At 37.5% G+C, this 72,089-nt stretch overlaps 2 protein-coding genes across 2 annotated transcripts; both read right to left on the reverse strand.

Annotated features, from left to right (window-relative positions):
* Nucleotides 1-10,185: 10,185 nt before the first annotated feature.
* hoxc10a (homeobox C10a) lies at nt 10,186-13,936 on the reverse strand. Its single transcript, XM_039749889.1, has 2 exons — nt 13,149-13,936; nt 10,186-10,699 (listed from the first exon to the last, which is right to left on the reverse strand). Exons 1-2 carry the CDS (start codon nt 13,900-13,902, stop codon nt 10,422-10,424), a joined length of 1,032 nt encoding a protein of 343 aa, XP_039605823.1. The 5' UTR covers nt 13,903-13,936; the 3' UTR covers nt 10,186-10,421.
* A 10,397-nt stretch (nt 13,937-24,333) lies between these two features.
* On the reverse strand, nt 24,334-26,896 carry hoxc11a (homeobox C11a). Its single transcript, XM_039749890.1, has 2 exons — nt 26,200-26,896; nt 24,334-24,581 (listed from the first exon to the last, which is right to left on the reverse strand). The coding sequence occupies exons 1-2, from the start codon at nt 26,894-26,896 to the stop codon at nt 24,349-24,351; spliced, it is 930 nt and encodes a 309-aa protein (XP_039605824.1). The 3' UTR covers nt 24,334-24,348.
* Between the last annotated feature and the right edge of the window lie 45,193 nt (nt 26,897-72,089).

Raw genomic sequence — 72,089 nt, forward strand, 5'->3', positions numbered from 1 at the left:
AGGCTATATTCGGCAACTGGTGTGGATGTTTTTATGTCCATCTATAAATTTTTACGAGAACCATTTGATTGTTCATAAACGTGTCGTTAATAAAAACTGCAGTCGAGTTACTAGTAAAACATAAAACCAACAGTGATTCTGGGCGAAACCTATTTCTAACTAAAGGCAAAACTCCTTCCCTAAATAAGGGACAAAAGCAGGCTGAACTTCGACAATATGCAGGAGGCTTAATGAAAAATACAAATATCCCTCACGCTGAATAGCTGACATCTTCTGATAATGGCAATCCCAGTATAATTAAATAAAAAGCAGGTCAGTCGTATGAAAGAAGCACTTAGAAAATCAGCATTGATATTTTCATATCATATGCTTCCTAGTAGGTTTCATCTGAATATGTATACCGAATTCATATGACGAATGCACTCCAGTGCACTTTAGATTTGGGGTTTCTTACGTACAGCGCGATATTCGTGCAATAACTGATATATATATATATATATATATATATATATATATATATATATATATATATATATATATATATATATATATATATTCCAATTTTCACTAAACTGTTCCTCAACAGTAAAATTGTATTTAATAGTAGATGATGAACTTTATTGACATAAATATATATATTCGTGCAATAACTGATATATATATATATATATATATATATATATATATATATATATATATATATATATATATATATATATATACACAGGTGGAAATACTATCTTTGGATCAGTTTTTGAATATCTTTTAAAATTACTTACATTTAAGCTATGCATATATATATATATATATATATATATATATATATATATATATATATATATATATATATATATATATATATATATATATAATGACGTATTATGACAAATCGATGCTTTTTAACAACTAAACTCAACTGTTTTCGTTGTCTGGCAGTCAATTTTTAATTTTGGAAAAGAATGTGTTTATTGTTTCTATATTTACCAACACAGATACATACTCATGTAAACTTAATAATGCACATCTTTCTATTAATGGGTTTCTTTTATATTTCAGTAGATATCTGAGTCGCTTTATAATTATTATGCATGCATTTATTAACTAATTAAAGGATGCCATTTTCTGTAGTGCGGACTGTAATTTTAATGATGATACTGTTAGCATAATGTTCTGAAACATTTACTAGTATTGATTTTCTGTTAAACTCTCAATGTCTAAATTTTCATAGGCATTGTGTGCTGCACAGCAGTTTTCCTAGCTTGCTGCATTCCTTTTTTCTGAATGTTTGTGTGGTGCGCTTAAACGTGTGCGAGGAACTTCACAACGCTAAACTTTCATTTCTTTTCTTTTTTTTTTTTTTCATCGAATCCGTTGTTCTAACGGTGGTAAACTCAGATTCAGGAATCTTCCATTGTAACAATATCCTGCTTTCCTTACTTATCGTAAATATTAGTATATTCCTACAACTGTTTTGGAAGGCAAAGCCTTTACATCATCAACCGTCCAACATTACTTGAAAACTTTTTAGACCTATTTGAGGTATGCAAGGCCAAACTCTTAAAATGTTGATGCCCAATGACCTGGTCAGTGTTATTTTAAATTTGGCTTAAAAATGCACTTCATATTGAATTTCCGTATTTCTTAGGCTTACTTTAACGTGTAAATTACTTATATGGATGTCTGGAAGGTATGAGGTCGAGACTCGCAAGTGAACCGAAATAGAAAGATTTACCATCCTATATGAAGTAGTGGAAAACCAAAGCCGTCCGAGATAGACGAGAACATGATATGACCTACAAGTCTGTTTTCTTTGTTTTTCGCACATTTCATAGGTTCGCAGTCCGGAGAATACCTTCTACCCCAAAATACTAACTAAATAAATAAACAAATCCATACGGGCATGAAATGAAAACGTGCAGTTTAATTTGAGAATGTGTCCGCTGCTCTTTTCTACAAATGATTTTGTTGATTGAAAATATCGAGATGTATCGGTTGTTATCGAAGAATTTTCAATTTGTATTGCATCTCCCAGGAACGTTAAATGAGCAGATGAGGCTCCCTGCTTGAAAAAACGCGTTTTGTTTTCTATGACTCATTGTGTCACAATGCCTCAAAGTTCAGATTGAATCTCCAGGAACACAAATATAAGTACATTTTGAACAAATGCCCCGTGCAACTCGTGAGTCTTTATGTTTGTGCAGAAACACTTTTTTTTTTTTGAGTGATTCATATTTGTATTTTTATATCTCTTTTTTTTTTAGGTGTTTGTAGTTCTCCTTTTGAGGCAGTTTATTTATTTAGATAAAAGTATAGACGGTCATGAATCTGCACTCTTCAAAACCTCCGAGGTTAAGTTTGCCTAATGTGAAAGCTGGAGTTGTTTGTACTGGCCAAAGGATGGGAAATCAGCGTCTCACCCTTTTCTGGGTTTTCGTTCATGTGGTTGATTCTCTTACTAAATCCTCTGATTTAGACCTCTTCTCGAAAGGTTTAGAGATTTGAAGTACAATATTCACTTTAGTAATACAAGTTGTTTGGTTCCCTGAGAGATTCTGCGGAGATTAATTGACAGGCACTACAGAGCAGCCGCATTAGCATACAAAAACAAGCCATTCTGGCAGGCAGACAAACAGCATTCACAAGGTTTAGTTTCCGAGCACCGATCAAAAACACCGTCAAGGTCGGCATTATTTGGTCTAGATATTCGAATTTTCATTTTCACTAAACTATTCCTCAACAGTACAATTGTATTTAATAATAGATGATTAACTTAATTTACAGCGTGTTATGCTAATAGTGTATGGTGAACGTATGTGACTGGGTACGAATGAGACAATTATTCAATTTTTTCTCAAAAAATAATGATAATGGTAATGATACTACTACTATTAGTACTGCTGCTGCTACTATTACTATTAGAAATCCTTTCAAAGTACATTTATACGTCAAAAATAGCAATTCTGTTTTTGTTTAACTTTATATATTTTGTTAATGATTACAATTTTTAAATTTATTTTTATTATTTATTGCTATGTGTAGCATACGATATTTTTAATTTAAATATAAGGATACAAATGTAGAAAAAGAGCAAGACAAGACCAAAATTCTTTATGCTGAAGGTTAAACCTCTACGTACTTACTGCTGCTACTAGCGTTCTTCGCGTTCTAGAAATAATCTGCATAAACGTGGAGATAAAGATAAAATAAATAAACAGATAAATAGAAAGCTTTACATTATCCACGCATGACATCATTTAGAACATTTCTATCGTTTTTTTCCCCGTCCAAGCAAATTATATAAACGAATGCGGGGAAAAATCTGAAAAATGTAATTCTTGAGAAATTATCGTTTTTAATTTTTTTTTTTTTTTAAATTGCATGGTTTCTCAATTGTTTATGTGCAACATGTATTAACTTTTCTATAGTGAGTGTAATGTTGATTAATTGCTAAAACATTTAACAACGTGCACATGCAATGAGGGACACAGTCACTTACGAATTTAGCTTTATTCGCATAAATAGAGGATAAATAAAGAAATAAACAAGTAAAAACAAAATTAAATAATACATTCATACAAATTGGACAAAAACGCGGATTTACGCAAATACCTTTTTGAAAAAAAAAATATAAATTACATTTAAAGTAATAGATAGATAGATAGATAGATAGATAGATAGATAGATAGATAGATAGATAGATAGATAGATCCGCAAGCGTCACCAGGAAAAGCTGTAACAGATAATGAGATGTCCACAGTAATACAAGGAGTTTCCGCAGGAACGTTTTGTCTTTAATCCCTTTTCCTTTACAGCATGGAATATCCTTTAACATTTATATTATATTATATTATATTATATTATATTATATTATATTATATTATATTATATTATATTATATTATATTATATCATATTATATCATATTATATTATATTATATACATACACACACTCATGCACAGACACAAACTTGCACAGCACAAGTAATTAGGAACTTCCTGCCAAGGGGCAGTCATTTATGTTTACATGACAAAACTAAGTAGTATTACGCTGAACACGTGTTTTAATTGCTTGCCTATTTAATCATACTTTCAGTTTATACATCATTTAAAACATTTTCCATTCTACGATAATATTACGCAAACAAAATCCTTAGCTATTGTTTCAGAAGACTGAAATTCATCATACAAAAGTGACTTTTTTTTTTTTACTTAATCGTTCGTTAAAGACGATTTTTTCACGAATTCTAAATAGTATACGAATAGATTAGTTTACTCGATTTTACGTATTATACATGTAGTTGACTCTGATTTAATTTCCGTACACTTTATAGTTTTTCTACTTCGCGGGCTTGTGGCGCACTTACTATTTCTTCTGAAGTGATGTGTAAAGCCAACGTGTTGCTATTAATCCGTTCTGAGTTGGCCACGGAAGTGTTCAACCATTATTTCAATTTAAGTTTCAGCCTAATGCTTATTTTTTACTCGTCTAAATACAAAGAAATAATATAGCTCCATCACATTATTTCTGTCAGTTTTCTGCACTATTCTTGATCTTAAAGCAGCAGGACACACATTGGACGTTAGTATTATGAAAGCAAATCGTCAATAAATATCTATTTTTAATAAACAAAGTAACAAAAACATTTCAGCGGCAGTAAATGTCTGCTTTTTAAAGAAAACGAACTTTAAAAAAATATTTTAGTATTGCTGTTTTATGTTAATATGTATTATTGTTTTGGGATAATATACACAGAGTCAAGAAACGGGTTGTTGATGTTTATTATGTTTTGTGTTGGAGTAAATTTATCAGTATTAAGTCATTGCTCTTTTTAAAAAAGATAGCAATTCTGAAATTTGCTCAGATGTAACAACAGTCTGTATTATATTACGAAATACCATTTTGATTGAATGCATTTTTGAAATGTTAAATGCTATACTGCATGAGATAGTATAATTATCTGTCCGAAGATATTTAGTTGGAAGTTGTTTGCTACTTTACTGGTCTTATTGACTTCAGAGACTGTATTGTTTTCTTTTTATTTGTATATTTCACTGGATAAAATATGTATCATAATAAACTTCGTACTAATTGTCAGATTACGAGTCTTTCTTTCTTTCTTTCTTTCTTTCTTTCTTTCTTTCTTTTAAAAATGCCATACAGTCATAGGAGCATGCCACTGGATTCTAGACAACATCGGTGCCCGGAGGAAATGGGAAAATGTCCGCGACAGGAGACAGGCGGATTTTGTCCAAATATACTAAAATAAATATCCAATCATTTTTCAGCATCACATAGTTGTTAAGTAATTGATCTTAAAATTAAAAATGTACCTTCCACTTAATACACAAAATAACTTTTTTTTTTTAAATTATATTTGCAAATGTGCTACAGCCAAATTATTTCATCTTCTAATCACAGTCTTTAGTCTCCAGTCACCACAACTGCCGTGCATATAACACAATATTCATATAAACAGTTTTGGTATACAACGTTATTTGTAATTCCAACACGATGCACATTTGGTTCTTTAAACGTTTGCTGATCAGAATTATTGACAATGCAAATGTAACATTTGGCCTTAGAGAAGAAACCTTCATTCCATGAATTAAATGTAAACCAAATAACAAAAAACAACAACATAGAAAACCAGTACAGACCCAATTTTATATAAATCTGATAATGGACTGCCATAAAATAGATAGATAGATAGATAGATAGATAGATAGATAGATAGATAGATAGATAGATAGATAGATAGATAGATAGATAGATAGATATGAAAGGCACTATATGATAGATAGATAGATACATTATCAACAAAACAGAGCAGGACTCGTAGAAACTAAACGAATGGTAACTTTATTGAACTGGTTTTCATACCATTAAACACAGCGCAACAATGAAAAAGGTCGTTACTATATTTTATAACTTAAGTACAGGGTGTTCCAGATCTAATTTTGCAAGTCTTAATGCAATTCAGGAAAACAATACAATTCCGGGTGATTGGCGCTACCAGTCCGGTCAAACAGTTCGTTGATTTGGGAGATCGTTTTCCGATGCACGGCAAGCGGTCCAAATTCCTCCAGCATCCTGCGTTGCACGTTGTTATAGCGTGATAAAAATTGCATAATTAAATCTGGACCACCCTATATTCTGGTTTATCTAGCATGACCAACTAAGCTATTCAGTAAATATATTGCAACCTTTAACATGCAGCTGGAATTCTGGTCTGAAGTAACTATTTTTAAAGTACCTTGACAAAAATAACACTGTATTGGCAAACTTTTTTTTTTTTATTTAATTTACATTTTATCAGCAGTGTAAACTTCACAACAGTAATTGATACATATATAGTACACGTCTTTACCAAATAAAGCTCATCAACATCTGATAACAAGCAACCTACCGAGTGTATGCATTTAGGGAGTTTTCACATAACAACAGATGATCGAAAAAAGATTCAACTATCAGTGTCAAAGTATATTGGCTTGCGCGTACTTTATATGGTTACACAAATGACCAAAAGATACGCGTATTTTGAAAGGATGAAAGTAAAATGAACAATATCAGGAAAGAAACACTTGTGTTTGTGCCCCTCTATCTATCTATCTATCTATCTATCTATCTATCTATCTATTATATAGTGCCTTTCATATCTATCTATCTATCTATCTATCTATCTATCTATCTATCTATCTATCTATCTATCTATCTATCTATCTATCTATAATCACACAACAGAAAAGTAAAGATCTGCCACACGCGCCATTATTTTGAGCTTCTACAAAGACGTATGTGTTCCAGATGAGACGATGCACGTCTTTCCGATTAAGTATGACTAGACCCCTATTGTGTTAATTTAATTAATGACAATGTGCCTGATTAAATGCGGCATGGTTTAGAGAAAAAAAAATCTTCATTATGCTTTAATTTAATCACTGGAGGAATGATTACAACTAAGACTGCGAGCACTCATTTTTTTGTGATTTAGATTGAACTGTAATATGACAAAGCCGCATTATTTGCGTGCCGTTTTATTGTTTTTTATTTATTTCTTGTCGTCTTTGCAGTTATTTACTCTGTTATATGATCCCCTATGCCATGCTTGTTTAATCCAACATGGACAGAGTCTTATTGTAATATAAAAATGAAAGACTGCTGCAGGTAGAATTGAGTTCAATACCCCCAAGCGAACAGGAGAAAGATGTTCATTTTTCCTCTGACAGGTAACCCGACTCTTCAATTACTACAAATGCGCTCTAGTAGAAGGATGAGCCACAGCAGACCCATTACTGTACAATTCCCTCATGGGCTGGGATCCCCAGCAGAGGTAAACATTGCCGCATCAACATCACTTCGCACCATCCTCATAATCCCGTATATGTGAAAGAATGAAGTTAGAAATTAAACTTCTTGAAGTATGACACCTCAATGATATTTCTTTGTTTACTCGCTGACACATATTGCGGTTAAGATGTGGTGAAATATAAATAATGGGGACGTGTGGCAGTGTACAGGCTTTAGAAACAAAATATGTACATATTAACAAGAACACCTGCAGTAGGAACTGAAGGACACCACAGTGCCTACCATACATCAATCTAATAGAGACCTTCTGCGACTGAAATGCTTCCGACACCGAGAGCTATAGTAAAAGAAGGAAAAATCACTCTCATTACCCCAGAATTTTCAACATCGAGGTAAAAAGAGCACAAGAAACATTCCATTGATTTTGGAGCATCACTTTAAGGCTGCAGGGGTATGAGGTTGCCCACAAAACAACGTTATCTGTAACGGGACTATTGCCCTTGGTGAAGATGAACTGACGTAATTAAGGCAGTTTCTCGTTGCCGAGGTAAATTGCCAATCCCAACAACATGAAACTACCTAAATCACAAACCAGCTGCTCAGGAGGGCGGATGATCCACTTAATACAGCATAAACTTTACCACTACTATGTCTGATGTTTCAGATAACAACAACAGCAACAAAAACAACAGGAACAACTACAAGAAGAATATCGAAATATATTGCAACTATGCTTAACCAGTTGTGTGATTTCAAAAAAGGCAGCTAACCAACTACCATTCCCCCACCCCACACACACCCCCACCCTTAAAACCATTCAATGGAGCAGCTCGACTACCGCTTGCCTACTCTTTAACTTCCCTCCCTGTCAGTAGTCCTGCATCATAAGGGCCTTGCGTTCACGTGCGTACCTGCCAAATTCTCACACAACCATAAAGAGACTTGGTGATGAAAACTATCCACTAATTCTCAAACCCACATATCAAAGCTTGCAGCGAAAGCTCCTGTGAAATATTCTGTCATTGTAGTTATATAAATACAAAAAGACATCTAGCACTCACAAGTTTCGAGCAAACAAAAAACAGCGCCATTTAAAAAAAATTGCAATAACTATACCAATAAGTAAAATAAAGGAAGATTTGCACGCCACAAATGTACAGAAATTAAGACACGGCCCAAACTTTTCCATGCCAATAGAACCTTGACTTTGCAAATGTGTGAACCGATGCCACAACTCCCAAACACTATTAGCATTATTCGCCGTAAATAAAATATGGATTTATTTTTAATATCTCCACCTTACCTTAACACTTCCTAGTTCTCTGCGTTTCCCAAAAATCGTACCGAACCCTTAAATCCAACAGTAAGGCAATACATAGAGTTATCCTAGAAGCAGTGTCGCTCCAGTAAAGCCACCATAGGAATGAGCCGCGAATCCCCACATTGCAGATTCCGCTCTGCGTTCCGACCCTCCTCCAGTCACCTTTAAACGCATCTTTACTGCTGCGGCACATTATATTTGCAGATCATAAAATCCACCTCCAGCGCTTTTCCTGGACTGTCCTGACATTACTATTTTATGACCTTGACTTATTGTGGTCACCTGGATAATATTTAAATCACCGTTATGGTCTCTCACTTATATTAATGCTGCCACTACTCTGTCTTCAGGAAGCCGTAAAAGACGATCCAGACAAAAACACGAGCAGTACCGGTTAGACAAGAGAGACGTGTCTCATGGATATTTGGACATTTTTCTTTTTCTTTTCTTTTTTCTTTTTATTTCCTCCTGGTTTGTGATCATGTCTGGAAAATCTGACATTTTTTTTTTAAATTTGTTTATTTTACTTCATTGAGTTACATGCGAAATGTCAAATACAGAACATTTTATAACACACTTGGAGATAACATGAAAACTACACATTATTATCCACTGAGCTGTATGGTAACGTGAGATCTACTGAAATAATCCTTTCTTTATAAATAATCTGATCATTCCAAAAAATGAGTCGCGCATCTTAAATTTACAAAATCAAAACGGGCATTGATTTAGAGGCAAACAAATTATTTCAAAAGGTTTTAATAAAGATCAGTAAATTATAGATAGATAGATAGATAGATAGATAGATAGATAGATAGATAGATAGATAGATAGATAGATAGATAGATAGAAGGCGTGCATTCATTGTAAGCACGTGAAGCTTTCTTTGAAACTAAATAAAAAAAAAATTAAACAACTTGCAATTACCTGTCAGGTGTTTGGAAAACACACTTCGTTAATTTAATTCACTCGTCTTTTGCAAAGAAATACATGAAGTCCTTATATTATCAAGGAGTCATGTATTACTTTGCTTTATGTGCCATTAAATGCTTTACAATTTTACTTCTTTATTCAAAGACCAAACAGAAATAAAAAAAATTAAACAAAACAAAACAACAAAAAAATGTAAGCGTCACGTGACCTTATTTTGCCGAATAGTGATGCTAAATTCTTCAATCAAATTTACAGATAGATAGATAGATAGATAGATAGATAGATAGATAGATAGATAGATAGATAGATAGATAGATAGATAGATCGATAATTTAAATATGTTAGCATTTTAAACAGCATTTTTACCTGGTAAGTCGAATAAACAAGCATGATTTTTTAAAGGACAAGCAAAATAATGTAGGACAATGAAGAAAGTTTTTCGCTTGTCTTATGCATAAACTTATTCATGAAAGAATTTTCCCTGTGCTAATTTTATGCTTATCTATCTATCTATCTATCTATCTATCTATCTATCTATCTATCTATCTATCTATCTATCTATCTATCTATCTATCGAAACAGACAGACAGACAGACAGACAGACACAGACACATAGAGCTTATGTTTTTTTTACTTTATGTACACTTGTGCATTGGTTTGAACAGAGTAACATCGCAATGTATACCTCACAGTAACACGATAACAATGAAACAAACTGATACATTAGGTGGTTCAATTTGTCTTTGTTCTTATGCTCGTAATAAAGTTTTAATTTATTTAAATCTTTTAGTCTCTGATGTGTGTGCTGCTTCTTCATCGCGAACCTATCTTTTTGTATACTTTTCTCCATTACATGTTTTAGGTAAAGCTGAAATTTGATGTCAGTTCACGAATTCGACTTTCTCTGTTTTGTTTCTTCAGTTTCATTCTTCTGTTTTGAAACCATATTTTGACTTGGCGGTCTGTTAGGTTTATACTTTTGCTTATCTCTAGGCGGCGCTCCCGGGTCAAGTACATATTAAACAAGAATTCTTTCTCCAGTTCAAGAGTCTGGTGTTTAGTATAGGGACATCTTTTCTTTCTTCCAGTTTTTGCTGTCAGCCAATTTCCTGTGGCGTTTTCATTTTTGCCATCCCCTATAAAGAAGATAAACACATGTCCAACATAGAAAAGTCGTTAGACAAACAAAGGAAAAGAGGCAAATAAACTCAGTTCAGCGAAGATATAATTAAATCGCTGAACCACATATAATGCTTGGTAAAGAATTAGAGTTGAGATCGATATTCTTTTAATACTGGTCATACTGATATAGCTGCATCATAAACAATTACCATTTGTACAGGTTCTCTTTAACTAACTATTCTGTAATTGGAACGCACGTTAATCTGGATAAGCACGCGAACGGTTATAATTTACCCGAAATCAAGCATTTATCCTTCTCCCCCTTTTTGTTTTTAAAGATTTAATGTACGTATTGATAAAATAAACAACATGCTTGACATGATGTAAAAAAAAAATCTGAATATGCTTATGCAAGTCTACATATAAAAAACAAAATAACAAATGATTGATTTACGAGTAACAAAGACACTGCCTCGCGTGCTTTACTTGATTTTTAAATATTAGGGATTAGGTTGTATTTGTTTAATATAGTTTTGTTATATATATATATATATATATATATATATATATATATATATATATATATATATATATATATATATATATATATATATATATATATATATATATATATATATGTGTGTGTGTGTGTGTGTGTACGTGTGTGTGGATATGTAAATTATTTCACTTATTTGTTTTAAACCGACGTTAATAATTAGTATTTATTTTCTTTACATTTCCACTGTAAATATGGTCTTTCGTTTCGCCAGTGCAGTGCATGTTTATCAGTAAATTATTTCATGAGATAGATAGATAGATAGATAGATAGATAGATAGATAGATAGATAGATAGATAGATAGACAGATAGATAGATGGGCACAAACGCAAGTGTTTCTTCCCTGATATCATTATTTTTTTTTTCATCCTTTCAAAATAATCTTTTGGTCATTTTTGTGTTCATATATAGTTCGCACAACTCAATATACTGTGACCCTAATAACTGAATCTTTGATAAATAGATAGAAATAAAGTTGATTTGATGAAGTCGGGATTGATTTGTAAGATACATGCTTCTTCTCTATGCAAAAAATGTTCTGATCAATTACTTAAAAGTGTCTGAATGCTTTATGTATGGTGGAGTAACTTTGAAGAGACTATTTTACATTTTTAGATAAAGAAAATAAAAACAATATTTTTTTTTTGTATTGGTTGATCTGATTTTTGTTAATCTCTGAGAATGTTTTTTTTTTCTTTATTCAGTACTGGTAATAAATAAATAAATAAATAAGCACTGTTTCAAAGACTGTTTTATGCAAAAATGCGGCTCACTTGAGGCAGGTGGTTAACGTATATGCAGATGGCTTGCCATTATGTAGAATATTTTTATTTGTTTATTTTAATGGGCTTATACTCATTCACAGTGTGCATTAAGAAATCTAAACGCCTGTGTGAAGTTAATTGTCCTATTTAGCTCACTAACACCTTCCGGAGGTCCGAAAAGAGGAAGGGAGAGCGAGAGAGGGAGAGAGAGAGAGGGAGAGCGAAAGAGAGAGAGAGAGAGAACCGCAATGATAGCCCCGCTGTTTAAATGACTCAACCACAATATAACTATTTTATTATGTTTGGCGCGTTGTTCTTTCCTAAGAACTTCCGCTAACGAAAAGAAATCGAAACCCTGTTGTGCGTAAAGTGAAAATCGCCGCATGTGGAATTTTCGTATGAAGCTGAGGAAATATTTATTTCTTCGGGTAACTTACTCCTGCCGTATCTGGAATTGTCGAGACTTCACAGAAATTAACAAATATTTCTCTCTCTGTCTCTCTTTTTTTTCGGGTTTAGATTAACATTTTCTCACTATAATGAAATCGACATTATTGTGTCCTCCGCGGCACTGGACTGGAAACTAAGCAGGTTCAAAAATGGATAAATGGATGTAATTTTTTTTTTCTGACTTGCTTAGAGCAACTAGTTAATAATAATTAATATTCGTATTGTTGTTGCTGTTCATGTTAGTATGAATAGAGATAACTGTAATAATACTTTTTATTTTTTATACAATAATAGTGCTTTCAACGATTGTGTTTGCTTTGTTCATATGCAGCGCATTCGTCTTTTTAAGGGATATGTTTTTACTTTAAGGTAATCCTTGCAGTTTTATGGACTGATCACTGTTGTCTTAATTAGTGAGAACTGAAAAATAAACTTGTTTTTCCATGCACATTTTTTGAAGAAAAAAAAAAAAGAAACAAACAAACCTAAATGATGACAGAAAGCGTTAATAACAATTCTGACGTTCTATTTTCTTTCCGTTGGACATTTTTCCATTCAAAAAGAAACACCTATGTCTGCTAAGTGTCCAAGTATTTTTTATTTTTTTTTTGCTTGCGACTCCCAGAAACTCTCATTTGTAAAATTTGTCATGAACTGGTCATTTGTGCACAGAATACTCCTCTAATACTTGCCTTTTGCTTCATTGTCGGTATTATCCGAGCTACTTTCAGATTTTCCGCCTTGGTCATCCTTACTAGCAATGGACAACTTTTTCGTCGGCGTTATGCCTTCCCTTTTGATTTGCCTTGAAATTGTATCTTTGCCATGTTTCGAATTTTCGGTTTGTCCTTCTGGAATGTGCGTTGTGGACAAGAAAATCACATTACTGCTTTGAGGCAAGCTTGGCCCCACTTCAAAGGATGAGGGAAAGTCGCTGCGACTGAACCCATCTCGGGTCTTTCCCTGTGTGTAACCTTGACTGACTCGGAAGTATCCTGGCACAGGCACCTCGTGATCAACTGGGGAGCTCTCCTGCCCAAGTCTGGTGTACGTGGGCTCTTCACTCTCTTTGTCATTCCTCTTGTCGGATCTGTACAAGCAACTAACATTTTCCTCCTTCACATTTGAGGTAAATGAACAAGAAGACTCAACTCTGCCAACAGGTTGCTCAATTGCACATGAAGTTTTGGGGTCTCCCCAAGGGTCTAATTGCGAAAGATAGGAAGTGTGAAATGTACTGAGAGCCACGTCCCCGGTGGTGACATCGTTCCTTTTGGAAAGGGTGGACGGAATAATACCACAGTTCCTCATCGCGCCACAGCTGTAGTCTGCTCCTTGCTGCATATACATCCCGGAATTAGAAGTATAGCTTTCGCTTCGAAATGACGAGCCTACAATGGGATCCATCAGAAAAGCGCTTGCAGTCACACTGCCGGGGCATGACATTTTTCAAGAGACTGGATTCCAAGGAAGAAGGCTACACTTGGAAGCTGACATTTTTTTTGGGGTGTGTATTAGGGGAGGGCGTGGGGGGTTAGTTGATGGTAGTGTATCAGTGACATACTTGTGGGCGCATTGCAATCGTCACGTGACTTTCAGACCAATGAAATTTGAAGGTGGCCTTGATGTGAAACACTTGAGTGACGTCACGAGGTCAAGTTGGAAAAATTCAGGAGCGTAACGTGGAGCAACACTGCCATCTCCTGTTAAACTGTTGTACTATTCTGCATTTTAAATAACAAAAGACAAGTTGGAGAGTTTGTTTACCAGTGCGGGATTGTGCAGTGTACGAAGAGGACGGTCCACAATGGACAAAGTCAAATTCAACACTACAAGAAAAGTTAACATTAAAAGGAAAAATGTATACTTTCCTAAATGTACATTATTTCTAAAGTAAGTTTACTTTAACAAGATGTAACGGACCATAATGGGTAATTTATTTCTTATTTAGATGCATATATATATATATATATATATATATATATATATATATATATATATATATATATATATATATATATATGTCAAGAAGTTAAGTCTGACTTTACTGGCTTTATAATTTTTTTTTAATTTGTTGGGTTCTGCTGTTAAAAAAAAAACAGCCAATCAAAGGATTACTTTGATTTTTTTCTCAAAAATTGGTTTGTTATTAAAATAACCACTACTCTAGAAGAAAGACATGGTCTATTTTGTGAATAAAATAATAATTTTACTTAAAAACAAGCCGATTTCCAATTAATATTTATCAAAATTACTGATCATAAAAGTGAATTTATTTTTTTTTTCTTTAAGTCTAATTATTAATGCTTTGAGGGCAGTCTCCGAAAACATAGAAAACAGCCATTTATTTAGTCTTTAAAACAAGGTAAGTATGAAGCAGTTGCATTTATTTATGAATGAAGGAATATGCTGTTTATTTCAGAATGTTTCCAGTGATATGCCGTATGTTCTTTCACTTTTTTCATTTTTCTAAGCAGTTGTAGCCATAAGACACTAAAAGGACGAAATCAGATTCAGAGATGAATGAATAAGCCGACAGTTTGTAAGCCTATAGAGGGCCACGTGCTTTTTTCCCTTTACTTAATGAAACCAGCGGCTACAACAGAGCGAACGGGCCGAACACAAACTAAACCTGTTTATTGATGTACATCAAGGTTTTAAATTGTAATGTTTACTAGAAAACAATAAAAATGTATATATCACAGTAATTTCAAACTTTGTTCACTATTATTATTATTATTATTATTATTATTATTATTATTATTATTATTTAGTAGTAGTAGTAGTAGTAGTAGTAGTCACCATGCAGTTATTTTGTGTTTACAGAATATTTCATAAAGATTATTTAATTTATTATAAAACAGTATTAACAATTACATTTAAATATTTTTTCAAAATAACTCTTTAACTCTTTACAAAAACATGAACAATACTGCCATAAAGTAAAAAAAAAACAATATTTATATTAACATAATGTTAATTAAAATTATGAAAAGTTCCAAAATCTCGCCATATCATGGATATCAGAATATCCAGGTAATGTTAACTACTTACTGTTGTTTCATTTGATAAAGTTCTTAATCTGTAAAACATTTTCGGTCACTTATATACAGTATTTGCTCTGTAATTTGGGAATAAGAAATAAAAAAAAAACATACATACACAAATAAGCATATGAGTGAATAATAATAATGATAATAGTAAACAGAATTTTTGAAGTAACATAAAAACAAATTATTCCTGCCTTTCTTCTTTTCAAAATGCAATACATTCAGCTTGCTTTCCTTTCTTTCTTTTTCTTTCTTTCTTTCTTTCTTTCACATATATAATTAATTTTTATGCTTAGTCTGCTTACTGCATATCCACGTACAAAAGACACAGTCTTTATCAAGCTCTTACACGTGACCACTGTTTAAATATAAATGAACAGAGAATCTTAAAATGTTGTTGTTTTTGATAAAAATGACTTGCAGCACTGTTTCGTTTCTTTCTTAAAGAAACAATAGTTAACAGCTATACATATACACCATGAAACGCAAGAAAAAGGCAACGTGATTCCTGTGTTAGTACGAAAGCCTTTTATATTACATTTTTTTTACATTTACAAGTCAATCGACGAATCTGTAAACATTCGAGAAAATACATTTTTTAAATACATTTTCTTTTGAATTCTGGTAGAATGGTAAAACGGAAATGAACAGTAATTAAGTAAGTAAATAAGTATATGTGTGTGTGTGTTTGTTCTTAGAGATCTTAAGGGCTGCAGGAAACCATTTGATACACTAACGTAAAAAATAAATTTAAAAATGCACTACTCACCGAGTCAATATGTTATACTTTATATTTAGCATTTCTTCATATTTCTCTTTTGGCTAATAAAGCTTAAAGGAGCGTTTTTCACACAGGTTATCAAAAGTAATAATAATAATAATAATAATAATAATAATAATAATAATAATAATAATAATGAGTACTGATGTCGGTAAAAAATGTGAGCGTGATAACATTTTATGCATTCAAATGCAATTTAATAAAAAATCTGAATTTGCTAGAAACAAATAAATAAATTGTAAGAAATTTCTTATATTTTTAAACTAGTATAAACAGCATTTACTTATGCATATGACAAAATAACAAATGGTAATACTTATATCATAACTTTATCTGGATGTTAAATGAAGAAATAACATTTTAATTATTCTGCATGGTTTAATTACATTATTTTTATCATGTTTATTGTTATTGTTTTCATTTTCTCAGGTGTATACGTTACTAGTATATGTTTTATATATACGTTTTGATTTTCATTTTTGTAAAGCCTGAAGTGTATAAATTGTACAATTGCTTCCCTTATTATTATTATTATTATTATTATTATTATTATTATTATTGTTGTTGTTGTTGTTGCATTATACTTTTGGGCTTTTTTTAAAAAAATGCCACATTAAAAGGCCCCAATAAACTTTCGTCTGTTATTATCTTCGTTACATCCTACAGTGCAGCTGGTGTTGTTGTCATTTAGTCAGATTTTCTTTGTCTACAAACAAATAAATACATAAATAAATATCATGCCATGTGAAATTCAGAACACTGGAGCTGTATTTCCGAGACCCTTAAATGGATGTGGTGGTCTTGATAATGGACGGACATATCCATTTTCTTTGTCATCCTTTACTTTTCCATTCTTTCTCTGTTATGTGTTTTCTGACCAACGTTAACATGGCCTGCCTTTTACACCCAGGACAGTACAATTATTTTGAGCTTTACTTTTGTGACAAAGTTTAAAACGGCACATGCGCACATTGCAAAATTACAGCATACATTTAAGTTACTGCAACACTGTGCGGCTAACCACTTGGCAGAGTAATTTATCTTTGATCACGAATGTGGACATTTAGTAGATCCGCAAAGTAAAAAATAAATAAGCAAATAAATAAATAAATGTAAGTCTGAAATTAGGCAACACTAGGTATAACTTAAATAATCTCGGCTGTTTAATTTATCTTTAAGCAAGCTTATGTGAAAAAAATGCAGAATCCCTTTTGTAGTTTAAAATCGCCATATTCTTCATGCAATTGTAATTAATTACGGCACACTTTGATGACAGTAAATGCTAAAAATAATACGTTTCAAAATAAATTATCACATTATTCCATGATGGAAAAATTTTAAAGAAATGGCTTTACTTTTCTTTCTGAAAATGAAAGACAATTTAATATGTGCTGCCAATATCTAAATTTATACTGTAGGTGATATTTTCTTCTTCTTCTTCTTCTTATTATTATTATTATTGAAACTACTATGGAGTTCACACGACCTTACCCTAAGTTTCGATGATGCCTATTAGATGGACGTAAGGCATAGAGATGGATTATTAAAGAGATCTGATTGGCTTATCCAAGTGATTGTTCTGTATATGTTCCGGTTAAGTTGTTACTGTTTCACACACACACACACATAAATATATATATATATATATATATATATATATATATATATATATATATATATATATATATATATATATATATATATGTAAACACACACATACAGAGATGGAGAAACTGCAAGCTCTAAAATGATTTTTCGTTCATTAATTTACATAACGTTTTGCAGACAGTAATAAACAGACATATCGTCCGATTCAGAGTACAAATCCTTACGTTGCTTATATAATAACAAGACCGCCGCGCATTTACGGACTTTGCTTGGTCTGTTCATAAACACGCCATCTCGACTTAATCCACTTTCAGAAAATGAACGAAGAGAGCAGCGACTTAATAAGAACCGATTTTTTACGCATTAAACCTGCTTTGTGTTCTTCCCGAAAAAAAAAAAAAGTTCTGTACTCTTGTATGACTAAAAACATAGGTGAATAGTAAATACATTAAGGATAAAATGATTTTAGTAATGAAACAATTTTTGATAGCGTTAATTTAATATGGATCAGGAACTTGAAGGTATGGTGTAGGCCTACATTTTGTAAAACGGTTAAAATCGCACAGATAGATAGGTATGTACTTTTTACAGCCTCTCGTCTACTTAAAAAATGTGATTTCAATTTGGTATAATAACTTTCAGCTTTCGGTGTTTCGGAGTTTAAAAGCCTGGCGTCCATTTTGGCATGTATGAATCGAAGATTTATGAATGCGGCATGTTTTGTTCTAAATACAATTGTAAATCATGCAACTTCAATACAAGTCAATATTGCATTAACCTTAAATATAGTCATGGGTAGACAAATTAGCCGAAACAAAAATCAAAAAACGACTATTCATTATATTTTCAACAGTTTTTCTTCGCATGATGTGGGCGTGGATGTGGAAGTGTGTGTAGACGGAGAGATCTATAGGTCAAATATGACGGATGACATATTAATATTACCTGTATTCTAGACCATGGGATATTTATACCCGCAGTGTTTTAATAATACTAATAACATTACATGTTAATTATTATTATTATTATTATTATTATTATTATTATTATTATTATTATTATTATTAGTAGTAGTAGTAGTAGTAGTAGTAGTAGTAGTATAGTAATGGTGGTAGTAGTCGTTGGAGCAATATATTTAATATTTAATAATATATTTCGTAGAAATGTGAGTATCATTATAGTAAGCGGTACTGGTGTATAATGAAGTCTTGTTAAGGCAAATATGCACGTCCTTGTTTACCGCCTCACACCCATGTCGGAAGATGGGCTTCGGGAAACTATACATTTATAACAAGGAAGAGAGAGAGAGAGAGAGAGAGAGAGAGAGAGAGAGAGATTCCCATATTCATGGAAGTTTGTGCCTAAGGATAATAGTGTGTATATATAAATGTGTGCGTGTGTGTTAATATATGTGTAACATACTCCTAGTTACTCGTAAATTACTGTAAGCTTTACAACTAGTGCTACCTTGATTGAATTCTATGAATATATCACAAGAACATTTCAGAATATTTTCCCACTGCTTTGACAGGTTTGTGGCACAATAATTCTATTTTCAATGAATATTAAAAAGACATATAAGTAACATAAATAAATAAATAAATAAATAAATAAATAAATAAATAAATAAATAAATAAATAGAACATATCGTTACGTGCATGCTTCTCTGTAACACAAGTCATGGAAAGTCAACACTGGACGAGAAGCAAAGAAATAAATGAAACCCACTCATAAATAAACAGTGCTGAAATTCAGTTTAGCAGAATCCCCCTTATTACTGTGCCATTGGTTTGAAGGCACCGTTATCTTACCTTTCCTTTTCACCAAGAAACAAACAGAACAGTGGTCGTTGTCTTAGCAACAATCTGAAGGATTTCTCTTGATCATTTGCATCACGAATACACGCCTCAAATGTATTTATTTATTTATTTATTTATTTCAACGGCTTATCTCGGATTGCGTATTAATAGCTTATGTCAGCAATATGTTAAGTGGAGTATATTTGGACAGAGACAAAAAATTATTTCTGCAATGTAATTTAGACATAATACCCGCAATAACAACATCATCAAAGAAAACCTCCAAAAGTCGAATCGCCTAAACACTGCCTCTGCACCTAACACACACACACACACACGCAAACACACACACACACACACACACACACACACACACACATAAGTTTCTTTTCTCTTCCAATACACTTGTCCACATGCGGCTTATTTTTCGATTTCTCCCTCTTTCACTTCCAGCTGAATGCTTTCCCGTGGTATACATCACCAGACGAGGTCCCTGTTCAGCAGGTTATATGCCGACTGCGCTTGCTGTGCACTGCTTTTTAAAGCCACTCATGTGAAAACGGCCTGTTGTGTGTAAACACGCGGAATATGCCATTAGTACATCATGCATCCGAAAGATTAAATCACACATATTAAACAACAAAGCCACAAGTTACCAGACATTTCAAAATGATATTCTCGTGAGTAATAAAATTTTGTACGAAAATCCGACTTTTAGTATAGTTTACCAGCTGCAAACTGAATAAAACTTCAAAATGACTTACTGAGAGGTGAAAGGAGACTTTTGGTTTCTCGCAGATGCCGCTTCCGTTGGGTTTGTTTTCGATGAGGTGGGTGGATGACCTGATGGAAAGAACAGCCGCTCCAACACTCTTTACTACAAAGGGGTTAAAGGTGACGGCCTTGACTTTATTGAAGTTCAAAGACAGCTTATAGTAACACATTCTATAAGAAGTTAAAAAAAAGTATTCGGATATGCATAATTTCCGACCAAGAAATGAAACCTAGAGAGCGATTGATAAAACTGATAAAATTTCATAACTTAAAAGAAAGAGGGAAAAATAACGGAAGGGATGAAATCGCAGGCTTAACTCACGATGAAAACCACCCAGAACGCAAATCAATCCGTCAACCGGTAATATTTCGCTCTCTCCTTTTCTCTCTCTTCCATCTCGTTTCTTTCGCCCCTCCTCTTACTGTATAACTTTTCAAGTGCCCTGTAAATTTCCACGTGGTCAAGCTTCAAGTTTTATTACCTTTCTGTACCACGCAGTGCAAGCTTACAGAAAGTATTTCTGTTACTGTGCCTTCATGTGTTGAAATTTGACAGCCACTGCGACATGAAGGCACACAGATCCTTAGGACAGTCACTGTTGTTTACTTACTGTTTACTGCGGAAGCCACCCTCTGAACAGACGGTGCAATTAAGGGGGAAAAATCGGCTATTTAGCGTGCAAGTCTTTATGGCGGTGTCTAGACTAGACGAATTTCCCAGTTAGCCATTGCTGCTTTACTTTATTGCAACTAGGGAAAAAAAACTCTTATGTGCATATATTTTTGTTTTAAAATAATATTGACACAATAAATTTGCACATCCCTACTACCTTAGACTGCTATTAAGTAAATCTCTTAAAGAATTATGAAGTCACTATTTTGTTTATGCGATAGATAGATAGATAGATAGATAGATAGATAGATAGATAGATAGATAGATAGATAGATAGATATGAAAGGCACTATATAATAGATAGATAGATAGATAGATAGATAGATAGATAGATAGATAGATAGATAGATAGATAGATAGATAGATAGATAGATAGATATTGAAAGACGCTACAAAAGACGTTATTTTTACTAATTGTTTCTAAACTGTGAATTTTAATTCTTTTTGAACATTGATACGTGTCTTTGCTTTTAAATAATAATGAAATTGCATTTGAACATTCCAACTAAAAGTATTAATAAATTTAAACTATTGTTAAATAAATTCAGTAATTATGAAGTCAATGTTTTGTTTATGCGATAGATAGATAGATAGATAGATAGATAGATAGATAGATAGATAGATAGATAGATAGATAGATAGATAGATAGATGGATATTGACTTTTAACTTTTATTCACATTTATACATGTCTTTGTTTTTAAATAATAGTGAAACTGTATATTTGTATATTCGTAGTAATATTATTAATAAATTTAAACTATTGTCAAATAATTCAGTAATTATGAAGTCAATAGATAGATAGATAGATAGATAGATAGATAGATAGATAGATAGATAGATAGATAGATAGATAGATAATGTAAGGCACTATATTACACACTTACTATTTTAACTATTTCTAAGCTACATTTTACTGTTAATACATTTATGTTTAACCTTATAAATAATAATCAAGCTACACTGATTTTTCCTACTGATGTTTTAATACATTTTGACTCTTGTTATCTTCTAAACCTCTTAAATAATTATGAAGTGAAATTTTGCTTATGTAATGGATAGATAGATAGATAGATAGATAGATAGATAGATAGATAGATAGATAGATAGATAGATAGATAGATAGATAGAAAGCACTATATTGGAAATATGTTATTTAATAACTGCTTCTAAACTGTGCAGTTTTACTCTGAATTGTATTTAGGATACTCCCTTTTCTCTTTCTCTCTTGTTGCCTTAAAATGTAATTTAAAATCCATAAAAGTGTACAAATCACGTTGATGTTTGTGTATTTGGGGAGAAAGGCGACAGGTACTACAACATTTATATTTAGTAATGTTCACTATGACAAATAGAACGGTCAGTGGTTTTATCTTCATTAATAACAATTCAAAAAATTATTTTGAAGTTGGCTACTTCACGTGGCTTCTTTTAAATAACAAATGCTCATATGAAAGAAGTATGACATATAAGAAAAAATATTAATCAATATTAATAAATCTCTCTTTGCACACACACACACACACACACACACACACATATATATATATATATATATATATATATATATATATATATATATATATATATATATACACACACACACATACTCAGTTTTATCCTTCATGTGGTATTAGCAGGCCTCCTTTTATTTAATATTCAAGATTTCTCTTTACAGGAAATTCATTATCTGGATAGCAACAAATAAGATCGTAACTAGTAATCAATATACATGAAAATTCAAATTTATGCAGTGACCAATTTAAAAATGATATGTAAATTTTGCACCATAAAGAGTGAATACACTCTTAGATGCGCACTGGGGTAGGAGCGCTTTTATGGATTGTAAAAAACAATCGCGTGCAGCTGCCATACTTTCTGCTGTTGACCTAATGACACGTGTGGAGGTATTGACTGCAACAACGGATGTTTATATTCCATCAGATTCATCAGTTTATATATATACACCTATATGGAAAATAATAGGTTCAGTGTCAAACAGTCAGATATTTTCGTACATAGATAGATAGATAGATAGATAGATAGATAGATAGATAGATAGATAGATAGATAGATATTCATATGCGGGATTTTTTAAAATATGAAAATCTGCATTATAAAAATAGACAGCTTGAATTTTATTAACACAGAATATTAAAATCTTAGAGTTTTGTAAACACGCAGTCTGTCTTGAAAACCCCATGCACGTTTTTACAATTTTCCTTCAAAGAAAAATCTCTTTTAAAAGTATGAATTATTAACTAAGCTATTAAGATAAAACTACGCAAATTGAGTTACTTTCAAGCATTTTATTATTAATTGTGTCTTTTTTTTTTTTTTGTTCATTTCCGAAAATGCAAGACGAGTAAAGAAGGTCAAGTCGAGACAATTACAATATAAACTTGAACTTATAAACACATATAATTTAAAACTTCATGCTGCAGATTTGTTAAACTGTGGCCGGAAAGGGAAACAATCACAAAATATGCAGCGATAACAATGAGAAAATTGCAGTTAAGTATATGATACATTTACATAGCACCAATACATTCAGGAAAGTATAATTTTCTGTACAAATAAAAAAGTTTACTTTTTCTCTTTAACTGAACAACTTCATACAAATTGTGATTTGCGTGTTCCTTTTTATTTTAGAGAGCACGTGTGCATCCCTCATTTTTGTGCATATTTATTTTAGTACTTATGGAAGTGTGTTAAATTATCTTTACACCATTTTTTTGCATTTGCTTATTACTTTAATAATAATTTGTTTAATTTTACACGGATTAAAAACAGGACACATTCAATAATACTTGTCAATGGCAAAAATAGTAATAATGACAATAACTGTAATAATTGGCAAGACATGAACTCGCATATAGCTTTCTGAATTGCTGAAAATGCCCCCATTGCATTGCCAAAACAGTATTTCACAGAATCACAATAACACGTCTATAGTCTGATTCTTGTTTCTCCTCCATTGAAAGAAAGGAAGTGATGCAGCTTGCCCGTATGTCATACTGCTTGAGATCGCAGAATAAGGAAAGTCGAGGACTTCGATCATCCAATCATATACGTTTTTTTTTTTTTCTTTTTTAAGTTCCATAATTTTAATGTTCCCTTCCTGGCTGGATGAATCTCACCTTCTTCCTTTTTAAGTTGTCACTTTTGTTGTTATTTATTGTCTGCCCTGGAGAACGAATATATAGTTCACAACAAAGGATTTCCGGAAAAATATTGCAGGCGGTCTCTGCTTAATTTCTTTTCTTTCATTCTCCGGTTTTGAAACCAAATCTTGACCTGTCGATCGGTAAGATTTAACATTCTTGACAGCTGCAGCCTTTTCTCCTTGTTTATGTAAACGTTAAAGAAAAATTCTCTTTCCAATTCTCGAATTTGGAATTTCGAGTACGGACACCTCTTCTTTCTTGTTCGTGGCGCACCTTGAAATATAAGGAAATTACAGAATGACAACAAGGCTAAGAAAATAAATGAAAATGAGAACAAACAGAAAAACTACAACAAACACAACGTTGAGCACCCACTCGTGGAAATTCAAATGCAGTGGTAAATTCTGTTAACTTATTTAAGATGACTGTATACCTATTTATTGTACAGACGCTTTTTATTTTAATATGAAATTAAATACAGCATGTGAGGGCACGTCTTTGCGATGCCTAGCCCTTTTTCTGGCACGTGCTTTCTCTTGAACTATTCATGAAACATTCAGTTGAAATTGTGTAGCCAAGGACAGCCTGAAAATAAAGAGAAAAAAATGACGAAATAATATCAGGCGTTTAACGATCTGGCAATTATAATTGAAATTCAGAAAATTCTCCAATTGGCAAGAAATACAATGAAAAACATCAAGCCTGTTGCTTGTTAATACAGAAAACATGACGACTTACAGTAATGATTATATTATTATACATGTCTGTGAACGTTATTACGAAAATGTATAAACTTCTAGTACTACTACTTGTAGTAATAATAGTAATAATAATAATACCATCGAACTTTAATAAAGTCAATGAAAAAATTAAAGACTGCCGAAATACATCTTTGCGTACCGAACGATTTTTTTTTTTCTCATTATTACGACATATTTGTTACGCATTTGCTTCTGTTTCATCGGCTGCTGGTGTTTTCTTTAAATGAATTTAATACGAAAACGGAATATAGAATGCCGATAATATTTTTAACTATTTAAGTAAAATAATCTACTTGTAGAGTTGTGAGGTGTGTCAAAATACAACATCAATTTCATTCAAATACAAATTTTCGACAGACAAGGAAACATTTACACAATAGCATAGCTCAACATCCACTCCTAACGATGAATAACATCAGTCTTCTCTGTTGCAATTTGTAATAGATGTATAAAGCGAGAGTTATTTGACACATGCGATACAGTAAGGTTTTAGAGCAAAAAAGAACTGGCAGCATAGTTTAGCTCTTGGGAATGTATCTAACCACTCCAGTTTGGCAACACTGTAAAACATTTTTCTTCGGCTACATTCAAAGTATCTGTTGATGCACGTACCAAGGAAAGTGAGTGTCCTATACAGAAAATTGACTTTACAAAATAACAACACATCGTTATTTTCTTGCATCGGCGAGACGATCATTTGTAAATTGTTATCAGAGGCACAATAAAACTATTCCGAACACATGCATTCTGTTATTAGCGGTGTAAGATGATAAAAAGAAGAAAAAAAAAAAAAAACAGGAAGCCAAAAGCAGTGTTCTGCCCAATTGATTTTTACTTTCAACAGCCCAACAAGAAAATCCCTTAAAATGCCTAATGCAAGTTCATGATCAAAGTTAGTATTTCTCACAATACTGTGCTCTTAAAATTTCACAGACTCTGAGATAGTGGTGGCGGAGTATAACATCCGATTTTTTCAAAGCGCTTTCCCATCGTAAAAATTCTTCTCGTTGGAAGAAAGAGCTTTGTAGGTTATAATAAAATCCTTTGAATGCTTATAAAACTCCACATAAAATCTGACCGACAAAACATGGGGCTAGTCCCTTCACCTCTCCATTTCCAGTTGTACCTACTTGCGCTATTGTTGTTTTTTCCTGAACCGGCCTCCTTGTTGGCGGAGGAGGACCCCGAGTTGGTGCTCCCCTCGTCGTCCTCCGGGTGTGAGTGCGGGTGCGGGGGTTTGCTGGGGTCGCCCCCGTCAGTCAGAGCGCTTGTCTGGTTCTCCGGCTCTAACTTGCCGGCCTCACTCTTTTGTAAACAGTTCTCCGGCTGGCTTTCGGCTCCGCAGTAGGCGTTTTCAAAAAAGCGGTCAAAGCCTTGAGGGAGGACATTGTTTTTGCCCATCCCGGAGTAGAGACCCGTGGACGGATGGCTGGAAGCGGGATGATGATGGTGGTGGCTGTACACGGTCTCGTTTTTCATTAGCATTTCCGTCATGGTGGACGGCGGAATGCATTCTCTATGCACCAAGTCTTCTGCGGAATAGCAGGATGCGTAATTGTTCCTGTGGTGCCATTTACTAGAGGGGTCCAAGCCGTACGAGACCTCTCGCACCGGCTGTACTTGAGATAAATTTGTGGAATACGGGTAGGTGATTTGACGAGATGGGGCCTGTGGCAAAAACGATGACACCGCGGAAAATTCCGGGACGTAATAGGTGCAGCTCGGAAGGTACAGATTGGAGGTACACCCGCCTCTGTCCCCAAACTCAGCAGTCCGTTCTTTACGCGTTTGTGAGCAGAAGTTGCTCAGATTCACCGAGTTAAACATCTTTCTTCCTTTCTCGCCGTATAGATAGATGTTTTGGATCCAAACTGCAGAGGGGGAAAATTTGGGAAGGCGAGATGACGCGCTATCCGTCTAAGTCGCTCTGAAACACGTGATCGAAAGTAGATATTGTCATATATCAATTTGGAGCACTTAGATGCGTAGGAGTGGTTCACTTAGGTAAGATCTCAAAGGTTCAAACGATTGGTTTCAAAACACCGCAGGAACATTATGAAAATCAATAGCAGATTTCTCTTCATTTTCTTAGGCACTCCCCTTGCGAGCGCAAAGAGCGATGTTAAAAAAAGCAGAAAAAAGCATAACTCTGAAAACCCCCCTTTGGAGAAGCAGTCGCCAATGGCCTGTGGATCAAGAACTTGACTTTAAATACTTACTTTTTATTAGCGTATTGCATACATTGATGAAGTCATATTTTGTGAATAATGTTGGCTTAATCAAAACTTGCATATTGCTTAAGTATAGTAACAACAGGAAGAATAGCCAAAATGAAAATATATAGTCTGAAAGACAGAACAACCGACAGACAGACAGACAGACAGATAGATAGATAGATAGATAGATAGATAGATAGATAGATAGATAGATAGATAGATAGATAGATAGATAGATAGATATGAAAGGCACTATATGATAGATAGATAGATAGATAGATAGATAGATAGATAGATAGATAGATAGATAGATAGATAGGCACTATATAATACAAACCTATGGAATATGCCATACAATAGATAGATAGATAGATAGATAGATAGATAGATAGATAGATAGATAGATAGATAGATAGATAGATAGATAGATTTCAAAAACAGTTTTGTAGCTGGTATTTTTAACTTCTTCCGCTAAATAAAACACGACTTTGTGTTCATCGTCTTAATACAGAATTAAGGAGGCAAAGGAAAAAAGAGAAAAAAACAGTACTATTAAGAAGAAGAATTTCAATGCCGGAAGCATAACAGAGAACCAAAATACTAAATTTCAAACAATAAATAAATGGTGAATATTAATATTTCTTACAGTAATTCTAATTATGTAACCCTGAAAAAACATTGACTGAATAATACATGTCTATATGTATATTTTCTTATTCATTGGTAAATATTTGCAATGAACAGAACATATGTTATTTAGTTGAAAAATATTGAACAGATTAAAAAAAAATTAAATAAATAAAGTAGATTGTCCTCGTTAAGCTTTTAAACGATACCTTGTTTTAAATCATTCTTGCACACACACACATATGTGTGTGTATATATATATATATATATATATATATATGTAAATATATGTGATATATGTGTGTGTGTTGTAAATATATATATATATATATATATATATATATATATATATATATATATATATATATATATGTGTGTGTGTGTGTGTGTGTTTCCAATCTGTTTTTAAATATACTATTAGGTCGATATTAAAAAATTCAGATATTTAGATTAATACAGATATCATACAGATACAGTGATCAATCGGAGTTTATATATATATATATATATATATATATATATATATATATATATATATATATATATATATATATATATATATATATATAAACAGATTGAAGTAACTGTGTGAAGAAAATAATATATAATTAAACACTGAATCTGTCATGCAAATAAAAATCGCATAAACATATGCGTGTATAAATATTTACTTACAGAGAAAATAAATTATGTTTAAAAATGTGTGTATGATAAATTAATTCACTTATGTAGTCTCTTACGGAAATGTTTTGTTTTGAATGCTTTCAACGTAAATGAATACAGATAGATAGATAGATAGATAGATAGATAGATAGATAGATAGATAGATAGATAGATAGATAGATAGATAGATAGATCGGTTTCTAAACGTACTGACGTATTCAAATATTGTCAATTGGGTTTCTATACTTCATTCATTTGCATATTTTTCTTGGGTTTTAAACGTGAAATCTTGATTAAGTGCAAAACACCTATCCTATAACTTTGAATACCTAACTCATTGTCCGTCAATTAGCACTAAAGTTATTGATTACAGAGTTCAGTATAAATGAGTTTACAGCGTAAATTAAAAAAAAATAAAAAAGAAAGAAAAAATGTAGTCGTTAATAGGTTGCATACATCATCTTTATTCAACATAATACACAATGTAACTAGAAAGTGTTCATTTGTCATTTTTGTGTTATTTTTCTATGTATTTCTTCATATTTTCTCCACAAATTAATCAATTCTAAAGATAAAGATGATAACATTTGGTGAATGGCTCTGGGAAAGCACATAATTGTTTTACACTTCAAGTTAAAATTTCGAATTTGTTAAAGAAAAAAACAAACTTTCGTGCACTTAAAAGGGAGAAGTGCACTCATAGAAACTGAAAGATGAAAGAACAAATGAATTATGATTTTAGACACAGATGGTATAATTTCTTTAGAGCGTTTGAAATTTGTTTAATCTGACATAGTGAAATATTAAATACTAAAATATATCATGAGACGCTTTTAAAAATACACTTGCAGCTTCATTTGTGTTTCACAGTAGCTAAGAGTGGGGGGTTGTAAAGACAGAATAAGACATAACAACTGTATGTATGTGAACGCTCAAGTTAGATTCAGGACGTCGATTGTTAAATACAATAATACTAATAAAAGAAGAAACTCTTGTTTTCATTGAAATGTATAATTCTGATACTTATCACGTAAGCGTTTTATTTTATTTAGAGAATTTTGAAGCAATCAATGGATCCCGAGAACAATTCACTGTAGAATTAGGTTTTACAGTTTTGGACATTTTATAGAGAATTCTGCTTTGCTGACTTTTGTTTCTTCGCGTCCAAATTGCTCCGAATTGTATTAAATATGAATTCAAAAGCCCGCACTTGTCTAAATGAATTTTTGATAAACCTGATTAACTGATGCTCCCGAAATTATAGCATTTCTCCCGTGATAGTCCATCAGGTTTTTCTAGTACATTGCTCTGGGGCAAACTTTTAATTAAAATGTCAGTGGACCTTTTACTTGACTCTTTATAGACCTATATTAATAAGAAGTAAAACTAATAAGACTGATGATTGTTTACGAGCCTAATTATTTCCCAGACTTTCTCTTCATTAAAGTCCTATATGACAGGAAATCAAATCCTACTACAGTCATAACGCACGCTTGTGTAGTTCTACTTACAAACATCCCTCACGTGGTCACCTGCCTCAGCGAAGGTGAGGATTCACCAAACTATGCCATTTATTTGGCTTTTTCTGTAAGCGAAACAATGTAAGAATAAAACGTATAAACCCTAAAAAAACTAATTTAAAAATCACAATTTTTATGATTGCTTCCACAAGAACCCAAACAAGCCTAAAAACATGTTATAAGAAAATGTTCATCTTATTCTTTTCGGAACCTGGTTGCTAACAGAAATGCGTTGCTGATAGAGTCTAAGTTATTAGGATCCCTGCCTTCAAGTACAAAGAAACCAGACAGCTGCAGAGACACAGCCCTTGAATTTGACCACTAAAGTCCATTCCTCGACCACCATAAACGTCTAATGACGGCTGCAAAGTCTAAATGCTTTTGTTCCTGAGAAAAAAGGAGAAATGTCAAAAAAAAAAAAAAAAAAAAAAAAAAAAGATTGAAAGAACTGTGGGATGAAAATGTTCAAAATTTGGAATTTAAACATTAAAACTGTAATGCAAAAAGAAAATTCACATTTGCGTGTTTAAATGTGCACTTGCAGAGAAATTATACCACGTATAAAATTCAGCATCATGACTAATGAATTCACTTGAGAAATTTCTTAGAGGATCATTTTTTGCCGCAAGCTTTAAAGGCAAATGAAAACAGATCAGATAGATAGATAGATAGATAGATAGATAGATAGATAGATAGATAGATAGATAGATAGATAGATATTGACTTTTAACTGAAATGGTGATTTAGTTATTGACTTGTCGAGGAAACACATCTTCTAAAATGAAGGCTGCCATGTCTTCAGCTGCACAACAAAACAAGGCGTAAAATCATCTTATTTGTGTTTGATGTGTTTTTGTAAACCGTTTGCAGCTGCAGTGCTGCTTTATTTAATATTTAAGAGAAGAATATCGTATAAATAATCTGTTATACATTTGTTTTCCTGACATACTTCTGGACATGTATCACAGTTGGATATATTTAACACGTGTCATTTGCGCAAGTCTTTCATAATGCTATTATCATATTATCACGTATCTATTAAATATCTTAATATATAGAGTTTCCTTCATTCAAATACTGTATCACCGAATAATTACTTTAAGAGAAAAATGCACCATGTTGTAAATATTTGCAATTCTTTACATGTAAACAACTAGGTTGCGCCCAGCAGTTCAGAGGTTTTATGACTTTTGTCTGTGGAATCCAAGCAACGAGTTACTCCTCCTATGTTATAATTAAGACACATAACTCTCCGAAATATTTGACTTAGTAAGAATTTCTAGTGCGAAAATTCCTTTAAGGTATCAGGAATCTTCTAAAGCCTGCAATTCTTGATCCATCGTTCAAGTAGAACAGGATGTGGCATCAGCAGCACATGTAGGGCAATTGTGTAATAATATTATTGTCCCCTTATGGCTTAGATAAATTTAATTGGATGTTAGCTTGTCTATTAAACTCGGATGCATGAGCTGTGAACATTTTCAAATGACCGATTTATGCTTATCCAAAGGCTTCGGCGAATGTCGGGTATACTGTGGCTTTCTGTCTCAAATAAGTAATTGAAACTTGTTTACTTTGTTGTGAGAATTTGGATCTATCTATCTATCTATCTATCTATCTATCTATCTATCTATCTATCTATCTATCTATCTATCTATCTATCGATTACATAGATTATCATTCTAAACACAATAGAAGTTAAATGTAGGTTGAGTGAAGGGTCTCTGTTTCACCTTCTGGTCGGTACACAAGAAATGTGAAGAGATCTGTACGATTTATGAACAAAGTTTATAAATCGGCAAATTTTTACTTTAACACTTTCACTGCAGATGTGGCTAAAGACTTACTTTCTGAAATAACTCAGACACGCTTACTGGAAGATAGATAGATAGATAGATAGATAGATAGATAGATAGATAGATAGATAGATAGATAGATAGATAGATATTCATATGCGGGATTTTTTAAAATATGAAAATCTGCATTATAAAAATAGACAGCTAGAATTTTATTAACACAGAATATCAAAATCTTCCTTCAGTTAGATGCCTTCAGTTTAATTTCTGATCGGCAGATTCGTTCCTTACACTCGTATTGAAACTTATTTAGACATAATATCTGAAGATAAACACAAATTTAGAAACCGCAAACGAACTTTTTTGCCGCTCTTATCAGCATGCAGATTTGCAAACAAAATTCGTGGGTGGTAGAGTTTAGAGCTCAGTATGCAAAAATCAATAAATGGATTTAAATATAGGAAATCGAGAAGGGGTTTAAGAGTTGAGTTTCCACAGCGTAGTTCCAAACACCAAGCTGGCAATTTTCCACCAAAGCGTTTTTTGTTTTTTTTTTGTTTTTTTTTAACAGCTTTAGCTATACTGTACTCTGATCAATTCATTCTTTTTACATCCTGCCATTCCAGTTAGTTTGACTTTGTACATCCATATAGGCATCGTGTGACTCTATATTACCAAATAACACATATAAAGCTTTGGCTGAAAGGGAAACCTTTTAAATGCGACAGCTGCCACATTTGAAATCAGATCACAGATCCTGTAATAGCTCCAGATATCATCACAATTTTTTATTGAAAGTTCTGAGTTACCATAGATTGTTAAAAAAGGGAAAAAGGCATTAACTGCCTTTCAATTTAGTAAACCTCTGCTATGCTGCAGGTGAAGAAATGCAGTTATTGAAGTCTGTAATGATGAGAAAGATAAACACAGCTAATCCATATTGTATATAGGAAATACTGGCACATGCAGTTATCTACACACTTGAAGAATACTTTCTGACTTATATTACAAAATAGTTTTCCCCAAATTATTGATTTGTGTGTGTATGTGTCATGAGTGCCAGTGTATATAAGGTTAAATTATAGTGGGTTCTTCCCCATGGGTCCTTTACATCTTTCAAAGGCAGTTTTCTGATTTAAGAATATATGTATTACCTCCAAGTTACAAAGATGCATCACGACGCTGCAACTTAAAACTTGTTCTATGGCAGACAGATATATAGTCGGACGAACAGACAGGCACTATATAATAGATAGATAGATAGAGATTTTTTATTTTATAATACTTTATTTACAACTCTAACACAATTGTCATATTATAAGACACAAATCTATAATGTTTTGAAAATAAATTATCACAATTTACTACTTTGAATTAACTTTCTGTAATACGCAAAACAACATTTAGATAGATAGATAGATAGATAGATAGATAGATAGATAGATAGATAGATAGATAGATAGATGTGAAAGGCACTATATAATAGATAGATAGATAGATAGATAGATAGATAGATAGATAGATAGATAGATAGAGGGGCACAAACACAAGTGTTTCTTTCCTGATATTGTTCATTTTTCTTTCATCCTTTCAAAATACTTTTATCTTTTGGTCATTTGTGTAAGCATATAAAGTACGCGCAAGCCAATATACTTTGACACTGATAGCTGAATCTTTTTTCGATCATCTGTTGTTATGTGAAAACTCCCTAAATGCATACACTCGGTAGGTTGCTTGTTATCAGATTTTGATGAGCTTTATTTGGTAAAGACGTGTACTATATATGTATCAATTACTGTTGTGAAGTTTACACTGCTGATAAAATGTAAATTAAATTAAATAAAAAGTTTGCCAATACAGTGTTAATTTTTCAAGGTACTTTAAAAATAGTTACTAGTTATATTACAAACAAGTCGCAAATGATTGTAAGTTTTTATTAAGGTATTACAAATTTGACACGAATAATTTCATTTTCACTGGAACATAAAACATAATTATTTTCTCGAAATTCTTCAGCCTAATTTGTCACTTTACAATAGACAAATTCCACTTTCCGTCTGCTATAGATTAGCATCAGTGGTTTTCGTTCCCCATCTTATTAAACCTTGTTTTCAAAATCACCACCTTAGCTTGACCCAGGAGAAATTCTTAGCAGACATTTCTTGGACAGGATAGATAGATAGATAGATAGATAGATAGATAGATAGATAGATAGATAGATAGATAGATAGATAGATAGATAGATAGATAGATAGATAGAAAAGGCACTATATAACTAATAGATAGATAGATAGATAGATAGATAGATAGATAGATAGATAGATAGATAGATAGATAGATAGATAGATAGATAGATAGATATTTCCCTGCAACTTTGTTTAATAGGATAATCTCAATTAATTAATTTCCCAAACCTGCACATTCCAGGATTGTGGGAAGTCTTATATTTATGCAGTTTAAAAAATGTCACGTTTTCCTATGTATACTTATCCTTTTTCCATCATGGTATGTATACATTTTTAATTGTTGGTTAAACTGTTGTATGTTTTTACTTGTAATTTGCTATTTTGTTTTTTTTTTTTTACAAACTTGTAAAAGCGCCTTGACCTATACGTTCAGATAGATAGATGGATAGCTTTATAGATAGCACTTAATTTTCCCAATTTATTTGTACGAAAATTTGCTGTATCAGTGAATACACGTTGTTTGTTAATAATGAATTACTATTTAAATATCTGACAGATTCATATACATTGGCTTATATTGTAACCGACGACCATGTCAAACACAGTACGGGTTCAGAACATGGAGGGAAGGATAATTGAATACTTTGAAAGGTGTTGTCGAAAAAAATAGCTTGTGGAATGAATTACTGATTAAATTTATTTAGATCTTCATACTTGCAGATTTTAATGTACGACATTACCCTTGTTCGAGTATAAAATTAGAAATGCACTTCTTCAAAGGTGATGTTTAAAATATACGGACTATAAACAAATTGTTCACCTTCAGTCTGTCTGTGGATTATGGAGAGGCAACATACGGTTTAAAATGAAATAAAACTTTGTATTATTACTGAGACGTGTGTCTCGGTAGCTTTAATAATGTAACACTCGATTAACAGATGAATGCATAACTGTGTCTAGCACTTTTTTAAACGATTAAAGTGTAAGTTTAAAATGCCGCACTCAGCCTTATCTCCATAAACTAGATGCCATTTTCCAAATGTGTCCACACCACACTAGATACGCGCTGCCGTTAAAAGTAAGCACGAGTCCTTGCCATATGACAGAAATAATATTTCACAAAGAAAGAATAATGTCTTACAGTGTCATGCAAATAATTCGTAGTATCTCAGATGCAATCTAGTCTTTTTCACAAATTACATGTGACTTAAATTAACAGTGCAGTTTTGTTACTGTAATGCGTGTTTGGCCAGAAATCATTGCGCTTCCTTGATCAGGATATTGTTTTTTACTCATCGGTATTAAATTAGGACAAAAGTTGCATCTGCAGATCGTATCTCCACACACAGTTGAACGACCGTGAGGTATTTTTGGTATAAATGCAGTACGTACATTTTGTCACAAATTATTATTATTATTATTATTATTATTATTATTATTATTATTATTATTATTATTATTACAAGTAGGGGAAGGATTAATTACGTGTTAATTTAGCATATTATGCATCTGCACGATTTCAATTGCAATTCAGCGGTTTAAAGTCACTAAAGGTTCCCTAATTTCATTATAAACTAAGCTTCTCATAGTAACAATGTATCTTACAAAAATAGCACCACACAATCCTTTATATATTTGTGTAAGACGGCTGCAATTAAACTCCTGAAAAAAATCCTCAACCTACTAAGCAAGGCTAAAAACGTTGCTGTTTTCAAATACTTCCAGGTCTCTCTTAAATGAACACATCGGAAAAGGGCCGCACACATGTCGACTTAATCAAACACTACGATGATGCTCCCGGTTTGAAATCAATCCGCGTTAATGTCCTTAAGATGTTCCTTCTAAAAGTAACATCACCCTAAACCTCATAGACAACACTTAACAAGGCACTTCATGTCAGTCCACTTACACCCCCTTTTTTTTTTCAAAAAAAATTCTGTTATAAATGGCTGAAGTCGGCGGATATGCGCTAACTATCACAATGTTAAACAGATTTATGAGGTAGGAAATAGTTCCCCGGTTTTCTTACCAAATATGTTGGTTTGTTTCCTACGGCAATCGGTCGTGATAAAACATTAGGCCTAATTGAGGCTGTCTTTTAATTTCCTTTCCAAGTCAGACTCTGTGGCGTTTTAATATAGCTGAGAAGATACGAGTTTGAAGCGGTAGCCTCCCGCGTTATGCTTCCCTATACTTCAGATGTTGATCTAATAATTCTTAAACATGTCTTTTGTTTTGATCACTAAACGATCAGTTTGTTGACCGCAAATACTTTGAGAAAAATAAAAAAAGAAATACAAGAATGCGGAGATTGTTGTTTCAAAACAATGAAAATGGTGGACATTGACTGGCCATCTTAGGTGCTAACTTGACCTTCACTTTGCATTGAGCCACGCCCCTCCAGACAGACAGCACTAAACAGCGGTAGACGAGAAGGAAGGCGGAGGGGGATGGGGGGCAATTCGGAAAGTACGCGGGACAGCTATCTTTCAGTGTATAATGCGTATAAAAGCTCAAAAAATGAAATGTGCAAAATACTAATGACAGAACTATGACTGTTATCTTTTTAAATGTATAGAGCTTTCATGTTCTGTTGTTGTTTATTATGTGTGGCAATTAAGTCCCTTGTCTAAAATCAGTCAGGAAAGTTCCCTAAATTAATTCCGTTTCCCCGGTTCTTTGGAGAAACGTTTCAGTATAAGATGATGAAGTTAGAGCGCATTCAAATGAAAACCCTGTTTGTGAGAAAGAAACAAACAAGCAAAAAGTAAAAATAGTAGCTTAATACCCGATCATAACAGCCATGCAGAATCTTCCATTACACTACAAAAGAAACAACACAAGTCTTCCTTCTGTTCTGTATTTAGTTCATGATCTTTCCAAGTGGAATTCAAAGTCTGAATTTTTGTAATGGAGCGGTGTAAGCCAAAATTTAACACGCAAAGATAGAAACTGCCAGATGTCGTTCGTGTTCATATAGGAGACATTGGTAAGAAATTCTTAGGGTATTTTTAATGACAAATCATATTTAACTAAATAAAAACTTTGCACGACACAAGTCAAGAGTATCTATTTGCATCCCGAGTCCAAACACGAATGAACCATCACTGCCTCCATTGGCGCAGGGGCCCTTGAAAGACCACCAGTCCTTATTAATTTCATATCACTGTGTTCAACGTGGTTTAATATCTGATCACACCCAAGCGATGGAAAACAACGAAAAATAGTTGATACTAACTGCGCAATTTGAAATCGAAAAAGTGGGCAACAATACAAGAGTGAGTATAATTGAATGTATGGCATTTCTTACGTTTTAGTAATTAAAATAAATCCCGTCTGTGTTGTTTTTAAGCCGTTTAATTATGCGATTGTTAAAAATTTTGAAACAGTAATAAACGTAAGCAAAATATAGCGTATTTTCTTTTCTGTTACCCGCATCTATTAAAAAAAAAACAACACTGATTTGGAATATGAGATCAAAATATATGGAGATCATCAGATTTGTTGTGTGAAAAACTTGAAATCTAATGTGTCATAATGTTTAGCTAGATGTGGAAACATGCACTTCCTTCCAGTAAATTGCACTGTGCAAGAGACTAGTAAATGGGCATTTTAACACTTACGGCAGTTTTAAATTTGAATTATTTCACTTTGTATTGTTTTTTAAACCTTTTAATAAAACAGCATGTTAAAATTCATTTTTACTATTTAAAACAAGTAAAAAATGAACTAAATAAACAGGGAACGGTTAACTCTTTAGTACACGGATGTGCCTTAGTGGTTCTTCAGAGCGATGCCACAGGGGAACCATTTTTGGTTCCCGAAAGTAACATCCGCATGACGAACCCAGAAAAAAATATATATATATTTAGGTCTACAATATAACAGAAATAACAGATTTATGAAACAACGATGGGTTCGTGATTTTGAAAGGACTCTTGCTGCTCATACAATTAGAATCGTCACTTTTAAGTTCCATTTATCTGTCTATTGCTGCACCTTCATCTATCTATCTATCTATCTATCTATCTATCTATCTATCTATCTATCTATCTATCTATCTATCTATCCTGTCTAAGAAATGTCTGTTAAGAACTTCTCCTGGGTCAAGCTAAGGTGGCGGTTTTGAAAACAAGGTGTAATAAGATGGGGCACGTAAACCACTGATGCTAATCTATAGCAGACGGAAAGCGGAATCTGTCTATTGCAAAATTACAAATTAGGTTGAAGAATTTCGAGAAAATAATTATGTTTTATGTTCCAGTGAAAATGAAATTATTCATGTCAAATTTGTAACGCCTTAATAAAAATCTATCTATCTATCTATCTATCTATCTATCTATCTATCTATCTATCTATCTATCTATCTATCTATCTATCTATCTATCTATCTATCTATCTAAGCTGCAGCCTCCACAACCATGAAAGGATAGTAGCAATGATTTTCTGATTTTAGAAGAACTCACTGCACACAACCACAAAGGTTCAGTTGCGGTTTCCTTGATCGATATATTCGTATCATTTAGCATATACTAAACATTAAAATATTCTGTTTCGTCTACTTATTAGGAACCTTTTCAAAGCCCAAAGACCCAACTTCACATGCAAAAGAAACCACCCCAGAATGAAACCACGTGAAGTGGTTATTTAAACCGGTAATCGCTTCCATAATGTAAAGGTAATAACAGATTTGGGAAATGCCGATTGTCAAGCAGTGATTCTACGAGGAACCGGACAATACCGTAAAGATGGAGTATAGGAGATGAGCATGATTTTTTTTTTAGTTAGAAATGTTGAAGTTAAAAATAAAACATGTTTGATTAAATTATTAATTGTTGCTATAAGCTTGTAAGTCACACTTGTAATTATAGTTCCATTAGTGTATATAATCACTCGAATGAACATAGACAAAAACATAGATTAACACAATTTTACTGTGTGATATATTGAAGTGCTTCAGAATTTATTTTTATTAAATATTTTTCCAGAATTTTCATCGAAGATTTTTAGTATTTCCAATAAGGTCGATATGCTTAAGCAAAGGACTGAAATTAAAATATTGTGGCGTGTATCACTTATTACCTGCAGTGCCGTTGAACAGAAATCCTTCAGCTGATCCATTCATTATAACCTGCCAAATAAAATTTTAAGGTCTCTTTACCTATCCGGGAAGGCATGTGGAACCAGAATATGCCCATGTCCACACTTTTAAAAATAAAAAAAATCGGCCCACTGTGGTTCTTCACAGCGATGTCGTAGGTGAATCATTACTGGTTTCTAATAGAATCATTGAAATTAAATATATAGAAAGAACTATTTTATTTAAGCCAGTAATTAGCTTCCTTAACGTATAGATGATAACAGATTTCTGAAATGCCGAGGGATTCGTGGTTTTAAAAGGACTCTTGCTGCACATACTATAACAAGAACCATACACATGATGGTCCCAGGAATCTATCTATCTATCTATCTATCTATCTATCTATCTATCTATCTATCTATCTATCTATCTATCTATCTATCTATCTATCTATCTATCTATCTATCTATCTATCTATCTATCCAGATCAGTAGCAGCTTCCATAAATAACCACGAACAGATGATAAGAGATTTGTAAAGTACCAGGTTTCCTGATCTTAAAAGCACTCTCGCTGCCTACAGTAACACATAACGTTCAGATTTTCTCGATCAGTAAAATTTGTGTGTTTCCCACATAGTATAGCATCCCTTTCAAAGCCAAAGAACCAAATTCATTTGCAAGGAACTTTTCCCAGATTTAAATGGTCATTTGTCAAGCACTGGTTCAAGGAACCACACTACCTGGTAAATTGGCACTGAATAACACTTCTTTTTTAAGAGGGTATAAGATTTTCAGAGTAAATAAACAATGTTGGGAATAAAAGATAAAACGACTACGTATTGCAGTTCTTTTAAATCGGACCCATTAAATAACAACGACGTACGGAGAAGTTAACGTGTTTTATGCTAAAATCGGTAAATTTGCGATGTCTTCTCCAATCAGAAAGATTTAATCAAACGCTTAAGTTAAAGCTCATCGACCGCAGACAAGATGTTATAACCGAGCGTAGATAACATATTAAACGATTAGGGGGAATTTATTTCTTTGATTGTTGTTTAATTGCTTTTATGGTTCGGAAGCGTCTACAGAGGAGTATGCATCCTTTAAGCTGCGTTCTCCCATACGACTAATATATACCGTTAAATACAGTGAAATTATTTAATTTAAAATCAGGCGGGGAGAATGGAGAGAGTCATGACACAGTGTTCTTATTTAAAATGCTTGTTTTTACCCATAAAAACCAAACATGGACCAAGCACTGATTTTAATCCCATAACTTCATTTTTTTTTCCCTTCACTAAATCTCTTACATGCTTTTACAGCCACAGAACGATCACGGCAAAGCCGAACGGCATAAACCTACACGGACCGAAGTAAAACGGGGGTAAAACAAAATCAATGTACTTATTTTCTCATTTCAATTTTAAGGAGCCACTATAAAACTTACTCAAATGCCAAGTGTGACCTATATTCCCCAGGTACAAAGCTCGCTCAAGATGCCACCAGCCAGGCAGCAAACGTCGGAGGTGCACTTCACGCACAACTCTTCCTTGTTACACTTTTAGAAGAACTCTGTACGTTTTATAACTAAAGTTCCTTAGCCAATATTTAAAAAGCCAATCTTACAAAGTTGCTGTTAAAGTAACATGAGTGTTTGCTTAATTTAAATCGAATGGTGGTCTAGCGTAGCTACATAAATAATGAACTATTCTGATTTATTCCCTGGAAGCTAACTTAATTCTCTGCTTTATTTCTGGTACGACAATAAAATGACCTCAGATTGTTAAACAAACATATAGAAAAGTGAACTCTTAGGTAGATTAGATTGGAAGGCATAGAGGCACATAATCTTTGACGGTATGGTCCTGATGTATGTCAAATTTGAAAATAACTAAGATGCTTAACCCTTTCGCAGAAACGTCAGTTTTCCATTTTTTGTTTGCTTTTAATTTCACAAAAAGACACTTAGACTGTGGACTTTTTATGTAAACGTCGCACTTAATGCAGAAACCTTTGCAACAGCCAGATGTGGAATATTTTGTAAACCCTTGACAAAGGCAGTTTCAACTCTTTTGAAGGCACCCTGATATAAGAAACTGAGAAAATTCATGGTATCTGAATGCATTAAGTCAGTGGTTCTCAAACTGTGGGGCGGGCCCCCTTAGGGGGGTGCGAAGTAACAAAAAGGGGGGCGCGAAGATGTGAAAAAAAGAAAACAGGAATGGAAAATATGAAAAATACATCTATTGGATCCCAAACAAATTACATTAAACTACATTCTGATAGAGTTAGAGTTAGATAAATGTCGATAAAAGTTAAGATATAGTAAAATATGCATCTATGATATATCATTAATTATAAAAGAACAATTTGTTATTAGTGGGTTCCTTTCAAAAAAAGTTAGGGGGGGGGGCGCGATTAAAACGGTTATGAAAACTCGGGTCGCAAATACTTAAAGGTTGAGAAACGCTGCATTAATGAAAAGCTTATCGATTTGAAATCCAAAAAGCATGTTTTGATAAGAAAAGATACGATTTCACTGACCAAAATATGCAATTTCATGAGAATCTGATGTGTTTATTGCCAATGGAAGGAGTGTATAATTTGGCAGTTTTTACTAAAAGCAAAACAACATTTTTCAGAAATATTTACAATTGTGGCAGATGTACGTCCTCAGTAGGTACACCTCCGTTAAAAGTGGAGATGGGATAAAGCAAAAGAAATGTATTTATTTCCTCAGCCCAAATTAAAGGACGCCTTTAGAAATGTAGTCACAGGCCAAGTCAATGGGTGGCCCTGTCCCCAGGCACAGAGCTCATTCAAAATGCCACCAACCAGGCAGCAAATGCTGGAGGTACGCTTTACGTATGACTCTTGTTTATTTGTTACGGCCTTCAGAAGAACTCTATGCCCAGAATTTCCTTGGTCACTATTTTGAAAGGACAGTGATATAAACACGTGGGAAAATTTGTGGTATTGGAATTTATTAATGAAGAGCATTGTGGTACAAGAACAATTAAATTCGAAAGTCACGTATTGATAAGAAAAAGCCGGATTTCACTTAAACAAAAAAAAAAATGATGTGGGTGGCACGGTGGTGCAGTGGGTAGCACTGCTGCCTCGCAGTTAGGAGACCCGGGATCGCTTCCCGGGTGCTCCCTGCGTGGAGTTTGCATGTTCTCCCCGTGTCTGCTTTGGTTTCCTCCCACAGTCCAAAGACATGCAGGTTAGGTGCATTGGCGATCCTAGTGTGTGCTTGGGGTGTGTGTGCCCTGTCGTGGGCTGGTTTGTTTCCTGGCTTCAATTAATTAATTAATTCTTTGCATTTATATCGCGCTTTTCTCACTACTCAAAGCGCTCAACAATTGCAGGTTAAGTGCCTTACGCCCTATGTTGGCTGGGATTGGCTCCAGCAGACCCCCGTGACCCTGTAGTTAGGATATAGCGGGTTGGGTAATGGATGGATGGAAAAAAGATGACATACAATTTCATATACCATCCCCGATGTGATTATTGCATAACATTTGTGGACTAGGAATATATTAATGAAAAGTTTTGTGGTGTGAGAAGAATTTGAATCATGGACGTCTGATACGTTAGATGAAGCTTATTTTTGCACTTTCCACTAACAGAGAAAAGACATTTTTCATAAATGTTTACGAAAATTGTTGCCCAATTTTTCCCTCAGGACGTGTATCACAGCAGAACAGAAAAGAGTCAGAAGCACACATGGTTGTTGAAATTTTGGAAAGAAATTGTGGTGAATGATTTAAGCCGAAAATGCTGACAAGAGGAATTATTTAATACTTTTCAATTTGATAAACAGGAAGGCATGTGGCGCTGAGTCTTGGTGTGTCCAGTGGGGTAGGTTGGGGTCATTAGGTGCTTTTCCACTGCTGGAACTAATTTCAGGAACCAGGGACTTATTAGAAGCTTAGGAACTTTTATAGCATTCCCACCAGGGGAACTCTGGCCATTTGTATAGAGTGGTCCAGATCTAATTATGCAATTTTCATTACGCTTTAGCTTATTAAGTTTATTACATAGAAAATCACCTGAAAAATTCCAGACCATCGAGAAGTGTGCGAACTGACGACATGAAGAATCGTCTTTGCGCCGAACTGGAATCGTCCCTGCGTAAATCAAAGTCATCTACGTGATCTGGATCTGCATAATTAGATCTGGACCACCCTGTTACGTTTTTTAGTTCATTCTCCAGGGTATGTACTTTTTGTTTAACTAGGAACTATCGAGGGTGGGCATGGGTAATGGCTTGTGATGATTGGTTGACCCCCAGCACTGGTGCCATCTTCCAAATCTGTTAGTAGTTTGGACTCTGGAGAGTTATCAGCGAAGACAGAGCATCGCTTTTCAATGCCACCTCCATGGTGTGAGTCCTCCCATGCCCCTCATCCAAGCAATAATCTCCCCCGTAAAACTGTGATTGCTTCAAAACAGTAAGGTGTTTGGGGGTCGGTGTGCAACAACACTCTTCTTTGCATGAAGATTACAGTTCCTGCTTTGCGATGGCAAGGCAACACGCAGAAATGACCTGGGACCACCAGGGACTCAGGGGGTTTACATTGTACAGGAACTCATTACTTCCTGTTATGGCGGACGGCCCGGGGTGCCCCTTTGGGATATGTTCAGGGGGAGCAGCCATGGACTTTGCAATACCCCCCACCCCCCGGACACTTGATGGCAACCCAACTTGACTGGAGCGGTGGCCCGGTTTGCCCCATGGGAATTGGAGTTGGGTGCAGCCATGTTGGGTCCCACAGGCGCCATCAGGGGGTACTACAGCTGGGACTCCTGAGTCAGGAGGAGGAGGACTATGCTTGCCGGGAGGAGTGGTGGTGCAAATACTGTGTGTGTTTTATTGTGGTCTGCTTTGGGACAGTGTTGTGCCTGTGGGACACGGGGAAGACGAAGAAGTTTATTTTGGTTTATTTTAATGTGCCTCTGGTGTGAGTCTGTGTCGGGTCAGGAGCCAATATAGCACTTTTGTTGCACTGTAAACTAACTTTCTGCTGTAGGAAAATGCATAATGGTGTCTGACCAATGGCCGGCTGCGCAGGAGCAAGTACTCGCCACAAAACTAGTTATTTCCATGAGGTTCGGTTAATACAGTATCTCATTTTCTTGTTGGAGGATAGCATTTCAAAAAGTTAATCGGTCCAATAAGGAGTATATCTGTCTGCTGTGAATAATAAAAACATACAAGCTGAAGTGGAGGATTTCCATTTTATAGCGTGGTGGCTCACACTCCAGGCTTGCAGGTGTAACCAACGACCAAGCAGTCTGGAAAAAGCGACCAGAGGGAAAGCAGTTGCTGAAATTTATAGACTTGACTAAAGATGGATTAGAGCCACATCCTTAGTCTGATGTTACCCTGCCTTACCCGGTTGGAAAATGTAACAAATGTCTGTTTGTAGCTGGCTTTGAACAAAACACCATAATAAAACACCATTTGAAGAAACAACGTGACTTAAACATGAAGACAAGCAACCTCAAGAACAGCAAGTACCAGGAAAATGCACCCCCTGGGCCATTTCTTCACGTTTGGCAGCCATCAAGCAGGAGTTGATTTTAAGAATCAATGTCTTCACGGATGATTGGCCAAGGCAGTGGAAGGGTGATAAAACAAGTTGAGGAGGCAATGTTAAGTCTAGGGAAGGTGTATTTCTTAGAAGCAAAGAGCAGAATCAGGTAGAAAGCATTCAGAATGGCATTTTATAAAGCGTTCGCTAACCATTAAATATTTTTTCAGATTAACAGTACCGCAGCATTCTAGCTCTTTTAAGTATCAGATATCAGTATGCTGTTGCTGGAGTATGTAAATTTCCCCTTGGGGGTTAATGAAGTATCTATCTATCTATTGTAAGAAAGGCGCTATATTGCTCCCGACCCGGCATAGACTCACACAGAGGTATGTGTGAAAACATACAAAGAATTTTATTTTCTTCACCTGTGGGGCACTTTTTCCCTGTGAACTCCACTGGCACAACATAGTCCAAAATAGCACAAGCTAAGACACAACACTCCCTTCTGGCACCACCAATCCTCCCATTAAAGTTACGTCCCCCTCGTCCTGACTGGCCACTGAGTGGTGGTTGCTGGCCCCTTTTATAGCCCACCTGGAAGTGTTCCAGGTGCTTGATCACCTGTTTCCGGTTGCACTTCTGGGTGGGGCTGAAGACTCATCTAGCTGGGCTCAGGGTTCCATGCAGCACCTCCCTGGCGGCCACCCCAGATCCCAACAGGGCTGTGTAGAACTGCATCTCCCATGGAGCCCTGCGGGAAGCTAAGGCACCATTGTCAGCCAGGGAGGCTGCCACCAAGGGGAGGTATTGAGCAGCCCATGGTTGCTCCCCCGGAACATATGATGAAGGGGCGTTCTGGCCGGGCATGGGACCCGGCCATCCGCCATACTATCTATCTATCTAAAGTGGTGTGAAAAACTATTTGCCCCCTTCCTGATTTCTTATTCTTTTGCATGTTTGTCACACAAAATGTTTCCGATCATCAAACACATTTAACCATTAGTCAAATATAACACAAGTAAACACAAAATGCAGTTTTTAAATGATGGTTTTTATTATTTAGGGAGAAAAAATCCAAACCTACATGGCCCTGTGTGAAAAAGTAATTGCCCCTGAACCTAATAACTGGTTGGGCCACCCTTAGCAGCAATAACTGCAATCAAGCGTTTGCGATAACTTGCAATGAGTCTTTTACAGCGCTCTGGAGGAATTTTGGCCCACTCATCTTTGCAGAATTGTTGTAATTCAGCTTTATTTGAGAGTTTTCTAGCATGAACCGCCTTTTTAAGGTCATGCCATAGCATCTCAATTGGATTCAGGTCAGGACTTTGACTAGGCCACTTCAAAGTCTTCATTTTGTTTTTCTTCAGCCATTCAGAGGTGGATTTGCTGGTGTGTTTTGGGTCATTGTCCTGTTGCAGCACCCAAGATCGCTTCAGCTTGAGTTGACGAACAGATGGCCGGACATTCTCCTTCAGGATTTTTGGTAGACAGTAGAATTCATGGTTCCATCTATCACAGCAAGCCTTCCAGATCCTGAAGCAGCAAAACAACCCCAGACCATCACACTACCACCACCATATTTTACTGTTGGTATGATGTTCTTTTCTGAAATGCTGTGTTCCTTTTACGGCAGATGTAACGGGACATTTGCCTTTCAAAAAGTTCAACTTTTGTCTCATCAGTCCACAAGGTATTTTTCCCAAAAGTCTTGGCAATCATTGAGATGTTTCTTAGCAAAATTGAGATGAGCCCTAATGTTCTTTTTGCTTAACAGTGGTTTGTGTCTTGGAAATCTGCCATGCAGGCCGTTTATGCCCAGTCTCTTTCTTATGGTGGAGTCGTGAACACTGACCTTAATTGAGGCAAGTGAGGCCTGCAGTTCTTTAGACGTTGTCCTGGGGTCTTTGTGACCTCTCGGATGAGTCGTCTCTGCGCTCTTGGGGTAATTTTGGTCGGCCGGCCACTCCTGGGAAGGTTCACCACTGTTCCATGTTTTTGCCATTTGTGGATAATGGCTGTCACTGTGGTTCGCTGGAGTCCCAAAGCTTTAGAAATGGCTTTATAACCTTTACCAGACTGATAGATCTCAATGACTTCTGTTCTCATTTGTTCCTGAATTTCTTTGGATCTTGGCATGATGTCTAGCTTTTGAGGTGCTTTTGGTCTACTTCTCTGTGTCAGGCAGCTCCTATTGAAGTGATTTCTTGATTGAAACAGGTGTGGCAGTAATCAGGAAATTGAACTCAGGTGTGATACACCACAGTTAGGTGATTTTTGAACAAGGGGCAATTACTTTTTCACACAGGGCCATGTAGGTTTGGATTTTTTTCTCCCTAAATAATAAAAACCATCATTTAAAAACTGCATTTTGTGTTTACTTGTGTTATATTTGACTAATGGTTAAATGTGTTTGATGATCAGAAACATTTTGTGTGACAAACATGCAAAAGAATAAGAAACCAGGAAGGGGGCAAATAGTTTTTCACACCACTGTATCTATCTATCTATCTATCTATCTATCTATCTATCTATCTATCTATCTATCTATCTATCTATCTATCTATCTATTATATAGTGCCTTTCATATCTATCTATCTATCTATCTATCTATCTATCTATCTATCTATCTATCTATCTATCTATCTATCTATCTATCTATCTATAGTGGCTCTAAAATCTGTACTGACCCCTACTCTCTCTTCTGTTTCTTTTTTTCAGTTTCAAAGCATCATGATGCTCCAACAATGATGGATGGATTAAAAGGCAGAAGTCTACATGACCATCATCATCATCAAGTCCTTCCGTGAAAACCCTAAATACAATGAGGACTGATCATTTATGTTAGGTAGAATGCCCAGAGGGGACTGGGCAGTCTCATGGTCTGGAATCCCGACAGAGTTTATTTTTTCTCCAGCCGTCTGGAGTTTTTTTGTTTTTACTGTCCCCCCTGGCCATTGGACCTTACTCCTATTCTATGTTAATTAATGTTGACTTATTTTATTCTCTTACTGTGTCTTTTATTTTTCTATTCTTCATTATGTAAAGCACTTTGAGCTACTGTTTGTCTGAAAATGTGCTATATAAATAAATGTTGTTGTTGTTGTATCTATCTATCTATCTATCTATCTATCTATCTATCTATCTATCTATCTATCTATCTATCTATTATATAGTGCCTTTCATATCTATCTATCTATCTATCTATCTATCTATCTATCTATCTATCTATCTATCTATCTATCTATCTATCTATCTACCTTTTTTAAGGAAGAAGGCAGCAGGAGAATCAAACACAGCTCATTGTTTGCCAGTTCTTTGGAAGGGACTAAAAAAAGCTGACAGCCACTCACCAAGAGGCTTCTCAGTAAAAACATCCATTCACTGTGGAAATACAATGAGAAGAGAAACACAAAACATCCAGTGGATAGAACAAGGAGAAAACTCACAAGGTAACTCACAACATTACAGTGTACGAGCCTAAAGCTCAACTGCCCCCTTAAACGGCCCACCGTCAAATTTTGTTTGTCTGACAGTTAAAGTAATGGCAACGTGGGAATTCGGTTCCTTCTGCTATTGTTGTCCAATGTAGAAAGAATGGGACAACCTTCCTGAAGGAGTCCACACTACATATATCACACACACATATGATACAAAGAGGGGTAATGAGGAGCAGAGATATTTCTTTCATGAGAAATAATAACAACGGCTAAATTTCGCTAAATTTCTTTTTAGCCTCAATATTTAAGATAACCATACAATGCATCAGTTAAGGAACCAATGCAAAGACGATTGTCAATTAATAAGGTTAAAAAGGTATTTTTCTACCTTTCCGTGGAGGGAAAGTGTTGTTTGTGGTCTCTGGATGTTTTGAGGATCATCAGTCATCCTAAGACACTTCAACTCATCTTCAATTTAGTTTATTTTTGTGCTGCCATGGCTGGGTACGAGGGATGGACAAAGAAAGTCCAAAGAAAAGTTGGGGTGCCAACCCAGCCACTCCATTTAATAACTAATCAACAAAAATAAACATCTCTTGACAGCAAAATAAACAGATACTTAATGGCAAAAGCACAAAATAAACACACACAAATCAACAACTCTGATGGCTCTCTGCTAAAGGGACTGTCTCTGAAACTCTGTCCTGCAGTAGGTTCGGATCAAAACTGGCTGCCTTTTTATCTGATTTAGACTGGAAGGGGTGGGGCATCTCAGAGCCATGAGGGCGGAGTCATTCACCCTCAAATGGTGCCTTCTCAGAGCTGCAGAGGATAGAGACAAGATTGGTATTGCATACCTGATCTGAGCTGATAAGGTGATCCACAGACATGCACGCATGACTTCTTACATAAATGAAATGCATGTAAAATATATTTTTTAAAAGTATATTGCTACCTTCTGTGGTGGGCTGGCGCTCTACCCGGGGATTGTTTCCTGCCTTGCGCCCTGTGTTGGCTGGGATTGTCTCCAGCAAACCCCCCTGACCCTGTAGTTGGGATATAGTGGGCTGGATAATGGAAGGATGGATGGAATTGGATGGATGTATGGATAGATATTTCAAGGTACCTGTCATTTTTGTTCACTGAAGTATATTTTAAAAATATATTTACCTAGCATTGAAAATATCATCCAATAGCTATCTCAGAGTTCTTTGGTATTTTGAGATATGTTCAAGTGCAATCCCGACTGTGATAACAGCTTAAAATATAAACATATTATTTATCAAGTAGAAGTCAGCAATAAGGATGTAAATTGAAATCTACGTATGCTGACCGAATTGAACTGCATTCAATGAGTCCAAGGGAGTTCAAAATAATTTGCAATCATTGGAAAGACTGAGTCCTCCCTGCGTGGAGTTTGCATGTCCTCCCCGTGTCTGCGTGGATTTCCTCCCACAGTCTAAAGACATGCAGGTAAGGTGCATTGGCAATTCTAAATTGTCCCTAGTGTATGTGTGTGTGTGCCCTGCCCAGGGTTTGTTTCCTGCCTTGCAACCTGTGTTGGCTTGGATTGGCTCCAGCAGACCCCTGTTACCCTGTGTTAGGATCTAGCAGGTTAGACAATGGATGGATGGATAAATGGAAAGACTGGGTTTAGCTCTTTCTCAGGTCAAAAGATAAAAGATGAATGATCTGTCTTGGGCATGAACACACAGGACATTGCATGTCTTATACACAATATATTTGGAAATGTTTTTGATATAATATTTTAAGGGAAATATATGCTCCCTTACATAATCTTAAATATATATAGATAGATATAACCTTAAATATATATATTTGAACAACATATATGTTACATTATATTAAAAGAAATGTGTTTTGCCGGTAAATTGGAATATATTGTGGCTTGTGCCTCCTCCAGACCACGAGGGGGCGTCCTTCCTGGTTCTGTTGGCGGCCACGGGTTGAGGGCATGGAAGCCCTACCCTGTAGGGGCCCGCGGTCACCGCCAGGCAGCGCCCCGATGCCGCTTTATCCCGTGTGGTCCTCGGCCGGGGATGGAGCCCGGCCGGGACACCTTGGAGGACCAGAGGAGGGCGTGCGCCTCCTCCAGACCGAGTGGGAGTGTCCGTCCTGGTTATGCAGGGGGCCTCGGGTAGGGGGCTTTGAAGCCCAGCCCTGTAGGGACCCGTGGCCACCGCCAGGCGGCGCCCCAGTGCCTTTTTATCCCTGGAGCCCGGCACTTCCGCCACACCAGGAAATGCCAGGGGGAAGACGACCGGGAGACACGGACGGCTTCCGGGTGCACAGCCGGCACTTCCGCCACACAGGGGTGTGGCCACCGTTAAGTGCCGGAAAGCAGCTGGAGCCCATCCGGCTCCCCATAAAAGGGGCCGCGTCCCTCCAGTCGTTGGTGGAAGTCGGGAGGCAGTAGGATGGAGCTCGAGAGAGGGCAAGAGGCGGCCAGGAAGCAAGGCACAGAAACTGTGGGCCCTGGACTTTGGGGGATTCAGTACCAGCAGCACTGGGGTTCGTGAGTGCACGTGACTTTTGTGAAATTGTATATAGTGTAAATAAACGGTGTGTGGGTGCAAAATATGTTGTCCGTCTGTCTGTGCCGGGGCCAGCGTTCACAATATATATATATATATAATTTTTGTAAGGGTAGTGTTCTTCAGGGATTGCAGGCCCAGAGTGCTTGAAATGCTTCAAGCAGAGCTTCGTCAATAACAAACTATAGCAGCCCTGATCCATCATGGCAAGCTCCGCGACTTTGTCCCAGAAAAAGATAAATGCTTCCAACTCAGCTTTGCCAATATTTATTTTGCCTACATATACCGTAGGAGTAAATATGTGTGGAAAAACTTATAACGGAGTCAAAATTTTGACCATGCGTTTGTAAAAGATTTAGACACTTTTTTGGCATCACTGAACACAGTTTTATCACTTTCTAAGCAATGCCTATGTACATACAGTATGTGGGCACAATAACAGTCACTTAGTCCAAGTGAAACTTGGCACAGATATAAACATAATTAAAATGCTTGAAGTCTATCCAATCTGAAAAAAAAAAATCTGTAGATTTTGCTGTGTTGAGATTTTAATTTTGTAGATATTTTGGAAATTTGCATCTCAGCTGCAGCCCACTCGGGGAAGGAAAATATAATTTTTTCAAGAAAGAAATCATCCTGTTCATGCCAAAAAATAAAGCCGCCTTCTTCTTCTTCTTCTTCTTCTTCTTTCTCCCCTTTTCCGGTTAGGCATCAAGTCATCTTATTACTGCCCTACACACCTCTCTCTTGCTAAGTGAAGGTCCATCTCTCAGCTCTCTTCCTTGATGCTCCCTATCCATGTCATTCTTAATTTTCCTCTCACTGCTTTTTCTCCTTCCTACTGCACTGACCATTTTCCTGAAATTCTCTCGTCCATACTTTGCAAATGTACACATCACCCATCTCTGAATTATTTCTTCGATTGTGTGTCTAATAGTTCTTATTTTCCTCTCCTGTCTGATTTCTTTATTACACCATCTGTCAGCAGGGTTAACTCTTAGGCATTTCAGCTCCTTAACCTCCAGAATTACTTATCTAGACTTAAGGATTACTTATTTAGACCCATCTCTAACCTGCCTTTCTTAAGTAAAATTCTATAGAAGGCAGCCATTATGCAGCTAAATGACCACCTCAATAAACCTGCTATTCTTGATAAATTTCAGTCGGGATTCAGAACAAATCACAGCACAGAAACTGCACTCGTTAAAGTAGTAAATGACTTGCGGGTCAATGCAGACAGAGGCCATTTATCTGTTCTCATCCTCTTAGATCTGAGTGCTGCATTTGACACCATTGATCACAATATTCTTAGAAATCGCCTTAGTCAATCGGTGGGCCTCTCTAGCAGGGTCTTAAATTGGTTTGAATCCTACCTGGCATGTAGAAAATTCTTTGTTAGTTGTGGTAATTATATTTCAAAGACACATGGTATTCTATATGGTGTCCCACAAGGCTCTATCCTGGGTCTGCTGCTCTTTTCGATCTACATGCTTCCGTTAGGTCAGATTATCTCGGGGCATAACGTGAGCTACCACAGCTATGCTGATGACACGCAACTGAATTTATCAATAGCACCTGATGACCCTGACTTTGTTGTTTCCCTAACATAATGTCTTACTTGTGTTTCTGAGTGGATGAGTAGTAATTTTCTCGAGCTAAATAAAGAAAAAACTGAAATTTTAGTGATTGGCAATAATGGATATAATGAGGTTATTAGAAATAAACTTGATGCATTAGGATTAAAAGTCAAGGAGGTAAAGAATTTAAGGGTAACTGTTGACTGTAACCTGAATTTTAAATCACATATTAATCAGATCACTAGGACAGCATTTTTTCCCTTCAGAAATATAGCAAAAGTTAGACATCTTATATCATTGAAAGATGCTGAGAAATTACTTTATACTTTTGTTTTCAGTCGACAAGATTACTGTAACGCACTCCTCTCAGGACTAACCAAAAAAAGACATCAATCGACTGCAACGAGTGTAGAATGGAGCTGCTAGAATCCTGACTAGGAAAAGAAAATCTGAGCTCATTTCTCCAGTTTTGATGTTACTACACTACATTGGTTACCTGCTAATGGTTTACAAAGCCTTAAATAATCTGCTCCATCTCATATATCTGAATGTCTGACACCTTATATTCCAAATCGTAACCTCAGATCCTCAAATGAGTGTCTGCTTAGAATTCCAAGAATAAAACTTAAAAGAAGTGGTGAGGCGGGTGGCCTTCTTCTGTCATGCACCTGAAATCTGGAATAGCCTGCCTATAGGAATTCATCAGGCTACGGTGGAGCACTTTAACAAACTGCTAAAAACACATTAATTTAACATGGCTTTCTCATAACTTCATTTTAATTTAATCCTGATGCTCTGTATATTCAATTAATTATCATTACTATTCATGGTGGCTCCAAAATCCATACTAACCCCTACTCTCTCTTCTGTTCTTTTTCCGGTTTTCTGTGATCTGCGCCACCACCACCTGATCAAAGCACCGTGATGTCCCTACATTTATGGATTAAAGGCCAGAAGTCCACATGAACGTCATCATCAAGTCCTTCCACGAGAACCCTAAATACAATGAGGACTGATCATTTATGTTAGGTAGAATGCCTAGAGGGGGCTGGGTGGTCTTGTGGCCTCTGAACCCCTGCAGATTTTATTTTTCTCTCCAGCCGTCTGGAGGCTTTTTTTGGTTTTTCTGTCCTCCCTGGTCATCGGACCTTACTCTTACTCTATGTTAGTTAGTGTTTTCTGATTTTAATTCTTACTTTGTATTTTTTCTCTTTCTTCATCATGTAAAGCACTTTGAGCTACATTATTTGTATGGAAATGTGCTATAGAAATAGAGGTTGTTGTTGTTGTTATCTGTTGCTATTTCACAGCACACGTTTTCCGGACCATACATTAGAGTAAGTCTAATCATTATTTTGTGGAGTCATGTTCTTATAGCGGGGCGGCATGGTGGCGCAGTGGTAGCGCTGCTGCCTCGCAGTTTGGAGACTTCAGTTCACTTCCCGGGTCCTCCCTGCGTGGAGCTTGCATGTTCTCCCCGTGTCTGCGTGGGTTTCCTCCCACAGTCCAAAGACATGCAGGTTAGATGGGCTGGCAATTCTAAATTGACCCTAATGTGTGCTTGGTGTGTTTGTGTGTGTCCTGCGGTGGGTTGGCACCCTGCCCAGGATTGGTTCCTGCCTTGTGCCCTGTGTTGGCTGGGATTGGCTCCAGCAGACCCCCCTGACCCTGTAGTTGGGATATAGCGGGCTGGATAATGGAAGGATGGATGGATGTATGGATAGATATTTCAAGGTACCTGTCATTTTTGTTCACTGAAGTATATTTTAAAAATATATTTACCTATATTTACCTGTATCTGGATTCAGCGGGTTAGAAAATGGATGGATGGATGTTCTTATAGCTAAGTATAGCTCATAGATGACACTGCAGATTTCACAAATTTAATCTGACGCACGACTTGGGTTAAAATTAGTGTTGGGTAATAGACAAGATCCCAGATAGTGCAGGTCTGCACCAGTGTAATAAGGATAAACTAATTCCCAATGAAGGAAAGAGATTTCTGCTTAAATTAAGTAGTGTTGAATTCTGCCAAAGTGTTTTTCACAGTGAATTTGCTGAGTTCATCGGTGGCCTTGTTTGTCAACTTCTTTACTGGAAATCTGCGGTGTGGCTGTCTTTAATCAAGTTTTTTTTTTCCATTGGCCCATGATGCTTTGCGAGGCCAGCATGACATGGAGCTGTTGCAGCCGCGTTTGAATGGGGATGTTAATCCCTGCTCTGCACAGGCTTAAATAACTTACAGCATACAGACCTATGCTTGATGTCACTACCTGATGGGTACTTTATCCAGTTTTTTACCCTGCATGCTTAAAAGAAAAATATAAAAACAATGGCCGTATTTTCATTTGAGGGGTACGTTAGCTGACTAAAATGAGAACATTGTGAAAATATTTATATTCATTGACCGTTGTATGTTCACTGCTGGGTTAGGCATATTATATTCCTCCTTGTGTAGCACAGATTGGGTGATGACGGAACATAATGCTGATCCCTTCCATCACAATCTGTGGGTATGTGGTAGAAATTTAACATCTTATTAAAGAAAGAGACATCTTAAACAGGACAAATCAGCAATCAGGCAGGAGTAAAGCTGCTTATTGTATCTTTTAATTATTTGTCGGCAAAATGCCTTGGATGGAGCATTCTTCAAAAGCAGTCTGTTACAGCAGAGTCAGAGAAAACAGAGAAAACAAATAGAGGATCATTTTATAAACTACTGAATTTACTGTACATGCACTGTCAATCAATGCATACATTTAACTCTGGTTGGTTCATTGATTTACACCCAAATGATTTATATAAAATTAAAGTCTATTATGTCAAATGTATTTATATAGCACATTTAAAACAACATAGGAATGCTGTGGCCAAAATGCTTTACAATAATAGAATTAAAGAAAAACAAACAATTAACATGAATGACATACTGTAAATAGAAATAAAATAAATTAACATGAATAAAATAAATAATAAAAAGAAGCAATTTGCCCTGCGGTGGGCTGGCGCCCTGCCCAGGGTTTGTTTCCTGCCTTGTGCCCTGTGTTGGCTGGGATTGGCTCCAGCAGACCCCCGTGACCCTGTAGTTATAGGATATAGCGGGTTGGATAATGGATGGATGGATAGAAGTAATGTTACGTAATCACAATGAGGAAACCATCAGTATTACTGGAGGTCACAGAATGCAAGTGAGTCTTTAATCTCGTTCTGAATTGCAGACGACTCCTTTATGTGACGAGGTAAAGAGTTCCACAGGCGAGGAGCAGCAGCTGTCCCCTTTAGTTTGACACTCGGTACGAGGGACAACAAGAGACAACTGGCCAGAAGATCTAAGCACTCTAGATGGCTGGAGTAAAGCACACAGTTCAGATAAATAGGCAGGAGCGAGTCCATGTAAAGATTTAAAAACTAGCAACACGATTTTAAAATCAATTCACAAACTGACAGGCAGCAGCCAGTGTAAAGAAGCTCATATTGGAGAAACAGAATCAGACTTTCTTGCCCCAACCAGGAAGTGAGTAGCAGCATTCTGGACCAACTGTAACCTGCGTATCAGAGATTTGGTAATCCCAGAATATAGCGAGTTGCAGTAATCAAGACGAGAGAAGATAAAAGCACGAGTAGCTTTCTCAAGATCCCTAGAAGATAATTAAGGCTTGATCTTACCTAATAGACGAAGCTGGAAAAAGCAACTCTTGACTACAGAATTAACTTGTTTCTCAAAAGAGAGGTTACTGTCAAAGATAACACCAAGATTACGGACTTGAGGTTTGCAAAAGACAGAGGAAGAGCCGAGAAGTCCAAGACCAGTTTGGGTTTAGCTGATGGACCCGCTATAAGGACCTCCATTTTATTTTGATTCAATTATTAGCCATCATGGATCTTAGTTCAGAAAGACAGTTGTGCAGTTGATTTATTGCAGAGTTGCAGACAGGAATATAAACCTGAGTGTCATCAGCATAGCAGTGAAAAGAAATGTTAAATTTCCTAAAAATCACTCCAATAGGTATATAGAGAATAAAACAGGACCCAAAATGGATCCCTGAGGAACACCACATTTAAGAGGAACAGCAGACGAAAAAGAGGAATTTAAAAGTCACTGAAAGAGACCTGAACCAGTTAAGAGCAGCAGAATTATATTATATTCTGGTTCTTCTTATACCTTTGACTATACCCTTGATATTTCTGTGTATGTAACAACTGTCCATTCTCGTTTATAGGACATCTGCTGATTTTTTTGTCATCTCTTTGTCATCCTTCAGTACATCCGGAGTGGAGTGGTGGCTCTGGGGCTAAGGATCAGTGTTGGTATCTGGAAGGGTGCCGGATCAAATCCCCGTCACTGCCAAAAGAAATCCTACTCTGCTGGGCCCTTGAGCAAGACTCTTAACCTGTAATTGCTCCAGGGGCACTGTACAATGGCTAACCCTGTGCTCTTACCCCAAGGTGTATGCGAAAACTAACAAATTCCTAATACAAGAAATTGTATAAGGCGAAATAAAGAACAAAAAAAAATGTTGTTCACTTGAACTTTATCTGGTTTCCTGGTGTGCCTGAACAGGTTTCTGACATTGAGCCCTTATGCTATATTAAGATGAATGCTAACTATTAGTTAGTTGTAGTGATATAGGAAACAGAAAGAGAAATCCATAAAGTATTGAGGATATAGGGAGGTGGTTAGCACTGTTGCTTTACACAGTTCAGGTCACATTTTTTTGCCACAATAACTGTTCCAGCATAGTGGGCAGATGCTTTCCTAGCTAGCCGGGACTGTGACCCGACATTTGCGCGATAGACATATGCGCTCCGACAAAATAGCGGCGATTAAAACGCGACGTCAAAATCACGCCGACAAAATTGCGAAAGTTTCATTAAATATGAATTACTAGTTTAAAGCATATATAATAATGTTTATTTTAGAAGCCAATATTATGAGATGCGGCATGCCATCAGCACGGCACGCAGATAGTCCTTAAGATCACGCCCTGCATTTGTAGGAAGAATAGCAGCAAGGGAGTCCCACTCGCTTGGCTTCTCTCGCGATTTAGTCGGTGAACCAGCAGGGACACTTAAAAGTCCGTTGCACCATTATAATCCGCTCCATACAAGCTCAGTTTCTCCTTCCCCATTGAATTCAATGTATTTTTGCCAAATTCACAGCAATTCCCAGGCTGTGTATGCTTCATTCACACAGTATGTTTGTGGTTTGGGGTCTGTGTGTATGTGTATACAGTGGTGTGAAAAACTATTTGCCCCCTTCCTGATTTCTTATTCTTTTGCATGTTTGTCACACAAAATGTTTCCGATCATCAAACACATTTAACCATTAGTCAAATATAACACAAGTAAACACAAAATGCAGTTTTAAATGATGGTTTTTATTATTTAGGGAGAAAAAAATCCAAACCTACATGGCCCTGTGTGAAAAGTAATTGCCCCTGAACCTAATAACTGGTTGGGCCACCCTTAGCAGCAATAACTGCAATCAAGCGTTTGCGATAACTTGCAATGAGTCTTTACAGCGCTCTGGAGGAATTTTGGCCCACTCATCTTTGCAGAATTGTTGTAATTCAGCTTTATTTGAGGGTTTTCTAGCATGAACCGCCTTTTTAAGGTCATGCCATAGCATCTCAATTGGATTCAGGTCAGGACTTTGACTAGGCCACTCCAAAGACTTCATTTTGTTTTTCTTCAGCCATTCAGAGGTGGATTTGCTGGTGTGTTTTGGGTCATTGTCCTGTTGCAGCACCCAAGATCGCTTCAGCTTGAGTTGACGAACAGATGGCGGACATTCTCCTTCAGGATTTTTGGTATACAGTAGAATTAATGGTTCCATCTATCACAGCAAGCCTTCCAGGTCCTGAAGCAGCAAAACAACCCCAGACCATCACACTACCACCACCATATTTTACTGTTGGTATGATGTTCTTTTCTGAAATGCTGTGTTCCTTTTACGCCAGATGTAATGGGACATTTGCCTTCCAAAAGTTCAACTTTTGTCTCATCAGTCCACAAGGTATTTTCCCAAAAGTCTTGGCAATCATTGAGATGTTTCTTAGCAAAATTGAGACGAGCCCTAATGTTCTTTTTGCTTAACAGTGGTTTGCGTCTTGGAAATCTGCCATGCAGGCCGTTTTTGCCCAGTCTCTTTCTTATGGTGGAGTCGTGAACACTGACCTTAATTGAGGCAAGTGAGGCCTGCAGTTCTTTAGACGTTGTCCTGGGGTCTTTTGTGACCTCTCAGATGAGTCGTCTCTGTGCTCTTGGGGTAATTTTGGTCGGCCGGCCACTCCTGGGAAGGTTCACCACTGTTCCATGTTTTTGCCATTTGTGGATAATGGCTCTCACTGTGGTTCGCTGGAGTCCCAAAGCTTTAGAAATGGCTTTATAACCTTTACCAGACTGATAGATCTCAATTACTTCTGTTCTCATTTGTTCCTGAATTTCTTTGGATCTTGGCATGATGTCTAGCTTTTGAGGTGCTTTTGGTCTACTTCTCTGTGTCAGGCAGCTCCTATTGAAGTGATTTCTTGATTGAAACAGGTGTGGCAGTAATCAGGAAATTGAACTCAGGTGTGATACACCACAGTTAGGTTAGTTTTTAACAAGGGGGCAATTACTTTTTCACACAGGGCCATGTAGGTTTGGATTTTTTTTCTCCCTAAATAATAAAACCCATCATTTAAAAACTGCATTTTGTGTTTACTTGTGTTATATTTAACTAATGGTTAAATGTGTTTGATGATCAGAAACATTTTGTGTGACAAACATGCAAAAGAATAAGAAACCAGGAAGGGGGCAAATAGTTTTTCACACCACTGTATGTGTGTATGTATGTGTGTGTGTTAATCTTAAGGTGTAGACCAGCCCGGTAATGAAACTGATGAGCACACTTATCCCTGCAGAAAATAAGAAAAGGGTAAGTATAGGGGAATACCATAATAATATAAGCAGAGATTCTCACCAGCACATTATGGGAGGTAAAAAGAAGTGTTAGATGAGATGGAAGAGAAAGGAATAATTTGGTAGTCAGATGTTGAATTTGCTTCTCCTATTGAATTAGTATGGAAGAAAAATGGAGATTTAAGATTGTGTACTGACTTTCAATGGCTTAATGCACGGAAGATGCTCACCCTATGCCTCATTAAGCAGATGCTTTAGTTGCTTTAGGTGCCCTAAAGATCCTTCCTGTTAGGAAAGATAACTTTTCTTTCTTTAGGGGCCCATCTGCAATGTACACAAAATAGAAAATGGTTAGCCGAATTAACGGACGAGTTTCTAAAAAGGAAATTGTCTTCGGTCAGCTTACTGCACCCTGTCTTATGACAGACGACTGTATGAATAACCTGCCATTATAGCAAAACAGCTTTGCCAGTTTTTTAACCCTTAGCAACTTGCAAGCAGTTCATTTTTCTTTCACACAAGGCATGTAGGTGATGAGACCCTGTTCATATAAAGTATATGCTAATGTTTTAAAAGTTTAATCAATTCTGTAATGGCCGCTCTAAAGGCATGCAGGTAAGACACTCTCTTTATTGCACATTCTGTATTGCAGCGAAACAAATAAACTTGCACAAGAGTGGAACAAATGATTGTGTGGCCTCTGTCTCACATCTGCAACAATAAATAAATCACAATGCAGAGGATTGCCTGAGAGAGAGGTTACAGCTGTACCACCAAGCATCTCAGTTCAAATATTTGCACTGCTGTAACAATTGGTGGCCATCTGTGAATCCATGATCTCCTGGCAGTGTGTTTTTAGTCAGCCCCACACAGACTGCTTCTGAACAATGTTGAGCAGAGCACTTCCTGATGACTTCAGCTGTCAGTCCACCCTACACTCCACTTGTCCACAATGCAAATCCCACTCTTGTCACCCAGTGAATTGCAGTGGACTCACACCATGAAACATCTCAGTCTGAAGATATCCTGCCACAGCAACCAATGTTTCCTTCATATATTTTCATTCCTCCTCTGCTGCTCTCACTTGCCCCCTTCCTCTTCTCCATCTTTTATGACACCACTCTTCTAAACTTTCTGTTCTTCCAATCTTAACAGCCTTTCATTTGTCAGCAGCCCCCTCTTTTCCTGTTCTGTACCTCATGTCATGTCAGTCATTGTCCAACCCACTACATCCTAACACAGGGTCACGGGGGTCTGCTGGAGCAAATCCCAGCCAGCACAGGGCACAAGGAAGGAACAAATCCCTGGGCAGGGCACCAGCCCACTGCAGGGCACACACAGACACACCCACACACCAAGCACACACTGGGCACAATTTTAGGATCGCCAATGCACCCAGCCTGCAGACATGAGGAGAACATGCAAACTCCACACAGGAAGGACCCGGGAAGCAAACCCAGGTCTCCAAACTGCGAGGCAGCAGCACTACCACTGTGCCACCATGCCACCCAAGGTCTGTACCTCCAAAGTTGTTAAAAGTAGTTTGTAACTCCCTCAGTAGGTATCACCATGCAGTCCTTTATCAAACACTATTGCTCCTTCCTCCCCATTATAACATTAGATCAATCTAAATGAGAGCAGGCAATAAAGCCCAAAAACGTTTGCCAGTCCTACATACTTAATTCTTCTAGAAAAACATCAAGTCTAGTTTTAAAAGTCCCTAAAGTCCTACTGCCTACCACATTACTTGGTAGCTTATCCCAAGTGTCTAAGGTGCTCTGTTCTCACCTACAACATAATGACTTGAGGTCTTGCCTATCCACTCTTATATGACTGGCTGTGAAGTTTTTGAAACCACATGTTTCAAATGATTAATTATTACTGTTGCGGAGGTCCAGAATTGTTGCCCATTCTGCCATTTTTCTGCATCTTCCTGAGTTACCTAAACATTCTTCATATCCTTTTCCTGTTTTTTTTCCCTCACAACAAAGATAGTCAACATCTCACGTCTTTCCTGGTAGCATCTGTAAAAAAAAAAAAAAAAAATAGATAGATAGATAGATAGATAGATGTGAAAGGCACTATATAATAGATAGATAGATAGATAGATAGATAGATAGATGGATGTGAAAGGCACTATATAATAGATAGATAGATAGATAGATAGATAGATAGATAGATAGATAGATAGATAGATAGATAGATAGATAGATAGATGTGAAAGGCACTATATAATAGATAGATAGATAGATAGATAGATAGATAGATAGATATGAAAGGCACTAAATGATAGATAGATAGATAGATAGATAGATAGATAGATAGATAGATAGATAGATAGATAGATGTGAAAGGCACTATATAATAGATAGATAGATAGATAGATAGTATTTAGGGTTCTCTTGGAAGGATTTGATGATGATGGTCATGTAGACTTCTGGCTTTTAATCACTGTATAAACATCATGTTGCTTTGAGTAGGTGGTGGCGATCACAGGGAAAAGAAACAGCAGAGAGAGTAGGGATTAGTACGGATTTTAGAGCCACCATGAATAGTTATTTTAATGAATTGGATATACAGAGTATCAGGAATAAATTAAGGTGATGTTAAGAGAAGGCCATGTTAAATTGGGCAAATGTTAGTTTTGCCCAATATATATATTGTTACATGAATGACAAAAAGTCCTTGAGAAGGTTTTGCCGCAAAATTGATTAACAAGAAAAGCTGAGTCCAAAACAGCACTGATATACTGGAAGCAAGATGGCGGCTTTAAAGGCCAGTAAAGGAAGTGATGTCATCAGGTTTGGAAATGGAAATGACGTCGTTGGCTACCCCAGAAATAGGTGGGATTTCCCGAGAATGGTCTGCAAGGGATTGAGAGAGAGAATTAGTACACTTCGCCACCCCCAGCCCAGCATGGAATTACATCTATTCAGTCCCTTTAGTTGTCTCCTAAACACGCGTGTGTGACTATATATTGTGACAGATAGGGGGCGCTGTCCTCCCTGTGAACCCTCAGATCAGACACCAGACACCAGATAAAAGTCCAAATAATAGGTTTATTATAATAATAATGTGGACAAAGCACCCTCCACTCTATAATACTAATAAACAATACAATTGCAATAATCAATAATCCTCCACACCTCCCAGCAGCTCAGTCACCCTTCCTCGCAACTTGGCTCACACGCTGAGGTTGCCCACAGTCCTTTATAGTCCTTGACCCAGAAGTGCTTCTGATCCCTCAGTCCATGTGACTACCCAACACTTCCGAGTCAGTTGAAAACTCCTCTTTTTCTTCAGGCTATACGGAGAATACAAATCCTTGAGCCTCCCTGCAGTGCCTTCTAGTGGCCCCTGTGGTATCCAGCAGGGCGGTGGAAAAAAACTCCATTGTCCATGATTCCCTGCTGGCATTCAGGGCACCTCCATGCTGCAGGGAGGGCTCCACCTGGCGGCCTGGGGGTATTGGCTGGGATGAATGGCCGGCCATAGCCCATAATATTATATATATATATATATATATTGTAAAAGTAAAGACAACACAGCATGAAGGGTTGGGGTTTCCGGCCCCGTATACTGTAACAACTTAAATTCTTTTTTACAAAACAGGTCAAAAGATAAACAAAATAATTTGCTTATGCGCCGACGCCTTCACATGCGCGCGTATTTTATATAGGAGGAGCGGAAGTGGAGGAATGCTGGGAAGGAGGCGTGAGGGATGGCGGGATTCGTGACGTCAGGGAAGATGGCGGAGGAAGGGCAGAAGTGGACGTGGTGCGGTCAGGTTATGGCGGCGGAGCGTCTTTTTTCCTGAAAGAGAGAGCAGAAAGGTTAGTACCCCGCCATTCCCTACCGACAAACGTCCTTCGAATCGAATTCGGGTCCGCCCGCGGCCTCCTACTTGCCCATGCGTGACACGACCCCCTCAGCCCAAGACCATCCGGTCGGGCGGACCTAACCGAGAGGTCGTGGATGCGGGAGAGGGCATCGGCGTTGGCCTGAAGGCCGCCGCGGCGATAAGTGACCGTAAACTTATAGGGCTGCAAGTCCAGGAACCACCTGGTGACCCGCGGATTCGACTCCTTGTGAAGGGACATCCACTGAAGCGCAGCGTGGTCAGTCACCAGAGTGAATTCGCGACCCAACAGGTAATACCGGAGATAAGTCACGGCCCACTTAATAGCCAGGGCTTCCCTCTCCTCCGCCGCGTACCGGGTCTCTCGGTCCAACAATTTCCGGCTCAGGTACATCACGGGGTGTTCGACACCATCAACGCTTTGGCTCAACACGGCGCCGAGGCCTGTGTCCGAAGCGTCGGTCTGGAGGATAAAGGGTAGCCCAAAATCTGGGGTCCGCAATACAGGTGCCGACGTAAGGGCCTGCTTTAGGTCACTAAATACGTGTTCTGCCTTGTCGTCCCATACCACATGCAGGGGAGCGCCCTTCTTCGTCAAGCTAGTCAAGGGTGCTGCCCTTTCGGAGAAACGGGGCACGAACCGCGGTAGTACCCGCTAGCCCCAAGAAAGCCTGCACCTGTCTCTTAGTATTCGGACGGGGCCATTCCAGAATGTCTTTGACTTTGGAACACTGGGGTCTCACCTGTCCTCGTCCCACAAGGTAGCCTAAATACTTGGCCTCCTTCAAGCCAAAGAAACATTTACGGGGGTTAATACGGAGGCCGGCTTTAGCCAGCGTCGCGAGGACAGCCAGAGCTGCAATAGATGTTCCTCCCAGGTGCCGGAATAGATGACGACGTCATCCAGGTAGGCGGCACTATAGGACTGGTGGGGCTTCAGCACTCTATCCACCAGACGTTGAAAGGTCGCAGGGGCCCCGTGCAGCCCAAATGGGAGGACCTTGTATTGCCAGAGGTGCTAAAGGCAGTTTTTTCTTTTGCAGATGCCGTTAAGGGAATTTGCCAATACCCTTTTGTCATATCAAGAGAAGTCAGATATCGAGCCGCACCCAGCCGCTCGAGGAGGTCGTCAATGCGGGGCATAGGGTAGGCATCAAACTTGGAGACCTGGTTCAGATGTCTAAAGTCGTTACAGAATCTCCAAGACCCGTCCGGCTTAGGAACGAGGACAATCGGACTGGACCAGGGGCTGTGGCTTTCCTCGATGATGTCCGAGTCCAGCATCCGCTGTACCTCCAGTTCCACCTCGGCGCGTTTTGCCTCGGGAGTCTGTATGGCCTCTCCCGGACGACTACTCCGGGTTCCGTGACTATATCGTGGGCAATCAGCGCAGTCCGGCCTGGGGACTCGCTCACCACCTCGGGGATGGCGAAGATGGCCTGGGCAATCTCCTGCCGTTGTATGGGCGTTAGCTCGTCGCCGAGGTTAAGGGCAACCGTGCTAGCGAACAGGAGAGGGATCTATGTGTTTCGGGAGTCTCTTCCCGCTCCTTCCATGGCTTTAACAAATTAACATGATAGATCCTCTCGCTCGGTCGACGATTAGGTTGCTTGACTAAATAGTCGACGAGCCCCTTCCTCTCCTTAACCTCGTATGGCCCCAACCAGTGAGCTAGTAATTTGGAGTGGGAGGTGGGAACGAGTACCATCACTCGATCCCCGGGTGGAATTCCCGGAGGACAGAGTTGCGGTTGTAGCACCGGGCCTGCGCTGCCTGCGCACGAGTCACGTGTTCTTTGAGGAGAGGCCTGATTTTGGTGAGCCTGTCGCGCAGTTGCGCTACATACTCCAATATATTAGAGGAGGGAAGGGCCTCGGCCTCCCAACCTTCTTTTAGGATATCCAACAGTCCCCGGGGTTGTCGCCCATATAACAGTTCAAAAGGGGAGAAGCCCGTAGAGGCCTGGGGTACCTCCCGGTAGGCAAAGAGCACGAGGGAAGGAGTTGGTCCCAATCCCTGCCATCAGCGTTGACTACCTTGCGAAGCATCTGTTTAAGCGTCTGGTTAAAACGTTCTACCAGACCGTCTGTTTGGGGGTGGTAGACAGACGTCTTCAGGTGCTTTATTCTCAGTAATCTGGCAACCTCCCTGAACGTATCTGAAGTGAAGGGAGTACCCTGGTCCGTGAGGACTTCTTTAGGGATACCCACTCACGAGAAGAGGTTGACAAGTTCCCGTCGCGATGTTTTTGGTGGTAGCGGAGCGCAGGGGAACCGCCTCTGGGTATCGGGTCGCATAATCAAACATAACCAATATATACTTATGGCCGCGGTTGGAGGGCTCCAGAGGTCCTACTAAGTCGACCCTATCCGGTCAAAGGGACATCTATCAGGGGTATCGGGACGAGAGGAGCACGGTCCCTCCTAGGAATCTGGCGAATCTGGCAGTCCGGACAGGACTGACAGAAGCGCCGGACCTCCTCGTTGATCCCGGGCCAGTAAAACCGGAGCTTGATCCTCTCCAGTGTTTTCTCGGCCCCAAGGTGGGCACCTAAGAGGTGTGCGTGAGCCAGTTCGCATACCTCCCGCCGGAAGGTGCAGCGGAACTAGCAGCAGCTTCCGCACCTCGCCCTCGTGAGTTGCGACCCGATACAACAGATCATTTTCCAAGACAAAGAAGGGGCCACGTGGTATGGAACCGTCCACTTGCGAGCTGCCTGGCAGAACAATCGCATTCCTGGCAAAGCGCAGGGAATCGTCATTCCATTGTTCCCTCTTAAATGAGGCAGGCGTGGGGCGAAACTGGTGGTCCAGGCTGCTCAGGGGATCTAACGAAGGGCTGGGGGGATGTGCTCCTTGGCTCGTCCCTTCGCCGGTGGGAGGTCCCGGCTCAGGGCGCGTGGTCTGAGAAACCACCCCCCTTGTGCCTGCGCCATTTTGGCTTGCCTCAGTGCATGGCGTGGAGACCGCGGGAAGGGTGCCTTGTCCCTCCATAGCCAGACCCAGAGAGGCCCCAGGAGTGGTGCGTGGCTTACCGCTTTTCTTTGCGACCAGTCTTGTCCCAGGATCACTGGAAAGGGGGGTTCGGGCAACACCGCGACCATCAGTTTGGACAAATCCCCCCTCCAGGAAAGATAGCATGCTGCGGAACGGTAAGCCCTGGTCTCTCCGTGTACACAAGTGACCCGTACATGTTTGTGTAGCCACTGTCGCGGTAAGACATAACGGCGAGCGACAATGGTTATGTTGCTGCGAGTCGAAGAGCCACCACCGAGTGCCCGTTTACTAATACCACTCCCGTGTTGGACTTGCCAAGGGGTGCGGCGGAGTACAGTACCTTTCGCCGAGGTCAGGTGCAGTCCATCGGCTCCATGGGGGTGTGCAGTGGGCAGGTTGGTAGCAGGTGGCCGGTCTCCCCACACTTGTAACAGCGCGGAGAGGCCGGCTTTTCTCGGGATCTGGGAGGTGCTTCTGCAGCGTCGAGAGGGCTCGGGGTGGCCGCCCGTCCGGCGGTTCCAGCGAGCTTGCCTTTCTGCCCCCCCGGCTCGGAAGACCGCGAGCTGGCGCTCCAGGACTTCCAGGAGTCCTGGCATGTCCGTATAGGGGTGGCGCCGAACCTGCTGGGCGAGGGGGCCGGGCAGTGCGTTGACCAGGCCCTCACAGGCCACCTGTTCAACGACCTTCCGGGCTTGAGGGCCCTCGGGCCGTAGCCACCGGCCCATTTTGCCCCAGAAGTCGAAGGCCTGTGCTCGGGCCGGCTTCTCGGGGTCAAACTGCCAGCCCGCCATTCACTCGCCTGCTGGCTCGGCGTAATGCCGTAGCGCGCCAGGATCTCCCGTTTCAGGAGCTTATAGTCCGCGGCCTCCTCCTCAGGGAGGTCATAATAGGCTCGCTGCGCGGGCCCCTTTAGGTTCCGGGTGGCCATCCTCTCAAAGATCCCCAAGTAGGACTCGATGTCGTCCGCCTCCGTCATAGGTACAAGGGACGGAGGTTTTGGACGAGGCGGTTCGGCCCTTACCCTCTCGGCATCCGCGAGTTTCGCCAGCGCCTCCAGCTCCCGGGTAGTAGTAGCCTGTGCTTGCTGCAGGGACTGGATCTGGGCAGTCATGCCCTGCAGCACGGTGTTGAGGTCCTGCCTTTCAGTCATTCTTGTCGTTTCTTCAGTGCAGTTATCCTGCCGACTACGCCACTGTAAAAGTAAAGACAACACAGCATGAAGGGTTGGGGTTTCCGGCCCCGTATACTGTAACAACTATAATTCTTTTTTACAAAACAGGTCAAAAGATAAACAAAATAATTTGCTTATGCGCCGACGCCTTCACAAGCGCCGCCATTTTATATAGGAGGAGCGGAAGTGGAGGAATGCTGGGAAGGAGGCGTGAGGGATGACGGGATTCGTGACGTCAGGGAAGATGGCGGAGGAAGGGCAGAAGTGGACGTGGTGCGGTCAGGTTATGGCGGCGGGCGTCTTTTTCCTGAAAGAGAGCAGAAAGGTTAGTACCCGCCATTCCCTACCGACAAGCGTCCTTGAAGCGGTGGTCCGCCGGCCTCCTACTCGCCCATGCGTGACAATATATATATATATATATATATATACTAGCAGGAGTACCCGGCGTTGCCCAGGAATCTATACCCGGAGAATTTCCCAAATTAGAGAAACAGAACATAGAAATAGAGCAAACAGTCTTCTGATTGACATTTTATTGTAAGTTGCTCCACTCTGGATTCTGTCTGCTGTGGCATTTCAGACGCCCTTGAAATAGACTTTCTTCTGGCATCTGAAGTGGACCTTCCAATTCTACGTCTTTTTATCGGTGGCATGGGTATATTAGCAAAAAGCAGGACAATTATAATGTGTTACATGGTATTACGTACGGAATAAGTACCACAGTGAGATGAATTTACCTTATTTACAATACGCCGGAAAGCGAACAAACAGCACCAATCAGTCAGAAAGAGCGACACTGAAATCGTACTGTGAGTCGGAAAGCGAGAAAATAGTACCACAAATACGGAAAGCCAGTGAGAAAGAGTAGCACTGAAACCATACTGGGAAAAATGGTGGGGCGGGGTGGTCTGTTTGTAAGGAGTGTCTGTGTTGAACCGTGATGCCATCTAATTGACGCTGGCGATGGTAACTACAGAGAGAAGTGACATACGACTGGTGCTGTGTCTGGGGAAAATGGTGGGGGAAGGATGCTGTCTTTTTAAGGCAAGTCTCTGTTCAAACGTGCTTGCATATAACAGACGTTGGCGAATGAAATACAGAACTATTAGTGTGTGTAGGAGTGTGACATGCAGAAACGCTGGTGTGTCAGCGTCACGCTTACTGGGTCGTTCAAGTTTTACATCCATATGGCAATTCCCCTTCACCCGATCAAAGCAGTCGGCCTTCTCATACTTGGACACTTGTGCCATCTCTTGGCAATTTAAAGAAACATGGGTAAAGAGCGACGCACACAGAACAAAGCTGCCACTAGGTGGCGCCTTGGTGAACGTCTGTTGCAACGTGCGACCATCTTGTCGATGATATGTATGGGGACGTGTAGCGAATGTTGTGTCAGTGAAAAGGTGCCCTGCGGTTCACCACAAACATTTTTCCCAACCAAACATACCCCATGACCTTCTCCTGGTCACAAAGGTGCCGATCGGATGCCCCATGCAGATTTGTATGGCGGACAAACAAACATACATACACACATCGACTCTGCTTTATATATTAGATAATAATATTTATATTTTTGTACAACTGACTAACAGAGATACAATATGCACAGCTAATCAGCAGTTCTAGTCAAGGTATTATGGATTAAATTTGAGAAATGGGATTGAAGGGGGCATCGCTTACATAAGAATGCAGATTGTTCTACAGTTTTGGGCCCTGTAGCTAAACCTTTGACCTTCTATTTTGAAAATCCATGAAATGAGGGGTGGCGTGTTACATAATGACAGCTGAGGATAGGAGCATTTTTGCCACCCATCAACCCCCTCTTTTACTGGAATGAGATGGTTAACTTAGTTCAAATACAATTAATAATGCTATACAAGCTTCGTGATACAGTGCATTTTCTGAACATCGGACAAAAATAAATATTATTTTTGGAAAAAAATGTGAAGTAGTAAAAACTTCACTAATTGTTATCTTTAAAACAATACAACTCAAAATAGGACTTCAAAAAAATTCAAATCTATATATTTAAAAGCCAAATACCACGGACTCACTCATCACGAAATCTCCCAAACCATGAGGACTTGGGACTTGAAATTTGAAATCATGGAACAAGCATGAAATTTCTTATAGTTTTTTAGACCCGTTTGTATGTCTGTCCACTTTTCACAAGAAAACTACTTAGATCGGGTTTTTTTCTATATTTGCTTGAACATTCCGTTGATTTTGCGACTTTCTCATCACGCTAAGTATAATAGTTCACTTGTGGTACCGATTTATTAACACAAATCTGAGAGAGACTCATCGGGCTGCGGGGAGGGGGGCGGGGCTCCTCACTCACGCGTCTGCCTCGGGGCGTAACCTTAGCTCCGCTTAGCTAGCGAATGAGAGAACTCCTTAACAGATTTAGATCTTTTATTTTCTATAATTTGCTTGAACATTCCGGTTGATTTTACAACTTCTTTCATTGCGCTAAGAATCATAGTTCACTTGTAGGAGCGATATATTCGCGCTAATCGGAGAGAGAGGCTGCGGGCCAAAGGGAGGGGGAAGAGTGATGTCAGGAGTCAGGAGTAGGGAGCTGGGCGAGGCGGGGCGGGGCCTCCTCACTGTCCTGTTTCACTAATACGCGGGCAAAGCCGTGAGGAATGGCTAGTATAATATAAAACTGAATGCCAAATGAATCTCAGTTGTATCACTGCACTTGGATACTTCTCTACATACCCTGGCTAAGTCAAACTCTGTCCTGCAAGCTAAAGGGTACCTGTCCTGTCCATAACTAAATACGCAAACTTAAAATACTTTTTACAAACAATGCAAATGATAGCTTAAACAGATTTCCATAAATTTACAAAATGTAAAAAAAATGGCATACTCAGCATATATACAATACAGGGTGGTCCAGATCTAATTATGCAGATCCAGATCGTCTGGATGACTTTGATTTATGCGGGGACGATTCCAGTTCGGCACGAAGACGATTCTTCATGTTGTCAGTTTGCACACTTCTCGATGGTCCGGGATTTTTCGGGTGATTTTCTATGTAATATACTTAATAAGTTATAGAGTAATGAAAATTGCATAATTAGATCTGCACCACCCTATACAATATGGATGTGCACCAGCATATCATATAAGATCGAGAGAAGAAGCCAACAATTATTGGCTACAAGATAGATAATAATCAAACAACAACAACAATAATAATGGTAACCTTCAAAATGGCATTGATTAGGAGACACAGATGTGGCAAAGTAAAATTAAATGTTCAACATGGCAACAGGAGTGCAGCTGGAGAGATGGAATCCTTTGCTAACAGCTCATTTTAATTCAACGTCGAAGCAGCTCTTTAATGGGCTGAAAGCTAATTTATCCTTCTGAGTTGAGCCTACACCATAGCTATGGCACAGCCAACATAGCCTATGGCTTAGCCTGACACACATCGACATATACCCTACTCAGTTCCCTATGACTCTAATCGGCCAGGTGAGTGACTACATATCTCCTGAAGTGCGTTTCCATTCATTTTCCATTATTCCGATTTAACATGGTACAGACTGAGGAATGACTTGTCAAAGAAGTTAGAAAATATACACATTTATATGATACCTCTTCACAAAGGTCTAATGGCGGTGCAAAATATTGGCTAACATCGAATTGGAGGTCAGCAACTTTATAAAAAAGTGAAAAAATTTAAGGGACAAATACAGCATTCACCTATAAAAGAAAATCTGTAGCAAGAGGAGCGGTGGTCCTGGAGGGCAAAAACAGCCTGCATGTTAATATATCATTAATTTTTGTAGCATGCTATAAATATCGCCAACAACCGTTAAGACATGTGTCTACAGTGTGGTGCGATGCCGACGTTTAAGTTGCTTTCAGCAACATAGGCTGACGTATAACTACTACCCAACCTTTACGTTGCAAGTTGCATTAAAACCTACAAAGCCTTCCTCTGTTGTTCACCATCATCAGCGATTTTATTATTATAATCTTTACATTCATTCCTGGCACAGTCAAAAAGTTCATCATAGTTGCATTCTTGCTGGACAAAATTATAAAATGCATTGATTGGATGCTGATACTTTAGCAGCATTTTGAATGGACTTTAAGCTGCAAACAGAAAGGTTTGAACAACTTGTGAATGTATTGCAGTATTCAGTCCTACAAGAAAAATATCCATTAATTCATTTCTGTTATGAAGTGAGGGCTTCATAAAGGCAGAATGAGTATAAGACTTCCAAAAATTGGCAAAGAAGCAGGCCAGGACCTTGAGCAACCTGCCCAATACAGGTATACCTTAATTCATAAAGGCCTCAAACACTATCTGCTAAGTGAAGCAAAATCCAGAAGATGGTAAAAGAACATGAAATGTCCACAAATATTTTTTTTAAATCCGCAGAGGAGGGAGGATAACGGACAACCCCTGGCTTGTGAACAAAAAGGGCAACAAAGGACCTATAAATCAAATATAATTTACAAAAAAACAATAATGCTCAGAAATGCATAAATAGAAAAAAAGGAGTTGTGTAAAACGTAGTTGTACAGTAAACTCATCCTAATACACAGTTCAGAATGAGTAATATCAAAACAATCTGAAACTCCAAACAGAAAACAGTACTTGCAAATACCCCAAACAAATGAATGATCTTCAGGAAGAGAGCCTTCCTAGCCAACATAATTAGCAAAAGAGAGGAGTCAGCAGTGGTGGCATCAGAGTGGCCCTGCCTCCAGAGGCACCACCCCGAAAAGTCAAGAAACTAAATAAGCTATAAGAGACAGTGCATAATTAAACAATAATAAATATGATCAATGACATAAAAATATAAAACATAATAATACAAAGTCAACAAAAACAATAATAAAACATGTAACCATATGTTAGTA

This window comes from Polypterus senegalus, chromosome 3 (assembly GCF_016835505.1).
Source record: "Polypterus senegalus isolate Bchr_013 chromosome 3, ASM1683550v1, whole genome shotgun sequence".
NCBI lineage: Eukaryota > Metazoa > Chordata > Cladistia > Polypteriformes > Polypteridae > Polypterus > Polypterus senegalus.

Bases quoted from the DNA above. Each gene is read 5' to 3' on its own strand.
- hoxc10a (XM_039749889.1), bottom strand. From the start codon at position 13,902: ATGTCATGCCCCGGCAGTGTGACTGCAAGCGCTTTTCTGATGGATCCC. The intron at 10,700-13,148 runs GCAAGTATTAGA...TCTTCTTTATAG, and splicing joins TACCGACAATGAAGCAAAAG to GGGATGGCAAAAATGAAAAC.
- hoxc11a (XM_039749890.1), bottom strand. From the start codon at position 26,896: ATGTTTAACTCGGTGAATCTGAGCAACTTCTGCTCACAAACGCGTAAA. The intron at 24,582-26,199 runs GTAGGTACAACT...TTATATTTCAAG, and splicing joins AAAAAACAACAATAGCGCAA to GTGCGCCACGAACAAGAAAG.